The 63,100-nt window shown below is 36.3% G+C and overlaps 1 protein-coding gene across 1 annotated transcript; it reads left to right on the forward strand.

The window, feature by feature from the left end:
• The first annotated feature begins 7,625 nt into the window (after nucleotides 1–7,625).
• LOC129278508 (peptidase inhibitor R3HDML-like) lies at nucleotides 7,626–48,216 on the forward strand. Its single transcript, XM_064095673.1, has 6 exons — nucleotides 7,626–8,117; nucleotides 31,806–31,940; nucleotides 40,505–40,750; nucleotides 46,503–46,624; nucleotides 47,114–47,205; nucleotides 48,185–48,216. The coding sequence occupies exons 1-6, from the start codon at nucleotides 7,626–7,628 to the stop codon at nucleotides 48,214–48,216; spliced, it is 1,119 nt and encodes a 372-aa protein (XP_063951743.1).
• The last annotated feature ends 14,884 nt before the right edge of the window (nucleotides 48,217–63,100 follow it).

Consider the following 63,100-nt stretch of genomic DNA (forward strand, 5'->3'; position numbering starts at 1 on the left):
TATAAGTAGTAGTAGAGATAGTAGTAGTATAGTAGTACAAGTAGTAGTAGTAGAAGTAGTAGAAGTAGAAGTAGTAGCAGTAGTAGAAGCAGAAGTAGGTATATTAATATCATTATAATTATTAAAACAATAATTATTTTTATTACCATTATTATCATCATGATAATTATCATAATTATTATTACCATTATTATCATAATTACAGATTATCATATTTTTCCCTTTCCTACACCTTCCATCATAAACTGCTACTCCAATATTGGGAAATAATAAAATATCATAAGTTGCTTTAAAAAATTTGATTCTGAAGAGGCAAACGCTGAATCACAAAATGTTATCAGAATGATTAAGGAATTATAGGCATATATATAGACTATATTATTGAAGAGTTAGCGTTGGATGCACATACTTGATTGTTTTCAGTGGAAATTGTAGGCCTACGTCATTCAAGAGGTATAGCAGAAGTACAATCCAAACGACCAAATGAACGGAAATAGTTAGGACGTAGAGTCATGAATCTTCATAAAGTGGAGTAATATTTACAGTATATCAAATGGGAAGGCCGATTGCATCTCTCTCGGACAACGAACTCGTGAAGCAAACACTCTTGACCATGATATTTATTGCAAAATACCCCCCCCCCAAAAAAAAAAAAATACGTTGTCCTTAAATTCCCCGCCATTCTTCGACATTAATATATTATAATTTGTTATCAATATGGTCATATTTACATTGGATACAGACATAAAGTAGGCTACATAAGGTTAATATATATCCCCTAAAATGGGACTAACAATTGTGACAATAAGAAATGGATTAAATCACGTTATTGGCTTTTTTTCATTTTGACAGTAATAAACAAATCTTTACTGAATGTTCAAATACTATTCTAGACTACATAACAATCATCGCAAAGTTGAAGAAATAGTAGAAAGATCAAAATGAGAACTATTCTGAAACAGTATCACTGTGAACGGTATCTTATTATCCAAATTACAATTGCACAATGGTGTCTATAGAAAACAGTCAGAATTTAGTTTTGTTCTAATCAATTTAGTAATATGAGCAAAATAATGAAACAATAAAGTCTAGTTTAGATTAGATCTTTATGACTGTGACTAAATCAAGATTTAGTCGTATTCAATGGTACACTTGTTTATATCTTATCCACTCAAATCCGACATTGGATATTTTTTCTTTCTTAAAAAAAAAAGAATTATAACAAGACTTCAGTTACTGAATAGGTCCTTAATCATGTAGGTTTGTAATACGTGAAAAAGAAATTCCGTGAAAATGAAATAGTTGTCACAAATATATTTTTCACACTTATGCATGAATTATAAAACAAATTGAGAGGAGGTTACATAATGCACGAAATAATAAGCCCGCGAGAACTGAAAGGTAAATATACGAAAATTGAAAAAAAAATTAAGAGTGACTCGAATAGAAAGGAACCGGAACAAATAAATGAATGACGGTGTATTTATAGAGCCTGTGTGTGAGGGTGTGTGTGGTTAGTTAATAAACGGAAAACTTCAAACACAAACATTGATTTCGACCGGTCATCTTCCCTCGGAAGATCACCGCTGTCTTCTTCATTTCCAAGACACTGTGACGTCACAGTGTGACGTTAATCAAATGTGACAATTAAAGGAGTTTATATCCGCTTGCTGTCCATCTCTGTCTTGACAATACTTCTGGATCTGAATGTGACGTGATAGTCATTTGAACAATTTGGATGCTATCGTTAGGGGCATTCATTGCTTATACGTTTGTTTCTAACTTCTGTTATGTAATCTAAATCATAAAAAGGATCCAGAGTCAGTGTTTGATCAACAACAATATGAATTGAAAATAATTGCATTCATACTTATTCGTTTATTCAAATAAACATTTAATTACAGAGAATCATTTGTTATTTTCAATTTATTGATTGTTTTATTAATTATAAATGAAAATGTTTTTTTTTTACATATATCACATAGAATCATTTGTCATAAAATTATATACATATATAACGGATTTGTTTACAGACGAAGGCGTACTTCCTTATATAAAAGCATAATACCGGTATATGTAATATGAGAATATGCTTCCAATGTAAAAATTAAAATAAAAAATGCGCCAGATCATGGGCCCGTAACACAATGTTTAGCAATCATCATATAACATTTTTCTACGATTGATTGCAAAGACTACGATGTATAATTAATCGTAAAAATCAAGCTTACGATTAATCGCTAACCTTTGTGTTACGGAACCCAGATCACATTTCACACTCTTAAAATGTTGGGCAACATTCTGTCCACACAACAATTGGTTAAAAAATTTATCCAACTCTGGGTAGTTTTCAACCAATACTGTGTAGTTTTCACCAAAAGCACACATTATTGGTTAAAAACTACCCAGAATTGGTTAAAGTTTTAACAAATTGTTGTGTGGACAGTATAGCCCAACATTTTTAAGAGTGCACCAATGATTTCCACTGTATTTCTCAAATATATATGTCAAGTGTAACAATAACCTTCGATGCCCGTAAGAGAGTTGACTCCTAACAATTCGCTGTATGCATGGCGCTTGTTTCAATTCCTTCCGGCGAATGAAATTCTCATTGATTTTACACGTGTTTGAGAACGAAGTTGAGTACATACAAGTGATGTTTAAATTGGCCTAGGGGGAGATATATTGACTTTAATTCTTCCTTTTTTTTTTGTTTTAGCTTTCATTTTGATAAGCATTTTTTTATACAGTGTGGATCTGAGTTTTGCTTGTTTTGCTTTTGACTAGCCTATTTCTAAAACTAATCAAATCCCATATTTAAGGTGTAATAAATTTTGTGGCAGATTTATTTCCCCTTTTCATTTATTACATTTTTCTTTCCCTGTATTTGCTTTTATATAAATTTATAGAGATAATGGCAATATGCAAAAAAATACGTGTCGATGTAATTATTGTAAATTTGTATATTGTAATTTATGAATATGCTTTAATGTGAATGATTGATAATTGTGTGTCATTTCCTTATATTATTGATTTTGTGTTTTTGATCTTTTTGTTAAGGTAACATGCACATATTTGTTTATATTTTATAAGATACAAGTAAATCCATGAATGTTATGACGTCGCGACTACAGAGAGTTGTGAGTTTCTACTTTACAATTTTCACAAAATTCCAATAAAAGATTCATAACTGATGAATATTTTGAGATACAAGGCGTGAGAATCATTAGTAATCATGATAATGGTCAAATCAATACATATATTTCTTAGAGAGTTATTACATCAATTGTGTAAAATTTGAATTGACGTTAATATCCCCTTCCAATGATGGTTGACAACCAAATGTGCATCTAGATTCGTGTGTGTGTTTTTATGAGGGTAGGTAGGGTGTTTTCATTTGTGTTTGGGTGTGGGTGTGTGTGTGTGTGTGATGATATGTGACTGAACAAAGTGTTTCATCTTTCCACCACATTTTGTACTTTTCCCCCAACTTTCATCCTGTTTGTGCGTGCGTGTGTGTGGGGGGGATGATATGTGACTGAACAAAATGTTTGATCCTCTTATCACATTTTGGACTTTCATCCAACTTTGTGTGTGCGTGTGAGGGGTAGGTGTGTGTGCGTGTGAGTGACCGTACAAAGTGTTTAATCCTTCTGTCACATTTTGTACTTTCACCCAATGTTTGCGTGTGTAGATGTGTGGAACAATATCTGACGGAGCAAAGTGTTCGATCCTTCTATCTCAGTTTGAACCTTCACCCAATGCAGCCTGAGCGCCAATATAAAAAATATCCAGATAACGGAAACCATAAAGATGTTGGTTGTTGTCTTGGTTTTTAAAGAAATTTATATGACATAATACGTATACATAAGATCACTATTTCAGTGGTCATGGTGGTGATTTGTCTTTGTGTCATCGTTAGATTGCTGATGCTGAATCATCCAGGATACATACCAGACGACACAAAGTTTATTGGGCCTTCAATTGTGTTGTTTGCTAAAAACAAAGAAAATATTTTTATTTAAAAGCTAACAAGGACAGGTTTTTTATTTTTATCTGGAATGATGGGAGGTAAAACTGGAAAATTTGGGGAGTATAATATCCATAGTCATCGCAAGTATTGGCAACGTTGTTGTCCAGCAAAGACCAACACAGGCGACATTTCGTCCGTCGGGTATAGGTGCCGTTATGTTATAATAGGAGATTCAGGATATTAATCTGGCTGGCATGAAGGCTATGTTATGGGTCGATTAGGTACCCTTAATGGGACACTTCGGCCGTCGCACCTGTCTAATCAATATCACTCCCATCAAGTCAATGGTCAAGCATCTTTTTAAAAAGATATCAGAATAAATTTAAATCGAGAAAAAATGACCCACCAATGCGTCATTTTAATCGTAGTCTGTGGCGATTGTGTCTCTTGGCAAACCCCCGTCAGTGCATTTACGATTTTATAGATTTTCTTTAATCAAAATTATATCGTTTATGGTCGCTTGGTTCGGTGTTCTAACTTCTTCACTACACCAAACTTTCGACTTTGATAGGTGGTATGAGCTCTTTAGAAGTCTCGTGATAATTATCAGCCAATCATAATGAAATAGGTGTTACCAAACCTTGATTTCCCTCTTGCCATCATTAACATTACTTTTCCCATCGTGTATAATGAAGCACATTCCTACTGTCCTGAATAAATCTGAAGATTTTGATAGGTGATTTGAGCTTTAACGTTAGGTCTGTGGATGAATTGAAGTTTTAATCTACATTATTCATTTGTACATCGAACAAACTCCCCACACTACCTATAACATATAATTTCTTTCAAGTGGTAAATGGAGATATAATCCCTTGCTCATGGGTATTAAAGTCATGAATGTACTAAGACAGATGTTCTTACTTCTTGTATTCGATACCTCTCCTGCATGGTTTGAGTAAAGTAAGATCTTCATCAAATTGTAATCTTTCCCTAAATTTCATTTTAATTTCATTCATTTCATTTTCAACAAAACGCATATCAGGAAAATAGAGTTTGGTCAAATAAATAAAGTAAATGCCATAGATAGATTTGCATTTGCATAATTGTATTAGGTAACACTGGCGGTATAATATGCTCCATCCGTATTACAAATCTTTTATATCACAGAGTGTCAATCTGATTGTGCAAAATGACGCCCCTCAAAACTATTTTTGAAACCATTTCCATTTTCCATTCTATAAGTATCACTGTTGTACTGCAGACAAGAAATAGACAAACACAGTTTTGTGATAACAAATGGTGTTGCACTGAATCATTCGCATTCCATTGAGAACTAATTGGTTCTGTAGCTTTCTTGGAATTTTTTACATTCCCTCTTTTTTATTCCCCTTTTCCTTTATAATTTTCCCCGACTTCAAACCCCCCTCGTGCGTCCTCTGAAAGCGACCCCGAGGCACGTGTCCCTTGCCCCAACTTGTAATACCATGCAGGGTCCCGTTTCATAAAGACTTGATATATAAAATAATGCACATTTTCTATTACAAAATACCATCAACCAATTAGATTGAATGATTTTAGTAGCTTTAAATTGTTATTGCAAAATCTTATTATAACAGCTTTTATGAAACGGGCCCCTTGTCAACAGTATACAAAATACAATTAATTTTAATAACATAATTCTAAAAAAAGTATCTGTACATGCCTTGATATCTTTTGCTGCAGAAGAATTTACATTTTCTATAAAAAAAAAAAAAAAACCTTTAATGGCATGATCCTTGGTGTTCATTTCAGTCATTTCGTCTCCGGCTGGTCAACGGCGCCCTAATCAATGTTTCTCATTTACTTCTATCGTCTAAGAAGAAATCCAAACTGTGCTTAATTTCAAGACTGACCTTCAGAGTGATTAAAAAACCTGTGTCTCTGTCTCTTATAAAGCTCATGCGCTGTTGCGTTATGTATTTTATTTTTAACTACCTGATCTCGTGACCACGGTTAATCAGCCAATCAGGATGAAGATATCAGATATTTTGTTCTTGAGGAGCAGCTGACTTGAACCGATCTGTGCGTTGTGGCTTGCGCCTGTATAAAAATTAGCTCAGAGATCCAGTTTGATTTAATAGACGTAGATAATCATATAAAACCCAATCACTGGCACAGCGATGCAAAACACGCATCCGCACGCACACACACACACATACTCACCCTCCACACGCACACAAACACACCAAAAATGTACATATAGTGACAGTAGAAAAAAAAATGAATTGCCATTCGCCAAATTTAACAATTTCACGATAGCAACAACAAGAAGGTAACCTACTGTTGTATTATCATCGACGTTATTAAAAGTTAACATATTTTCACCTCAGTCGTAATTAATCGGAGTGTATTGATTTGTGCTCTTAATGGAAACCAAAGTGTTACCAGCCTCTCCACTCTCTCTTTCTCCCTCTCTCTCTCCTCCCTCTCTCTCTCTCTATCTCACTGCATTTCCGTCAGAAAGCAAGCCTGTAATGCGCGACCGATTAATCATTATTACCACAGCTCCATCTATAGTCTCAATTTATTGATCAAAATCTTGGTCTAATTGCAACCCGTGGGCGGTCAGAAATCAATGCAAATGCATTTGAAATGTTATCTATAGTCTGAACTTCAGTCACAAAGTCATATTTCTATTCGGATTTTATTTCAGCTTTAAACTTTAAACTAAAGATCTTCACAATTCAAGCAGAAAAAAATTATCATGTATAACAATTTTGCCTTTATTTAATTGTGTTATCTCCAAACGTGTACACGTCTTTATGAAGAACCGATGTTTCCAAACATTCCAAAAATATATTATTTACCAGCCTTACCCCTGTTAAGCCCCCGAAACTATGAATTTAAATTATGGAAAAAAATCAAATTACTTTAAATGGATTCAAATATTGGTATCAGATTATCTTTTCAATAGGCCCCGGTATATCAATATAAGTAAATTTTAAAAAAAGTTTGATAATTTCAAAAGGGCTAATACGGTGAAAAAAATCAGTAAAACTTTGTTGGTTGGCACACTAATGAAAATAATCAAAAACCGTGAGTTATTTATAACTTGGGGGAAAATCGTACAGCTTCACGTGAATCGTCGAAGAACTAGATAAGACAGATCGCAGCTAAATTACGGTCTGACACCCCTACCTTCTGAAATCGACGAGTCCGTACCTCTCTACGAAACTTTGTTGCTGTATTGTTGCGGCTCATATTCATAACTCACCGATCCACTCGAGTAGCCGCCACGCACACACATCATCATCACACACACAGCGGGCCACTATGGAAGCACACCCACCTCTTCGCTCCCACACTCCTCACGCACACTTATTATCCCAGTGGACTGATTGATGCTGGCTGGCGGCTACATCGCGCTTGTTTGCACCTCATTATCACCCATCTTTCCCGGTTATTTATTATTCCCTACCCCCGCCTTGCCTGGATTACCATCACCGCAACCAGTACCACCAGTACCACCGAGTCGAGTCGAGACGTCTTCTTTCACAACCTGTATATATTTTACTTGTCAGGATTAACGCAGGTCATTTTCAGGAATAACATAACTCGTACCATACACCGTCTTTCTTGGTTTTTATTCAAACCAGAAATATCTTATGTGAATATGCCTTTATCGTGCAGGACGAATACGCGTCGACATCTCGGGACCGTCTCTGCTTGTTTCTTACTATATTTCTTCGTCGCGGCGGTCGATGGTGTCCCGCAGAGGACGTCGCGGGGCCCCATCGCCGAGGTCGACCCCGACGCGATTATTCTCAGAACACGGGGTCAGCAGCAAACTCCAAACAACCACGAATTTACGTCGACGACGAACTCGTCGACGACAGACACATATGACCCTTCGTATTCGCTGAACAATTTGGATGATGATTTCCTTCTCTTCTGGAATTTAAGCAGCGTCGACGAAAGCGAAGACGATGCGACGACGACCAGGGAGGTTCCTTCGGATGATGAAGGAACCAACCTGGAGGAATTAGTTCTCAGGTTAGAGGAAGAAGCAAGACTTGATGAGATGGAAATGGAGGGAGAGGTAGTGAGGCAAGCGTTGGAAGCAAGGAGATCGAGGCCGTCATCTAGACTAGCACAACCAAAACGGGTATGTAACATGAACATATTATATTACATACACTCTTAAAAAAGTTGGGCAAAAAAGCCCAGTTTTTAACCATTACTGGGCAAAATACTGTCCACACTACTATTGGTTAAAATCTGTCTAAATTCATACTGTCCACACTGCTATTGGATAAAATCTGTCTAAATTGGGTAATAAAAACTAATAATTGGGAAATAAATTTGCTCAATTGAATAATAATTGCCCAGAATATATATATATATATACCGAAATAAATTCGTTTAATGTTTCATGATGTATAATTCAAATAAAATCATTTTATATTGTTCTTACATTTTCTTATGTTGATGAGTTTCAATCTGGAGCTGGAGGATGTAAGACAGCATAAATAAACGTAATTCTTACCTTGCAGAGATGTGAGTAAGAAAAGTCGTTCAGAACATGAAAATTCAATTTAGCGATCACAATTGTCATGTGCATATACCTGTAGGGATTCATAAACACTTATGAACATGGCAGTGTTCTAGTTTTGGTCAATTAATAATCCTACCATTATATAGTAGGGCCTATTCAAGGAAGAAACAAGTATTTTTTACCATAGATGCTTGATACGATATATCTAATACATCTATGCATCTCAAGGAAAGTATTATATGTCATATACTTTCCCTCTGATGCATAGAGATTCAGTAGGGTACATGCAATCGACTTACAACCATAAGTGTTTCTATTGCACATAACCAGCGAATACAATCATCTGAGAACAATCATACCAAAGAAAGTGTTTTGAAAGACATTATTTTTTAATATTAAGATATTATAGTTGGTAGAGTGCTCCCTCGATCCAAATGGAAGATACAGTGGATGACCCAATAAGAATTCTTTTGAGGGCATGGGGAAGGAGAGTGCGCGTGGATTAAAGTTACTTTATATTCAAGCAGTTTGACAATTTTCCTTTTTTAAGAAATAAAATTACGGGAAAGGCATGCTTTACCGATATTTTCCTTTGGTGTGTTTACCAAGGGCAAAAACATGATCTGAAATTCCAAACAACTTTCAAGAACATTATGAGTCATTTCCGTATTGCGAATCTGTATGTCATCCAAATTGTGATGAATTTATGTAAACCGTATTACATTAGACGGAGTTCATGGTATTTCAGGAATTGACCAATCGATGTGGGTCCAAACCATGACCATTTTCCAACGAACTCGGAGAGTGAAATTACAAGAAATTTGATTTTGCCTTCAGCTATATAGGATCTGCATTTAGATAATAAATGTAGTATTACAACGTCATTTTTTGTGATTCTTGGAAAACGGTAAAAAATAACAAAGTGCTGACCAAAAATAATGAAGGGAACACATGATATTACTTGAAGACATAATAATTACTTGAATATGAAACCTCATCGTTTGCAAAGAAATCACTCTCACCCTTCTTAAATGTAACACATTCTGCAGTTCTGTTATTGTTTTAATACTTTTATATCATTATCTTTATACAATTGAAATGATAAAATCAGTTCATTTATTGATCAAATATGTATTTAAGCTTGATTGGTGATTTATAATTTGATTGGTAAGTATGTATGTTTCATAATAGTATTACAGATATTAAACTAGCTCTTAAAAGGACTTCTACCATAAACCCCACACCACAATAACTTAAAAAATGATTTTTTTTTTACCAATAATCGAAATAAGGAAAACATTTGTCTGTCATTGATGTCTGTAATTAATGTGTTTTGATTTTATTCCAAAACCGGAAAGTGTTGAAAAGGAGGTTTCCCGATGCACTCTTTACAGTCATGCAAACCATGCCAGAATCCATATAGACTTATTATCTGTTTTTAGGATGGTTGTAGTTCATACTAATAAAATCTCAAAGTTTTGCTTTATTGCTTTCTTGTAGATAATCACTTAAAGGTCAAACCCACCCCAAATAAATGTTGATTTGAACCAATAGAGAAAAATCAAACAAGCATAACACTGAAAATTTCTTCAAAATCGGATGTAAAATAAGAAAGTTATGACATTTTAAAGTATCGCTTATTTTTCACGAAACAGTTATATGTACAACTCAGTGACATGCAAATGAGAGAGTTGATGATGTCCCTCACTCTTTCTCTTTTTATTCCAATCAACTCTTTGTTGGGGTGGACTTGTCCTTTAACTGATGTGTCTTCCTTATTATACTTTATCAGTGCATATATCTTCTTTACACGTATATATCTTTATTTCATATTCCGTTTTATTCAAAATCTAATTTGCTTTGATTTCCTCATGCTTGCGTATGTACGTCAAGAATGAAAGTTCAAGAGCAACAGCTTTTCAAATAAACCATTTCATAAGTATCATCACTGAGACAATATGGGACGACTTTTATTCACTATTCAGCGATTTTCAAAAGAAAAAAAATGATCCCAGCAAAAAGTTTTCGAAATAAATGATGTCCTAATTATCAAAATGCTTGCATCAGTAAAAATAAAGCGATGAAAGAATTAATCCATATGCGATTTTTGAAAGTGTAGAAAATTAAGTAAGATATCAGTTAATTCTTGGTGTTGAAAGTAATAAAATGTCAAGTACGCAAATTAAGTTTTAAGTAACATTTTGTCGATTATACAGCGACAGGGTGGTATATAAATCGAAAGCTATTTTCCAAAAGACGTAAAATATACGTTGGTTGGTTCTAAGTTCTTGGAAGAAAGTGAGTGAAATGGCATTTGTTGAGAGAACAGTAAGAAATCAGAAATGACTAAGCTCCATCTTCATGATCTTGTCCGGGGTGAGAGATCTATTCAGTGGGTATCCCTCCTTTCTATTAATAAAAGAAAGTCAAGAAGCAAGTGTGACACCACTGATTTGGTTAGTCATCGGTATCAGGCGCCAACCTGTTAGACGTTTGTTAGTCATGGGGAGGCGATCAGAAGAGACATATTCCAAAACCATGGCTCCAGAAAGTGCAATCTCACCGTAGCTTATGCTCTCAAAGGCTGATCCTGATTTTATATTGTCAGATTTTGATGATTCAGTTAATGCAATTATATGATGATTCCTCTCTGATTTTGTCTCAGTGATAAGTAGATTTTATAGCATACTTGTAAGTCCTCTGAAAACCCCATCTCCCTGATTGAACCCATCTGTAGTTTATGCCTAACCATCAATATCGAAACTTAAGTAAAATTCCAATTATGGATTTGTTTAAATCAAATCTATTAACGGAAATTGTTTTAAGACAGAGACCTTAGATTGAGAAATCACATATACATTTATTATAATATACCCCTTTGCTCATTAAGTTTGTTGTATGGTTATATTAAGATTGTTTTTAAATTATTTCATAATGTACGTCCATGCTCTATTCTTGCCATCGGTATTGTACAGAATCAGCGTTTTGCAGACGAGAGGGTTTCTCTGTACCGCCTTAAATTTCTAGCCTTCTCACAACCCACTGTTATTTACTTCATTTACCGTAATCAACCATTTAAGAATAAGCTTACAGTCAGGATGAATACATAGTGATACAAATTTGTGCAATTCGCGCTTATTGTGGCTTCTGGAGCGGTTGGGATGGAAATGGGGGAGGAAATCACGGACGAAAGGGGGATATTTGATTCGAGTTTGACAAGGAGTTTTTCGAAGTGTCTTGAACGGGTGTGGGTAAACTAAGGTTGGCTCCCTGTACATGCTGAGTAATTGTGCCCCCAGACGGCAGTTGATAGACCTCAAGTTCAAGAATAGAGTTTCCCTCAATTTACGAGTTTTCGTACGGTCTGGCCTAGTACTGCGAGATCCCACCACATTCAACTTAAAGGGAGTCACGTAGCATCAATAGTGCAATAGAGATCATAGAGATGCTCAGACTTTCATCTCTCGTTATTCTCTTTACTTTTTCCTATTATTCATGACTTTAAGTAGTGGTTTGTGTGTATTATTTGTATGGGAGGCAACCATTTTCATGGACTGACTTTTTTAAACATTAGCACAGCAGGAAAGCTCACAGTGTCACACAGTGTGATCACAAAGTGTTCACATATCCACACTGTTAAGATTCTTCAAATTCAACAGTGTAGAGATGTTTTCACACTGTGGACACCTCGGCAGTGTGACTGTCCACAGCGTGTTCACATGGTCGACTATGTGAATACGTAATTCACACCGTTGAAGTGCTCAAATTTTACAGCGTGAAGGTGATTTCACGTCGTGCGCCACACTGTGAACACACTGTGGGATAATGTGCTTTTTTCAGTAGGGAATCCCTTATCAAAAGGTCCTTACTAAACTAAGTCGACGATTTTGATAAAAAAATGATGGTTTATGAGGAGCTAATCTATTATTTAAACATGATGAAGGCCAGCTCTTGTTTGCTCAATCTCATCTAGCTATGTTAGCACTGGCTTATCCAGGGGGGGGGGGAGTGGCACAGCCGGCCCGTGCCCCCCTTTTGGGAGGCACAATTAAAATTTGTAACGTTACAACAGAAGAGTGCCCCCCTACCTTTGAAAATCCTGGATCTTCTCCTGATATTAGTATCACTTATCTTCTGCATCACATATTTATCCAGTCACATGTCACTCCACGTGTTTTAGTTTTCTTTTATTACTTGAATTAAGTTGATTTACATAAACAAATAAATGGAATTTGATAAACTGATATAAATGCTTAATATTAGTGTTGATCGATAATAAGATCCCAGGCATGCAAGGTTTGTTCCCAAAGTCGAAATGGATTTATCTGGTGCGAAGTTCTTATCTGTCATTCATTGCTGACACATATTATGCTTCTTCGAAATGAAAGAATAGTGTCGCGAGGCAACAATTTCAGGGGCTGATTTGAAAATATGGGGCACTTTAAAAAGCGATGGAAAGGTATGTTAGATTTTATAGGACCTAAATGATTATTTCTGTCATTTTGGCATCTAAAAAAAAGGTGGACCAGCTGGATAATCAAGGAACTTTAAATTAAACGTTTATATAATGATAAATAATAAAGTACAATTAATTATATTTAAGGGGTGGGGCTCCACCCCCAAACCAATTGGTCATTGAACATCGTAGGGGAAGGGAAGCGAAAATACGAAATATTTTGTATTTTTTCCATTTCAGATTCCTACACTGTCTTTCTTGCTGACCTCATTTTGAGACCATATCACTATTCAACACGCGTCAAATATACCGCACTGGCAATGAATTTGGTATGAAACGACATTGAAAAGTGTCATACCACATTTCTATGCGGGAAGGTAGATGTTATGTTTTCTTGTTCAAAATGATTCTTTGTTATTCTCTTGTAAACACAGTGCACACAGACTCACCGCAAACAACTCGAATATTTTCTTTAACAACTTTTCATGTTGACAAGTCTTTGATGTTGCAAATACTTTGTCGTTGCACAACGTTATGATAGGGCCTATACAAGATGTATTGAACAGTAATTTCAGCTGTTCTACTACTAGTTCTTTCATTTTCACTTTTCATCTAATTTTATTCCACCTATACACGCCATCTGTCCTTTTTATTGTAGCTAGTCTCCTTTTTATTTTAATTTTCCTTTCTATATTTTTGCTTGTTCTCTTTGATCGCTCCTAGTTTTATGGTATTAACAATTTTACCTTACATCAATACACATCACACACGCGCACTGTGATGTAACCACACACACGCACGCGCACACCACCTTCCCGCTCACATCCGCATTCATGTCATTGTAGCCTACATTTTTTAACTTCTTAAAAAAATATTTATGTATTTGATTATAATGAACATTAGTTAATTAATTAATATTCAAATATTTCATCAAACTCTCTTTGATTCTATCGAGCTCTCTGAACAATCTACTCGTGTGGGGGGGGGGGGGGATACTCTTGTCATTTTCTTAACAAATAATATGTCTTAAGTAATGAGATGGAAAAGAGAAGAAAATGTTCTGTCACTGTTGCATGATTTGCTGTGACCGAGGGACATCCCCCATGAGAATCCATACGAGGGTAGGCGATGAAATTACACTTCCTGTCTTTTGAGCCTTGAGGAAAGAGAGAGAGAGAGAGAGTGAATTAAAATGATATCACACAATGTAAGATGACAAGATCACCGAAATTAATTAATTAACAATTCGACTGCATCACAGAACTACCATGGAATTCCTATTCATTGGTCAGTATTGAATGTTTATTATTTATTGTATAGATTGTTTTGAATCCAGTTTTCATTTTACTTCGCCATTTTTGTAGTAAATCAAATAAACTTTCATCATTTTATTGTACATGTACATAATCAGCAAGAACAAGACCAAATTGTTTTTAATCATTAACTTACAGAGTATGTTATTTCGATCTTAAGCGCGGACTTTTTAGAATGGGGGAGGGACCGCTTAATACACAGGGATAAACTTCACATCTAGCCTGAAAGCGTCTTGATACAGGTTGAGATTATCATCTGAACCGGGGTAGGGGGTTAAATATAGCTCACTTTACCCCCTTTACAGAGTCCAAATCTCCCACATTTAGCCTAGTGTTCAGCCAAATTAGGCACAATTTCGTATATACTGCTGGAAAGAAAACAGTGTCCTACAGTGTGTTCACAGTGTCCTACAGTGTGTTCACAGTGTGGAACACAATGTTCACAGTGTGGAACACAATGTGAATTCAAGATCACAATGTGGTAATGCTCAAATTGAACACTGTCAATATATGACAATACTGTGGATATATACGTTTACACTGTAGAGATTTCCACAGTGTGAAACCAGCTTTACATTGGTTGAGTGCATGGTTTGTATCAGATCTTTCTCATAGTCCACTGTGTGAAGCGTTGTGGTCCAGTGGATTAGTCTCCGGACTTTGAAACAGAAGGTCATGTGTTCAAATCCCAGCCGTTGCGTAGATTCCATCAGCAAAAAAAAAATGATACACATTGTGCTACACTCAACCCAGGTGAAGTAAATGGGTACCTGACAGGAATTATTCCTTGAAATATGTGTGCGCTGTAAAAAACTATACGACCGTCAAGCTAGAGCCGGAGTATAATGATATCCAAATATTTTGGAAGGGCAAAGAGACGGTATAATCATAATGTGATATGAGGTATACAAGAACTGTTTATTATCAATAGTACTATTATTGATCACACTTTGTGGCTTTGCGCTCTTTCCATTAGGGGTTTACTTGTCATATGGCAAACAAAATGCATTTATTGCTTCATGTTTGTGAGCACTTGATATGTGGTAAGAAAAAAATAGTGAAAAATGATTAATCAAGAAATGTATTTTGAATTACATAGGAAAGTATGTATGTATGTATGTGTGTATGTATGTATGTATGTAAGCATGAAACAGACAAAATATGAGTATAATAATTTTTTACATATCGTGGCACAGATAATTATTCGACTTACGGTTACCGTATTTCATTAATTAATTAAACTTGTTCATAGTATATTAATGGAATAAAATGGATGGATTAATTTCATGGATCTGCTAATTATGTCAGTGGGCATATTGTGATGTTATCTTTGTGAACTTATTCGGAGTTTAAAAAGTCATTATTGATTGTCATTTCCATCGTATTTGAATTTGATAACTTTGGGTTATTCGCGTAAATTTTCAGTGCATAAACCCCATAAACACACTTTTACATAAAAGGACTTGGAAATTATATTGGTTTTCAGTCTGGAAACAAAGCTATACCACACCTCCATACCTAGCCCCCGCAACAATATCATACTTGATTAATGAATTCCCTTTCTGCACACAATGTTCATATTGATACAGTGGGATCATAATGATACAGATTTCTATCGAAGGTTTATCACCCGTAAACGACCACAGAATGGTTACTAAGAAAGCGTTATGTTTAATTTTTTTGCTTTGAAGTAATTGAGTTGAAATTGAAATACTTCCGTCAAGATTGAAAGATTATTTTTAATGGAGGCTGATTGAACGTTGAATTGAACAGGTGGTTTTTGAGTCGGTAACATAATACCTATGATATTCACTTTTCTGACAGATTTCATAGATAATATCTATGATTTCATTCTTAATAATTTTCAAGCAAAGCGAGGGTAGATTATGTTTCAACTTTCTCATAGTGATTTTCGCTTTTCAAATTTTCATGAATTTTGCGAATATTTGTTGAACTCTTTCTATATAAAAACTTTTGTGACTTGTCTACTTTTGGTTCATGAGAAGTATAATATACAATTTATAGAAAAAGGTGCGTGGAATTTGAGAAAAATATAATACGCTTAGTTTTGTGTACACAAAAATTGTATACAAACATTTTATTTACAAAAAATGCATATTATCATGATTCCTTATGACATGTCAGACGGAAAAAGTAGTTTATTAAGACACATTTCCTTTCATCCTGGTAAAATTTAATTTCCATTTCTTAACCCTTCAAATAGAAAAAAAAACCGAGACCTGGGGATAATTCGACCCGCTATACAGGCCTTGATCATGAAGATGTTTCTGTTAATGTTCCGACTCGCTAGGTGGTTATCGGGGGGGGGGGGGGGGTATCATCTAATTCATTAAATAAACTCAAACTAATTATTGCATGATTATGTCACTTTGCTCATTATATTAGCTTGATTAGGAGAAGGATGTTGGTTTAAAGGCAAACTATGCGGTTGTGAATTCGTTAGTTAATTGCGCGGAAGAGACTGATGTATACATCCCAGCTGGAGTTGGGGACTTCATGAATTCATTTCCAATCAGTAATGAAATGAACATGATTACCGCCTCTCAATGTGACCATTTACAGAGTAGGTACAAATTTAGGAGAGAATGATTAACAATCTTAATTTAATATTCAGGCATGTATATTTCAATATTTGTATTGATTGCAGAAATTGAGAGTGAGGAGTGAACTTAAATAATGCAGCTATGGCTAATGGGATTGTGAATGATTGCTTTAACCAGTGGATCGGAGATGTAATATGTATTTATCCTAAACGTCAAACCTGACATTAGTACTCACAAGTAATGAGGTATAGGTCCTATACGTACGAAAATTTAGGCTGTATTTATTTCAAAGTCAAAGTCAATGTTCAAACTCCGCTCCTGAGTTTGGGTGACTTCTGTAGAATGTGACGTCAACACATAAGTTAGTTACCTCGTCGTGTTTCTCAAAAGTACATGTAGTACTTTGCAGAGAATTTTGTTGTATTCACTGAAATAAATGACTAACTTGAGTCCACCCCCATAAGAGTTAAAATTATTTCTTTGACGCAAGAAAAATGTAACGAATCAAAGGATGGTAATGAAAGCACAACGTGTGGGAAGGAAGGAAATGAATTCGAATTATCGAGCACAACGAAAAGAATCTCATTTTCTGGAATGCATGTACCCGTTTGTTCCAATATCATATATACCGGCAATCCAATTTAGAAAGAAACGGGACATGGTCAATATAATTTGTGTTGGCAAAATCTTTTTCTTCTGCTCAGTGACAAAGCCTTCGTCAACATTCCGGTTTTCATTCATGTTAAACCACGATCTTTCCACGAACAAGAAATTGAGAAGATTTTTTTATTTGAATGGTAACATATCGAATAAAAAAATGATCATTTTGTCACTTGTTACCAGAAGGACGACTGAAGACTCGAACATGTCAGCTAATATTGCATTCCCTTTATAAGTGAAGACAGTTGTCAAGTAAATTTGATCAGCACCCATCAGTAGTATCTGTATACGGTAATGACCGTGCAATTATTTGAACTCTAATTATAACGTATACATGTAGGGTTAATTATGAGTAATAATTTCATGAAATCGACGAGATACGAAGATCCTCTTATGAAGCTCCATTAAGATATATATTCATCTCAATACAAGACCATGCGTTCTTTCATTCTCTGAAAACATACTTACAAGTGACGGGTCGAAGAGACACTGTACTTGGTGGTTTATGTTTATATCTTCGTCAACACTCACTGTCAACACTCAACACCCCGACTGTCAACACCCCGACTGTCATACACGACACTCGAATGTAACGACAAACCAGAGGGTGTAGTTTGTCCTCTGGTTCACTAAATCAGGTTAATGTCATTGGATGATTCATTGACATCTTGAATGAAGTATCCATATCAAACAGCTGTAACAGTTCAAGAATCCACCATCCTTCCGTCCTGTTCAATAGCACTCTTTCATAAAAAAAAAAATAGGATAGGATACAAGTAAAAAGCTACCGAAATGCTGCTTTTTGATTGGCTGACAGATACTTGCAAATGGATTGCGGTACTTGTGATGTTTAGGAGGCGCTGAACTTGACTGCTACAGGAGACTGAAAATGGAACAAGATCCTGATCCCTGGGGAGAGATGAAGATAGAACATGCCCTTGCGCTACTGTCACACTGCCAAGGCTGATGTTCAGTCACACCGAAACGGAACCGGCCCAGACAGATCAGAGGTACTACGTTATTTCGAATGGCATGTTATCGGTCGGTTTGGGGTAGATTTCGTTGGTGTGACGGATCAATAGGAGAATGACATGACTACTGAATAGGATTGGTAATGTCCGTAATCGGTTGTTTAGCGGTGTGACAGGGTACTTGGGGCGCGCTGTTATCCGAAATTGTAACAACTTTACTTTATTCTGTAGAAAGAGAACTCAGTCTCAAACAGAGCAGCTAGTAGGCAGATATTCCACTGATCCGAGTTTGAAATTAAACTATTTTGATATGAAAGCGCTCTTTCCCCGAGTGAGGACTTACATTGTTGGTTGTACGATAACTGTAAAAGACAGGCACAAGGCATGCACAGAACAACATGTATACCGAAAATACACATTTCTGAGAGATGTGCGAAGACAAAGTATTCATGATATGCATAAGATGAATGTGTGGGTGTGTGAGGGTGTGTGTGGGTGGGTGTGTGTGTGTTTTAATTTCAACAGACGTGTATCAATCAGATTACATCTTGGACGCCACCAGGGCTCGAACCTGTGCATGACTTTGGAACTTCCCCAATGGAGCTTGAACATGTTGAATGGCTTTATACGGGCGCACGCCACAACTCCCAGTTAGATGAATTGTATATAGGACATGTAATCATTGGTCATGTTCTACGGCAAATGTATTAAAAACACAGCTTGTAAGCAATGTGTCTGTGTCAGACATAAAATGAAAGCATTCCGAAAATGATTCCGTTCATGGATCCTACTTCTTTTGAAGAGCCTGTTCAAATTTATGCTTTTAACTCCAGTTATTTCTAACGAAGATTTGTGACGTTTTCTTTGACCCGGCCACTCATTCAGATAGACATGTGTGTTAGTGTTGAGTAAACAGTTTTCTATTACACAAAGCAGTTTTCTTTCTTCAATTTATTCTATCAGGTGTAAATATTTGTTCAAACCACTTCCTTGTTTATTTAAAGTCCAATTCATTCAAATAATGAATGAGAATGGTTTTAAAGGCCATCTTAAGACGATTCTGGTGATATCTATAGGAAATTTGATAAAACGGTTGCCTACATGAAATAGTGCCTGAATATTTTGTACTGTATAGAACCTCATTGGAATTTTTCAAAGCGCATAGATGCACGGTCTTATATTTTTCTTTTTGTCAGTCGAGTTGGTAATTATTGTCGAAAGGGGCACTTACTTCAAAATACAAGGAAGCCATCTGTTGTTGCTCAAATTGTTTCATGCTCATTCTCAAATCTTTGAAAAAGATATGCATATTTCTGGTTTATTACCATACCTATATTTGAGAATGCGTAAAACGAACTTAAAGAACCTTTAGAATTGACTACTTCAAGACACGCAAAAAACTACACGGGGATGCTATAGCTTAGTTTATCCCAGAGGTTTGAAATCTAGACCTGACCTACCGAACGCTAAAAGTCAATAAATAGATCATTTTATTCGCATTTCACACAAGAACCGGTATTTATGATGTATTACATGACGTCACATTCGTTGTCGTCACATCATATCTGTCGATCACGGAACCTTGATCAGCTTCAACTACCCACGGACTCGCAACCGATCCGTAGCAGTACTTCTGGCACAAATCAGTCTAGGATCGTGGTCATGGTATGCAAGCGGTTGTAAAAGAGGATATCTTCACCAACCGATAGAGCTGTCGAAGTGACAAAAAATGTTTGTATTAACAGGGGCCTCGGAAACGGGGGGTGGGGGCGCCCTTTTTTCCAAAACAGTGTACAAAAACGTAAAAATGACCATCTGATTATAATTTTTTGCATGGTCAGCCCCCTCTCCACTTTCAAAACCGTTCTGCGGCCCCTGCTGTAATAACGGTAAGGATTATACTAACTCTTCTTTAAACAAATGATATGATGACATAAAACACAGCACCATCAAGATGAAACATGATAAAACAGATGAGGGTGATTTCGGAGTAATAACCCCCCTTTTTTTTTGCATGTCAAAATATCTTCCCGTGTCCGCGGCCCCCAAATTGGAATCCTGGATCTGCCCTGGTACCATTCAAAAAATATTTTAACACCCTCATCAGGATATCAAGCAATACGAAATGATTCACTTTGTGCAAACAAGCGATTTCATCGGGACTGCTGTTCTTCAAAATGTAGTACGTAACATACGTAACAAGAAAGTTTGGTCAAAGGTATGTATTTGACCATCAGTAAACTGATATCATTTACGTGAGTTTTCATTTGACAATGTTTTAGTATTTTTTTCGAGTCATTTGTCTTTGATTATTATTTATTTTGAATAAGGGATTTCTTCATTCGACAATGATGTCAGGACCATTAGGATACATTGATTTGGACTATTCATTTCATCTTTCCCTCTAAATTCTATTAAAAATATAAAATTATGTCATATCATATTCTATGTTTGTTTCTGCAAGCTGAGGATTGGAAACCTGCCAAGTCAATTTGTTTTACTCGTCTTTTATTTTCCATGTTCCTCCCAAGACTGGACGTAGAGTTGCCAGGATTTTGTTTGATTCAGCCATGTTTCCCATCTATCAGGAGGAAGATAGCGTGCGAGGGTCCGCTTTACCTGGATTCATCGACACTGGATGTCATTCTTTCTCCTCTTCTTTCCTTCATTATCTCTCTTCTGACGTCCTCTCTTACTTACTCTCCCTTCTTTTTTGGTCTACTCTACTCCGAACTTCTATCACTTTTGCTCTCGTTTTATTTTTCTCTCCTTTCATTTCACCAGGGAAATCTGTTCATCTCACTATGGATTTTTTTTTCTCTCTCTCTCTATTTGTCTGTCTCTTGTCGTGTCTTTCTGACTAATTTTGTTGTCATCTTCTCCTAAACACACATTTCTATCTCTCCATAAATTTCGGATATTGAATAATTTATATTCACTTGTTATTATATTATTGCGCATCCACCGATTTCCATTTATATCAGTTTCCAATCCGTCCCCTCAATTTGCTACCTTGTTCGATGACTGGCAACGACAAAATGGACTCGTCTTATGACGATTTTAATCGTAAAATGACTCAATAAACTCTCTTGTAGTGAATAATTTATCTGGATAATGAATGATTTCCAATCATTTTTTACTTTATGAATTGCGCTTCCATCGAAATCCATTTATATCAATCCATCACCTCAAATTGCTACCTTGTTCGATGACTGGCGAGTATGAAATGGACTCATCTTAATTAATGATGGTTTCCATCGTAAAATGACTCAATAACTTCTCTGGTAATAAATAATTTATCTGAATAATGAATGATTTCTAAACATTTTATTTGCTTTATGGATTGAGCATCCACCGATTTCTGTTTAGATCAGTTTCCAATCCATCCCACAAATGGCTACCTTGTTCGATGACTGGCGAGTACAAACTGGACTCGTCTTAAGTAATGACGGTTTTCTTCGTATTTGACTCAACAACTTCTCTCACCAGGAAACAAACATCAATTCGAACACATCGTATTTGAGTTCTTATACATATACCACATATTGAAGGGCTTATCGAAGTATAGATGGACGCTTGTATACCTACGTAAAATGAATTGCATTAGCTACCTCTAGCATTACCTTTTCCAGTTCTGCCATCCTCCTTCAGCGTATCTATGCAATGGCAGATCCAGGGGGGGGGGGACATCGGCCCGTGCCCCCCCTTTTGAGAGCCATAATAAAAAAATTGTTAATGTAAATATGCCGTTTTGCCCAAGTGTGCCCCCTTCTTAAAGCGAGGACCTTTTTTTTTTGCTTGTCAAAATTTTCTGCGGACGAAATGACCTTCAATTTTAGATGTGAACCTTTTTTTTTTGGGGGGGGGGGCTTGTCAAATTTTCATCGCCCCCCTGGAAAATCCTGGATCCGCCCCTGTATCTATGTATGTGTTTGCTGGTCTTCATCTGATTCTTTGACCCTGAGATGGAGTTCATACCAAGATCTTGCAACAAGTTCGTCTTCAGTTTCGACTAGAATAGAAGCAATAGCCAGCTAATGTCACTTTTCTGTCCTGATTTTCGGCATATGGCTGTATAGCTCTGTAGGGTAATGGACATCTCCTCCTCCATATAATTTTTCTTCAATCCTTCTTCTTCATCATCTTCTTCAACAATTTTCATACAAACTATTGGGCATTTATGAGGATTGAAGAAAAAATATAATAATATGTTACCTAAATCATGTTTTGATTACCACCGCAAGCATACCGAGGGTAACTTCTTCGTAGGAGAAAACGACAAGTTCCTGAAAATCAAATACACGACAATCGGGAGTGTTAATATAATTATGTTCGTACCACACTCACAATCACACTCTATATGTTGACCAAATCGCCGATTTGATATTATAGCATAGTGACCTCAGTTCTCAAACTTATCTTTCTCATTCATAATCCAGTTTCTTTCAAACTTTCATCTTTCATACAAATCATAGTTTATTACCAAAGTTGAAATAAAAAGAAGTTCCTAGTCAGGGACAAATATTTGGTCAGGACTACATGAAAAAAAAAAGATGTCGTGAAAGGTGGAAAGATTTTCGGAGTTTCGATATAGATATTTAGTGTATATGACTGTGTTTCAATGGGATGTAGGTACTGATCAGATATTAACTCTTTAAATAAAGAAGAGTACAAAAGTACTTGGTAAAAAGGAAGCATACATACGTTTTGAGTAAAATATTGCCGCAGAATTGCGTTAAACTTACACAGCATTATTTTGTGGTTATCTATCCGAACAAACATTTGTATAATATGGTCTCTCTTAACCAATATTGGGCAATGGGCATCGTCCAGAGGAATCACCATACATCTTCGCCGTACAGTGAAGTTTGGGGGCAGATCGTGATGGATTATGAATAGGATTTAGAAGCTGATGTTCGGTAGAGGATGGGGGATCTTTATTTCTGTCGCCGCTTTGGCATTGTGGCGTAGCCAGTTCTACTAAAAATTTGCGTGATATAGTTTTATCGACTGAAGAGAGACCAGTCGCCCGTTTCATAATCACTTACAACCATGGTATCTTTGCCTTTATTGCAACTACCATGGAAACCTTGATTGTGATTGGCTGCTTAGCCCTGTTACCATGGTAGTTACCATAATGACAAAGTTACAAAAGTTGTAAGTCAGGTGATCTCTGTAGGTTTGCATGGTGGAGTTGTAAGTCCTTTATGAAACGGGCCCCAAGGCCCCGTTTTATAAAGGATTATTAGAGTAAAAAATTTAGAATTTCTGTAACAAGTTCTCTCCCAGCCAATCAAATCGAGTGATTTCAGTAGCTTTTAACTGTTATTGCAATTATTTTTATATTATTGCAAGTTTTATGAAATGGGCTCTTGAATATTGTGCATGAGAGGTGCAATCGTATACAATAGAACCATTGCTTTGGATTGGGGACCTGGATTGTGTGGGGGGGGGGGGACTGAGTGAAGGCGACCAAATAACAACAATGGAGGAAAAACCCTTTGCACATTATACACGTGAAACCAACTATATAGTACCAGCATGTATTTCAGATGAAAGATTATCATGAGGTCGCAATGTTCCGAATTCTGAAATGAACATATTCTTTTCGGGTACCGTGTCAGCCTCTCGGACGATATGGATGCGAGACCCTCGTGACACCCCTACGCCATCCCGAACTTTCCCGGCATCCAGGGGGGGGGGGGGCATGGTAGGCTAACATATTTCGCTCTCCATAAAACATTACACGATGTGACATGACATGTCGGATTTTGAGAAGCTATAGATATGTTTTGCTCGAGTTATGATTTCAACTGACAACGCTGCTTAAGTTGGCTTGCCCTTTTCGAGTCATCCAGGGGCGATGTAGTAGACGGGTCGTCGGGTCGATGTGAACATGGTGAATGGGGCCTCTCGCCATGGTCCTGGGAAGCGGGGGTGCTGGGGTTGCTGAAGCACCCCCAAGATTTTCCTTGGGGATGCTGCATGTATTATTTCCCATGATATAGACAGCACCCCCTGGAATTCTGGTAAGTGTTTAAAAATGGAGAAATGTAAGCCAAATGACGTATATTTTGTAGTGAAAACCTTTTTTGGGGGCTTGTCCAATTTCTTTTCTGGACCAAAATAACCTCCATTTTGTAGTGAAACCGCTTTTTTTGGCTTGTCAAATTTACATCAGCACCCCCCAGTAAAAAAGAAAACCCGTTCTCTAAATACAAAACTGAGCATTATTCCTGTATACGGATTTTGTTATTTTGTTAGATAACTATAGGTATCCGATGCATTCAAATCGGTTCGAAAAATGACAGTTGAGTTCGTATCCATTTTCCCTTCAAGTTCAACGTAGATCTTCTTGAGTAACCGTCTGTTAGGACGAACTAGATTCTATGATTCCTGCGGGACGGGATGTAGAACGGATGTTATCTTATATTATGTTAGGCCTAATTGTAAATGGATAATTTTCATGTTTGGTATTCAGCTGCTGTGGGTGTTGGGGCATATCAGAATTACGTCTCACTATTCTATTTCAATTGACCTGTCCTGAATGTACATCACCATTACCATGGTTACGATGTAAAAAAATTAGCAATAAAACTTTCAGATTTTTTTCTCACTCCACAACCCACCTCACTCTCTCTCTCTCCTTCTCTCTTGTGTAAGGGTTTTTCATAAAAATCGACCATGATAATTAAAAGCACACCTTATATATCCCCACGTGACATGTGTCACCGGTATCCAAATACATGACTTTCGGAATTAGCAATGTCTTATGTCGTTTAGTTGTAAAGGGCAAGATGTCACTGATGACGTCACAATACATGCATGATATCCCTTCGGGTATCAGCAGACATCTTGTGTACAGATGCCAAACCCCATACTGAACTTGGGCCCTGTTTGGTACAGATCGAGGTAAACAAAGTCTCAATTTTGTTGTACTTTATCAAAGGTATCCTTCATCATCATTAATATTCATAGGTTGCGCTCTTGACAATGCTTAAGAAGGAGTAGTGTGGGCTAGTGATTAGAGCCTTGGACTCATGATCGTAATTCATGAGGTTGTGAGTTCGAATCCCCGCCTTGCCACTATGTCTCCGTTTGGATTAGAAAAAAGACTCGAGGGTAATATCTGTTGTATGTAAGGTCAGGCACTATGCCTGATAAAAAAAATAGACGTATTTGTTTTCCCTATACCAGCTTGGCGTTGAATACCAGCAGAAAGCTGTCCTGTCGAGTTTCTATAACGGGAGATACCATAACAGAAACATAACGTGAAATCGAAGAATAGATGTGTGATCGTTGTTTATACATGGAAAGTCCGGGGTTCGATCTCCGACCGCGGCACCTACGCCCGTGAGCAAGGTATCTAATCGACAATGCTCTTTTATCCTGCATTTAAATAAATTAAAATGCTATACGCATTCTTGGTAACTAGGTGTGCACTTGTTTTAAAAAAATCGTGGAATTTACGGAACAAAACAGAACCGGAAAAAATTGTCAAACAAAACGAACATATTGTAGTATCAATTTCGCTGTCTTGAGCTAATATTTGAAGTCAATAATACACTTCTGAATCATTTTCTATTGGTAACTCAAAGAAATAGGTTGACTTAAGTAACTCGAACGTATGTATTCATTTTTATGTAAAACTTATTTTCTCGAATCCGTAAAAGGTACATTAGAACGCAAATATTCATTGAATTAAACAGGAACGTAAATAAGAGGGTGCACTGGAGTGTCGGCAGAGCAAACGCTGAGAATGGCTTTCAGGGAAGATAAAAGTTCATTAAACGAAGGAAACCGTGATTCATTTTGATACTATTCACATTTATTGTGAAAAGTTTTTTTTTTGTCTTTAAGTATTGACTTGTTATCAGCAGGTGATTTCAATTTAAAACCATGTTCTGTTATAAGAGTCATATCTCTTACCTTGAATGTCAGCCAGAATGGAAATGCTACATTAAAACGAGTAGTATTGGTAAACCTTGGTAATCTAAACACTGTTAAGCCAAATGTTTCTCTCGACCTTCTGATAGAATTCAAGTCGGAGAGGGGAAAAAACATCTGGAAATCCAAGGAAATGAAATTAGAACAGAATGACGGCATCCATTTCTTGGCGTATCAATCGGTTGCAGATAGGAGAAACAATATTCTGGGCCTACATTTTTGCAAATAAATATTTTTTTCTCGGAAAGTCTAAGATTTCTTTTACTTGATACGTACCAGCAGGGGCGTCGATCCATTTTTCAGATTGGGGGGGGGGGCAAAATCATGAATCAACTTTCCAAAAAAACAAAACAAACAAACAAACTCACACACACATATGCCTATATATATATATATATATATATATATATATATGACTCATGAGATAGAGACACATATCTCACCAACAAATTAATGCGAATGAAATTTCTTTATATTCTGACCTGAAAGCTTGATATTCTAAGCATTTTTGGTACTAACGATTAAGATGTGTATCTAAAAAACAATAGATGCGAGCGCGAAGCGTGAGCTGAAAATTTTGATATTTCGATCTGAAAAAAATTTAGTTTAATGGACGTTTTTAATAAAGAACAAGATATATATCCAACAAAAGATTATTGCAAATCGAAGTGGGAGTTCTTTTGAGGTCTAGAACTGAAAACGGGACATTCTATTCACCTATTTAATCATGAAAAGTATGGGTTTTTGCTACAGAAATGATGCGAGCGCGAAGCGCGAGCTAAAAAAAATTATATTCCAATCTGAAAAGCAGACATTTTGAGCACGATTTTAGATAAAGAACGAGTTGTGTATCTCAATCTCGCTTGCTGATTTCTGTGTAACATTACAATTTTATTTTATTTTTTGCACATGCGGAATTATTGGGGGGGCAAAACGATATGTTTGCCCCCCCAATATTTTCATTGGTGGGGCGATCGCCCCCCTGCCCCCCCCCCAGGATCGACGCCTCTGCGTACCAGAAGATACAAGCTAACTATGCAAACAAGACCATTCACTTTGGATAGTCAATATATATTGCAAAAAATCTCCTTAATATTTGGATTTGGACTTATGGAAGTGAGGTACGAGTTCCAGAAAAAAATATTTTATCATCGGTAAAATCGTCTGGCGAAAAAAAAAGCATGTATCACAAGACATTTCTGAGTTTAGCTCTGTCTAAAATCAAAGCTATGTTGCGTGCCTGTAGCGATGTAATGAATGTTTGGAACGCAGCATGTCTGTGCCCCTGACCCAGTTACTAAATATTCTATGAGGTTGCCCCATTCTAACTGAAGCAAAATCGAATCAAGCTAAACAGAGAGTAGGATAAAGGAAGTATTCACACAAGACGTCAGTCTGACTATGTTATTAGCTACGCTAATTAACCCATAGATGCGCCATTGAATAAGCTACGTTTTAGCATTTTATTTTACTTTTGCGACGATGCGTCAATAAACGTTATAGCCTGTATCCGAATTAAAATGGGTTGTAAGTCTTGCAATGATCAACGGATGCGTCAGTCTGATCTATTGCGCTAAACGAGAATAAACTGGAATATTTTAAGATATGTTTGCTTCTTTTACGCTGCAGTCACATTTCCCCTACGGCCGCCATACGGCGAGTCGAAAACAGCCGTTTTATCTAATTTTATTCAAACCACCCGTATGTAGCTGGTACAAAAAAAATGTTACGACGACTGTTTTCGACTCGCCGTACGTCTACCGTAGGGGAAATTTGACTGCGCCATTACTGTCGACATCATACCCAAACAAGATGGGTATTGGCCCAGAATCTGATGACGCTATTAGTTGCGCTTATGAATCAAATATCGTTTCAGTCTACATGGGTAAGTGCTTGGTTGATACAAAACATAATTACTTATCATTTTGTACATAATTAATGCCTAAACAAAAATTTAGCCCCCATAAGATAACCTCTGTTTGAAATAAACCAGGCTTCTCAATTTGACAGGGACTCGTCTGTTTGCTTATAATTGTCGAAAGTAACAGCACACTGCAGCGCATCAAAATTCAGTTTTATGAAGTTAACTGTGACGTCACTTTATGTTGTGTGGCCCCTTGACCCGTAAATGCAATATCCGGCTTGGTCCAGTATGCAACTCCACTCGGATATCCGAAAGTCGTGGGCGATTTATTCCTATATTGCGTGCAATATCATGAGCACATTCTCAAGACGGCTCCATCCGGGTTTTTTTTTCATACTCGGCTGAAATTCGATGAACAAGAACGATTTATATCGATGGACGTGGACCTTTAATTAAGCTGAAAAGCAGAGCCTTGGAGAACACATAGAGAAAAAAATTCCAGTTCATACTGAGCGCCTCTTAAATTGGTTACTTATAGATACTTTCTATAGATGTCGTGATTACCTTTTGAATACTAATTTATCGGGGATGAATAGATGATATTCAAAGAAGTTGCTATCTTGATAGGAAGAGATATAGGGAGACGATAAGGGGGATCTATGGGGGAGCGGTGGGGTGAGGGGGTGAGTTGACGCCTCGTTTTTATCCTCTTTTGCTCTCCCGTGCGTAGTTATGGTTATAATTACCAGGTCCATCATCAGTCATGATCCCATTAATGATTTCCGTTTCCCCTTTTACCGAGGGCTTCCAGGCCAAGTCATGAACACTTCCTATATGCGTGAATAAAAATATCTTTCCAGTCCCGAGAAAATAAAGTCAGAAATAAATTTCGATATTCGTTCTGGTTTCTTTTTTTCATCCATGACTCATGGAATGTGCATTCTATTTTTTTTAAATTCATAGTATTTCAAGTTTGAATTGTCTATCAATTCTCTTTTCGTTTTATATTCTTGAATCATTTTCAAGATCTATTTTATGTATATTTGTGTGTTTATTGTTTTTATTTTTTTAATGTCTAGATATCAGTTGTGGGTTGGTCTATTATGTTAATGGACATCTTAGTTGCGTTTTTTTCACATAAAAATCCTCTTCACCTTGCTAATATAATCAACTCTGAACTAGAAAATGTCACCGAATGGATAAGAGCAAATAAATTGTCACTAAATCTTCAAAAAACTAAATATATGTTGTTTAGCAACTCTATAAATACACTTCCTGTTGATATTATTTTTGATGGAACTCCCTTGGAAAATGTATCCCATATTAAGTTTCTTGGAATAATAGTCGATAATAAGCTCTCATGGAAATTTCACATAGATAACATATGTAAAACTATTTCACGCAACATTGGTATAATTAACAAGCTTAAATTTTGTTTACCATTATCGTCTCTGCTGACATTATATTCATCCCTTATATTGCCTTATTTAAATTATGGAATTTTAGCGTGGGGTAATACACAACAAACACTCTTAGACAAATTACTCCTATCACAAAAGAAATCTCTACGTATTATATGTCACACGGCATATTTGTCTCATACTGACCCATTATTTTTTGAAAATAAAATATTGAAAATTAAAGACTTATATTTGTTTAATCTCGGTCAGTTTATGTATAACTATAACAACAACAACCTCCCAAATGTATTTAATTCAATTTTTCAAAAAAATCTATCCATTCACAACTATCCAACAAGGCGATTGGGTGAATTTCATTTACCACTTTTAAGAACTTTGCGGGCTCAGAACACATTTATATATGATGGACCGAAGTTATGGAACTCACTTCATAATGATATAACAAATGCAACATCTTTGAACTCTTTTAAGACTAAATTCAAATTATCTCTATTAAAACCTTATAATATACTCCCAAATTAAGTTTAATTCATCATCTCTGTCAAGTCATCATTATTACTTTAAAGACTACAATTAAAACATAAAATAATTATTATCCTTTTTTTTATATAAAAAAAAAAATCTGACACAAGTCCTTCTCCGATGTGCTCATTATTGAACCTCATACATTATTGTGTCTATCCTCTCCTCTATTTTCTCCTCTCCTGTCCGCTTACCCGCCTTCCTACCGGTTATTTGTTTACGGCATCAATCACATTTTTCGTGCATTATATTCTTTCCAGGTTATTTTATATACTTTTTCTCCTTTTATACACATCATTGAATCCAGTTTGCTTGAGTCCACGACGGCATGTGTTCTATCTACGTACAACAACACCCATCCATCTTCTCAGGGCATTCTCCCCTTTTTTTTTTTTTTTTTTTTTCCTCTTTCCTTCTCTTTGTCTGGGGGGGGGGGGGGGGGTGGGGTGGGGAAGGGTGGATATATTTAGGACGGGTTGTTTTGTCCTTTATCTAACTGTATATTTTTGATAACTTTGTATTTATTTTGTGAGTATTTCCCTCTCAGTTATTGATTTTTTTCTCATTTGATTATCTGTATTTATACTTTGCTATTTTGTTATTTGTTGTGTTATCTTTTTTTGAGGGGCCCACATTGTACAAGCATTGCTTTTTAGTGGGTCCCTCCATTTCCATCTTAATTTAATTTCTATTGAAAAATAGTATACTTATTTAAAACCTACAATGTGTTGCCCAAATTGTCTAAGTGTTTTTTTTTTTTTTTTTTTTTTTCACAACATATGTATCATTATTTTCTTTTTTGCAACGTATACAAATATTTATGTTTATATATGGTATACAATTCATGTATGTACAATTGATGGAAGTGAAATAAATAAATTTGAAATTTGAAATTTGTTTGTTTCTGTAAATTTATTTTTTAATTCATTGAGACTACATTATTATTCCCCCGGTAATTTATAGTTGATAGGCAAAAGATTGAGCGCTTAGACACACGTGTATTAAGCGCTTTACAAACGTTATGATTATTATTATTTTCATTATTGATAGATCTTATACATTCATCTATTTTCAGAGTATATTCGTTAATCTATTCATTTATTCATGGACGTTTGGGCCCTAATAATAAACCTCTATTGTGTTTTGTTAATCCATTTATTGATAGATTGTGGGTCAAGGCAAACATTTAAGAGGATTCAAGTGAGACAATGGTAAACATAATTTGTATAGATCATATATCTCCATTTTGAATCATTTAGTGAAAAACAATCAGAAACCTAAACAGATTTGGTCTCCAGGTATTCAGATTATACAATTTAATTTCACTTCAAATGCAGGCAAATTAAACTAAGTAGTTCAGCAATAGGCTTATACAAAATGTAGTCACTGAAAAACAAGAACTCACCCCCCCCCCCCTGGACTTGCTGGACAAAAATCTTGGACTTTATTATGACAATGCACGACACTCCATGCAATCCGATGTACGTATCTGCTACCTTTACCTATTACATTACATTTATTTTTTATAATATTTAAGATTGTAATAAGATTGTTCAATCTCCATATTTTTTCTTCCACAGAAAAAGCCGAAGAGACGGAAAGACTTACGGAGCGAGTATACACCACTGAGTAACAGACACAAGAAACGTCTGCTTGATATTCATAACTCATACAGGAGAAAGGTCCCAGGACCAGCGTCTAATATGGATGAGATGGTGAGATTTATTTCAATTATAGTGTACTTGTATTTACCATGTTTATGCATTTTGATTGTACGTCTATGTTGTTACTGCTAAGGTTCCTATATTTTATCACCACCATCACTACTATTAATTGAAAGATGGACCCTATAAACAGATGGAAACAACGTATGTGATTCCCCCTTCCTTCCAGCACGTACCGGGCTACATAGGTAAGGTCAACCAAGGAGATAGAGTGATACCTCCTTGGGTCAACCGACATGCAATAAAAAGCTCTCAAAAGCTAATATGATTTGAGAATATGAGGCTTGTTTTTGGAAAATTCGAATTCAGCATGTTCAAGAAGGAAATCAAATAGAAATGAAGTAGATTTCATTATATACGTTACAATTCAATTAATGTTTTCATTTTTGTCAATTTATTTGACGAATAAAACGATCCTTGGTTCAATTAAAAACTCTTGCAGATATAGATTTCAAATATTCAGGATGTTGAAACTTCATGTTTGTCGAAATTGTATTCAGGCAAACCACCCGACTAGTGTCAATCTAACCGCGGTCTCATTTACCGATTCCAAGCATTGTGGTGACAATAATATTGGTATTGCATACTGCAGTAATATTGTGGTTAAAGTTTTCTTAGTAAGATCCACTATGCACCCCGTCATTTGATTATGCATCTTCCCCCCCCCTTATTAATCATGTTTTTTTCTGTTATTTTTGCTTCTGCACAAAAGTGTACTTTTATCTGTTTATAAAGTGACACATATAATGTTATCATTGCATGCATCATAATAAAAATCCATTTAAGTTCATGCGATAACAAATAAATGAATGAGCTCAAAATTTAAAAAGTGTTCATTTTAAACTTATTCATTTCGAACTAGAAAATGACGAAAGGATATGAGCGCAGGGGTCTTGTGTGTTCCAAGTCGTGTAAAGTCTTCAAAGGAGAATGAAACCCTTGAAACCATCTGAATCCATATCAAAGAGAAAAATCAAAGAAACATATTGTTGAAAGTTTGAGGAAGATTGAATGAATAATAAGAAAGTTATGAGCATTTGAATATTGAGATCACTAGTGCCATGTAGATCCTCCCATCGGCAATGCGACCAAGATCTGTGATATCACACACGTACAACTCCCTCAATACTTTAGTACTTATTTCACTTATATTCTCACTTTTATAGAGTCTATCACAAGGTGAGGTGTTCTCTTTATGAGATGACAAGTACAGAGGTTTCACAACATTATATCATTGATGAATCGTTTGTCATATGATTAGAATGAGCAAAAAGAGATGTTTTGGGGTATATTTTCAGTGTCCAAATGGGAGAGTTGTACGTGTGTGACATCACAGATCTTGGTCGCATTGCCAATGAGAGGATCTCCATAGCATTAGTGATCTCGACATTCAAATGCTCATAACTCTTTTATTGCTAGTCCTATTTTACTCAAAGTTTTGTTGATCTTATTCTTTAATTTTTCTGCTTTCACAAAAGCTAACTTGCTCCAAGAGTTTCATTCTCCTTTAATGTTTGATTATATTTCCCCCGTGTTTTAGCGATAGGGAGTAGATGAAAAATAGCATAAAACGGGACTGCAAGCGATTCAGACATTTGAGACAATGTTCCAAATCTGCCATATTTACATCCAAAGCGATACTATTGATACTACATAGTCCTATGATGTATGATCGATAGTTAGCTGAATATCGTCATCGTATTTCTGTGCGTTCATTGATCTTCAAACGTGTCTCGGTCGAATTCTTCCAAGGCGAACCCTCTTCCAACATGACCAAGGTGACGCACCCAGGCTGCAAATCAAACTAGGTGTTAATCACAAGGTGAAGTTGTCTCGATTTAGCTCACCCCCGTACTTTTTCCACATGTCCCAGGGTCGAGTATGGCTGAGATATCTTATCCTTTCCTTCATCTTCTTCAACAGGATCCGTGTGTTTTCTAATCAATCCAATACTTACCACAACATTTGGCTTTCACCTGCATGGTTGTCCTTAAACAGTGTCAGGTCGTGGTGGGGGCGTGTTCAGATTGAATTTTATGGGGGTGGGGTGTCTTAATCGCGCAAAGGCCCTACTTCTTGACGTAAACATTTTCAATAAAAGATACGAATAAAACAAATTTATAAATTAAAAAAATGTGTTCAAATATCATGGCACCAAGCTCATTTTGGATCACCCTGACACCGTTATCTCCAGTCGGACCATGACGGTAATGAACTGTTGTGTCAACATCTTTGAGTCTTTTTACAAGATATGTACATACGAAATTCATGTAAGTATTTTTAGGGGGTTTTCTGGGGGCGTCTGCATGTAAAATCCTTTCCGTGTTGGCGTCGTTAAAAATAAAATCAGAAAATTTCAAACAAGAAAAGGATCTCTTCTTGTGCTCCTACAGTACAAGTCAAGGACCCAGTTTTGACAACGTATGCAGAAATGCAATTGAGATTGGCCGATAGGGGACTGAAAATAAGTAAATGGATGAAATTAGATAAAAACCCAAATATCATTGCCAAAGTCTTTTTATTACCCCCTCTCAATCTTCGGCATAAGGGTAGATTGCGGTGGGTGTCAGCGAGTGGTGAACCACAGGAAGCCAACTCTTCTCCTACCCCTTCCCGTTATCATTCTAGAAAAGAAACCCCTCATGTTTTCATCGGTTTGGGATAACTTGATCATGTTTATCATTAATATCCATTAGTTCTCATTTTTGTTCGGGATTTGGAGCTAACCTCCTCTTTCTTTCCCAGTGATATCATGGATCGTTGATAATTCGTTGTAGAAGCGATTTAATGTATGATGTCAGAAAGGTGGTTGCGTTTTGTCGTTATCTTTGGAACATTTAGCTCTTAACTTAATCTTGAATTTGTATTGCGGTGACACGGCACGCCACAATTCGACCTCTATGACCTGCAACCATGCATGCCTTTTCCCAATACTTCTAAACCATATTATGTTTTTCCATCAGTTTTTTTCTCTCTTAGAATGTAATATTAACTTTCATCACTCACAATTTTAAATCTATCTATCTTTCTCTCTCTCCTCTTAGCTCCTACTTGCTCAAACCTCCCCCTCCCTCTCTCTGTACCTACTCCCGTCTAGATCAAAACATTCTCCCTCTTTTCTATACCCCATTCTCCATATCCATTCCTCCGGCCGTCCATATTTCCATTCCCCTTACTTTCTCTTATTCCCCCTACCTACCCCCCTCTCTCCACCCCTCTTCAATAAGCAGTCATCCATGCTGCCCTCTCTTCCCCACCTCTCTCCTAAAATGAGATGCACACAAAAAACAGAAACTTGCATGTGTTAGTAATCGTACTCAAATGTCAAAATAATTTTGACACTATAGCGACATACTTTGATGAGTACTTTCACTCAATGAAGGTACTTTGAAAACTCATCTTGTCGAGTATATTTCATTTGACACTATAGTGACACATCAAGTGAGTAAATTTGAATAACTCAATCTAATGAGTAACTTAACCCAGTGTAATGAGTATGTTTAAAGTATATTTACTGACTTTTTGAGTATGTGAGCATATTACACACTTGATTAGTTTTTATGAGGTGTTGGAAAACACCTCATGAAAACTAATCAGTTGAGTTACTGACCCAAACCGAGAGGCGTGAGCCTCGGATGGATAAGAATGTAGATCAATGCACCCTGTTGTCACCATAAATAGCATTTATGTTTGCCCCATACATGTAGGTCTAAGCTATTATTGTCAAGAAAAGTAATTATAGAAGAAAAGGGGGAAAATAAATAAAAAGACATGTAGAACTTACCAGAAAAGTCTTCATGCTCTGCACATTTGGCCGGTATCACGTGTGCGCGCAAGCAATTAACGCGAGATCCGAGTAAAATTACTTGGATGCATGATCTCAACACCCCAAAACTCACATACAAGAGTCATATACTACTCATTTTCTCAGCGCAGTTAATCGTCAGATTATCGCTTTACCTGGCTGTGAGTTTTTTCACCCGTTCTGCTATCATACCTTACAAACTTGAAGAAAAACTCATTTGTACGGATTGTTTTACATACTTTCACTGACAGGGATACTCAAGAAAAGTAGTTAATAAGTAATGTCCTTGAAAAAAAGATCAGGTGTAACAGAAACCCAGATTCTCGAGTAAAAACACATACGTTACGAATTTTTGCACTTAATTCTTTATGTAAAAAACAATTTTACTCATGGAAAATAGTTCTCGTTTTTTGTGTGTGAGTGTCATTTCATATTCATGTGACAAATTTCCAAGTAGTCAGGTGAAAGCCAATAGTATATAGTAGTCTTTCAGAGATTATGTTTCATCTTAGAATACCCTTGGATTTCTTCAAAGAAATATGACAAAGATGATGACGGATGACACAGTTATACGAGACCAACAAAACCACAAAGTCGTAATTAAACCACGTACAAAGTGGCATTATGACACGATCTTTGCATTTCTTGGAAGTAACATTAAGATGAAAGTGTTTTAACAATATAAACTGCACAAAAACATAACAAAGCATTAAAAAAAAACTACTTACATCTCAGAAGTCGAAGCAAAGAATACATACAAATGAAATGGAAGAAAATAAACGTTTATTTGAATTGAATAGAATTGAACACACCACTTATAGTTACTGGAAGAAAAAAATGAAGAAAGAGAGAGAGGAGAAAAGAAAGCGAAATATGAAGAGAGATGGAAAGATATATTAAAGAAATAATAAATTGATATAAAGAAAGAAACACAGAACAAAAAAAAGATGAAAGCAATCACGAAACGGACAAACCATTCAGCGTATATGCATGTATGACTTGTTTTCTGCTTGGAACGCGGAACCTGATTGGTCTAAAGTAAAAGTGGACCGACCGTCGCTCTTTGACCCTGCTTGCCGATTGGCTTCTTTGGTAATGCTGGAGATAACTGTTCATGAAGACCGTAGGTTATGATCGGAGAATGGTACGGATCTATCTACCAGCTAAGCAGGATTTACTGAGTACACAGATCTTTGACAATATTTGTTATGGAGGGATATTTGCTCTCCATTCGGAGGGTTTATTATGATTTTATCCGAGGACAACATAAAAAAAAAATTCATTCACAGTACAATCCCATAACAATACTACGACCATTTCTCTGTGTATTGCTTCTTTAGAACGTCTTTCATTTCGAATACTCGTTTTTTAGTTCTAGATGTTAGTGTATAAATAAATATGACAGTACTGTATTACATAACAATTAGCGCATTTCTCCTCATTATTGATTGCTTATTTTATAAGGTGTGTTTTGAATACTAGCATAATGTTTTGCCGATCAACGCTTCCTCGCATTGGCATTCACACGAAAACATAACCTGTAATTTAGCTTCTACACGAAATAAATTAAGCGGTCTGAATTGGTGCACGAGTTTTCTTTTCATTGCCGGTTGGTCAATGGAAGGTTCAAGATGAGTCAGTTCAAAATGGAGTACAAATACCCGGCCCATAATCTCAAATGCAAGCACAAGTGTGACATCTAATTGATATCTGGGCGATAGGACGATCACCGAGTGATGACGGAGTTCTCTGACCAGGAAGGTAATCGTCTACGTCATCACCATGAAGCGATCACTGCGTCTGGGACACACATTGTATCAAGGATTCTCGAAGTCCATTCATTATGAAGTGTTTTTCAGTCATTCGAACTGTTCAATGAATCATTGTGGCGGAGAGGTGTTGTTCACTTTTTAAACATGTTGAAGGTAGGGTGGAGGGGGGAATATTTGGGGCTGGTATGATTTGCCCAGCCCCTTCTAGTGAAGAAAAGTTATTTTAGAAGTGACAGACATTACATTCAATTGCTTGAAACAAGCGTCAAGTATAAAGCGTAGGCTATTGTGCGCCTCTACAGAGTATAGATAACGCCTTATAAATCTAATGTTATCATTATAATTTTCGAACAAATCACTATATCAATTTTTCCAAAATACATTTCTTTAATTGAGTTAAGGTCCTTCATCCAGTATTCATCAACTCATAAATTAATTAGTTCATAAATTTATTTATTTAATCATTTAGATATTTTAGGTGAATATTAGAAATCATTTTAGCTTTGGATATCCTAAAAATCAACATCCTTTGATTTTTTTTCAATGGGTCTTCCTATTTCTACTGCACAGGCGCGATATCCACATCTCCGGCGGATGCAAGCTTTTTCTGCTCTGTTCGGAAGCCATTTATCGGCACCAGAAGGAGGACCTATGCCCAGTTTTGGGGCTGTAAAAGGATATTAATGTATTATTAAAAACTAAATGACCAAAAAAAAATCAATAATGCGTAAAAAACAATCATCATTCCAACAACAGGAACATGTTTGTTTATAATGGCTTACAAATTGGCGCACGTCTGGTCATGAAGAAAAAAATGTTTCACATCTAAATTTCAATACTTAAGATGAGATGAGCCCTTTCATTGATTATTGCTATCAAATCAAGGTAACATGGTAAAGGATCGGGAAATCTTTGATCTCACAGATGGTTTCTTTGTGACGTCGTATTTTCTTTTTTTTCTGTTATAGTCTGGTGTTATATAGCACTAAAAAGGTCTTAAAACTACTAAAATGGTGTACGGCAGAATGATTGATTTCAATTAGATGTCTATTCACTTGTTCAATATTTTCATGAGGAAAATCTAGGTTTCAAGCCTAAACAGATTCTTTGGTGCTTGTTCTTTTGATATGCCGTGACTCATCACCGATTTGCTATGTGAATGCGCGCCATTCATCGGCTTTTGAAGAAACGGCTTTTATGAAGTCGCATTGGTTTACGTCAGTCTGTCATTATCAATAATGAATCTACACTAAACAAGAAAATCACTGTTGTCTCCTAAGTTGAATCTAATTCACTCACTTATCGATATTTTAGAGTTAAACAGTGATTCCCTTTATTCAGATATCATTGGTATACCTTTCTTGAATTGGAAGACCCGCCGTTCAACTTTCTGTTCCAAACTTGTGACTAACGACCAACAAAAGTCGACAGATAGCTCGGTTATTTCATCCTTTCAAAGTTGAACGGTTATTTGTAGTGAATCAGACTGATTTTGACATTTTCCTTCTTTGTGCTCTGAAATCACTTCAGTGTTCGAATATCTTTCTAATAGTGTTTAGGATCGAAATGAAATGTCTGAATTTATTTAATCTTGAACATTCGTCACCCTCGCAACCTACCTGACCTACATGTACATACTTCCCAGCGCACATTCAGTACAAGGTTTATATTTCTCGGGCACTCTCCATAACCAACTTGCTATCAATAATTTGTAAAATGTCCATGATAAAGTAGGTCTAATTCCGCTCATATTTCCCAATATTCACCCCTTTCCTGTCATAGACTCTTTTGGGAATACTAGACCAACATGAGCTTGAAATTAAACCCCAACCGACCCAAACAAACCCTCATACTTGAGGGTACGTGATGAGCGACGTCTCTCTATAAATCCATGTCATGACTTTCTCTATTTTTGCTACCAAGTAAAACAGAACGAAAGGCTGTCGTGTATTTTTGAGCGGGAATGTTTGGACACAAAATAGGAGATGAATTATGGAAGTCCTTCCGATTGTGCCGGGGAGAACGATGCAGAAACCCAAAGGGAAATCCTCTTCATTCTTGCCAACGTGATGACATATGATGTCAAATAAGAGACGATGAGACTTCTGAGAGAGAACTTTTTCAAAGTATCTTCGATCTCTAAGCTCCTGTAGGACGGATATCCTGAATAATTGGAACAACATAAAACTACATTAGCTAGCTAGCAATATGAAACCTTACCGATACTTATCAAAGTAAATTATTTGTCAGCCATTCGACAAATGTATACATTGAATCCGTATTGATTATGACATCACAAAGGGGGAGAGAGAGAGAGGGGGGGGGTAGTAAGTAGAGAGAAAGAAAGAATTATCTCTTTGCACATTCATTTTTCACCAAACATTCCAAACTATTGTACTAATTGAAATCGACCTCCATAGATTCATGATCTTATAATGATCATTGCGATCGCCAACATTATCATCATCTACCCTATAAACATTTCAGTATAAACCTTCTGTTGTTCCAAGAATTTACTTCACAATTTTCTTTACTATTTTTTTAAGTGCAGGCCTCTAAATAAATCTAATCGTACCTCACGACGTATCATCTTTATAAGCATTGTAAATGTGTTTGCATTTCATCTTACATAGAAGTTTTTAATATAAGTCAGAATGTAATTCTTTTCCAATAAAAAACCGGATGCCAGTTTTGATAAATAAAAAATGGTTTTAGTCGATTGGTCTTAGGACCGTTTCGTGTCTTGCGCCTAAAATGGTGATGGGAAAATGGAGGTTGAAGAAGACGACGAAGCGGCGACGAAGATCGGACGCACTAATATCTGTCCTCCACTAAGATCATCACTCTGGGCAACTAGATTCAAATTAATTGTTTTAAACAAAATCAAATTTTGCCATAAACCTTATATATTCAAATCATTTTACATGTTTCATTTAATTCTAACCAAATATGTTTTTTCTGTTTCTCTTTGCGCACAGATTTGGGATGACGAGTTAACTCTAATGGCGAAGAAGTACGCCAAGAAGTGCATATGGGCCCACGGGCAGACAATCGAATCCAAACAATTCAAACATGTCGGGCAAAACTTAGCCTATGGGAAAAACCCACGTGGGATCAACATGTCGCCGTTTTACCTCGCTTCTCTATGGCACTATGAGAAAAAGAACTACGATATTGCAACGGATACGTGCGAACCGAACACACTCTGTGGACATTATACACAAGTAAGTACTGCCATGATTCCATGCTTAATTATAAACATCATTAAAACAATCATAAATATCAAAATGGAAGATGGTCGGGGGGGGGGGGGGTGGACAAGTTTTAATGACATAACTTCTTCTTGATGTATGACAGACAAGTTTGCATTTTCAATTATTTTGTCCCATCCTCGCCCCTAGCGTATTAGTTGGGTCGGAGAGATCACCAATTTTGTATGAAATATATTGTATTGTATTTTCCACCGTGACCATGGTGACAGCATGGATACTTTCTTTCAATATCATTCTGGCCAATCAGATTTCGTTGAAAAAGTATGTTTGCTTCGAAGGGGATAGCATATTATATTCATATGCATGCAACCATGACCAAATCTATTAGTGTCCATTGAAGATGTCGAATTGGGGGCTAACTCAGAAATCTTTCAACATAAAAAACCGCGAATCTTAACTCTAATGATCTTTCTGACATCATTTTCAATAGCCTAGGTGTGTTTCGCACATTAATTCTCAATTTATCATTTCACCCTTTTAATGTCAGTTGGTTTTGATTCATGAATTTCCCAAAATATACTAAAATTCTACACCCCTCTGTCACTCTGAATTCTCCTCCCAGTTATGCTCCATGGCGTCGCACATTCATATTAACGATGTCAGTAAAATAACAATAATTTCACAAGCTTATCATATTTGTTGTCTGGTTGCTATAGTCAATATAAAGCTAAGAAGGCCCCGGAATAGAGAATCCAATTTAGTCTCTACTGCACGCCCACTGAAATCTGTCTTTAAATCCTAAATAATACAGCGTGTTTCAGAAAAATGTGAACCGAGGTTATCAGTAATTTTGTGCAGCATATGCGAATGATTTCAGATTTTTCTTTTAATTTACATCGTTAAAGGACAAGTCCACCCTAACGAAAAGTTTATTTGAATAAAAAGATAAAAATCCAACAAGCATAACACTGAAAATTTCATCCAAATCGGATGTAAAATAAGAAAGTTATGACATTTTAAAGTTTCGCTTAATTTCACAAAACAGTTATTTGCACATCCTGGTCGGTATGCAAATGAGGGGACTGATGACATCACTCACTCACTATTTCTTTTGTAGTTTATTATATGAAATATGAAATATTCTAATTTTCTCCTCATTGTCCTTTGAAACAAAGTTTTATTCCTCCCTGGACATGTGGCATTACCATTGTTATAACATTTTATGGTTCATTTTATGGTTGGTCCTTGATGTCAAATTTGTAAAAATTGAAATATTGTATAAATCAAACAATACAAAACAAAAGAAATAGTGAGTGGTGGACATCATCGACTCACTCATTTGCATGCCACTGAGTTGTGCATATAACTGTTTTGTGAAAAATAAGTGAAACTTTAAAATATCATAACTTTCTTATTTTACATCCGATTTTGATGAAATTTTCAGCATTATGGTTGTTTGATTTTTCTCTATTTATTCAAGTAAACATTTCACTGGGGTGGACTTGACCTTTAACAAGATAATTTTCTTCTTTATTTTGATACCAAAAAAAAAATTGAAAAGCTAAGGCAAAGACCAACGAAAAGAGTTTGAAAATTCCATGTCAAACTCAAGTGACGCAGAAAAATCGGGTCATGATTTGTTTGGGATACGACGATTTTAATAATTTTTAATAATAATAATAACGGTATATATTTACCCAGGGTAGCCACTTCAGTTCCGAAGACTGTTCTCCCAGCGGGCCCTGCTATTATTATTACCCGGCTAAGCTAGGCTACCTATTCAGATGCACCCAGCTTTTTGAGGAATTACTTCCTGCCGGTACCCATTTACCTCAGAAATGGGGAACGTTTTGGCATAACTTTCTTTTTATGTTTCGTCGTTTTTAATCTGCCATGAGTAAACGACGAGCTAAGTATCTCTTGAAATTAGTGTCAAATTCGTTATAAATAGGGAATTTATTGATTATGATGTCTAAAATTGTCTATCGTGTTTTATGATTTATGATGCCTACCGTGTTTTATTTTTATATGGGACACACTGTAACACCGCTCATTCTCTTCGTCATCCCCAAAGAGGACATCCCATTTTTAAAACGCAGGTGTCACCATGACCAAACAAAGCGTTTACTTATCCCATCTTTAACATCATATATGAACCGTAGAAACAGAAATATTTATGATTCCCAGTGTAAATACAAAAAGGTATAGAAGAATGTTTATGACATAGTAGGCAATTGCCGATCCCTCGACGCCCATTAATGCCAGAGTTACTTAAATTAAACATCACATCAACTTAATGCTCATCCCACACAAATCCCCTAGGTGTTTCTTTTATATAGTCCTATCCAAGCGTCGCTTAGCAACTTATATATTTTTTTCAACATGGTGTTTAGCATTATACGCCCATGTCGATGAGCAGAAGAGGAAAAGGAAAGATTGCCACAATCCAACAGGAATAGTATTTTTCAATTGAGTGAATCGAGTAGGTTTGGGTCTCATGGGTACTTTGGAGATTTTGATGGAAGGAAGTTTTTTATGATTAATGGTTTTGTCTGGCCCGGGGGCGAGAAACATGATTGCCCAGGGGGAAAGCGATCGCGAAGGAAATGAAATTGACATGGGTAATTTGACTTGAACTTCGCAAGGTAGTGCACAAATTTAGTTTGGGGGGTAGGAGTTCTCGTCAGGAGAGGGAGGGGGGGGGGGTATGCCGGGGGGTGCTACCCATAGTGGTAGGCTACCCTGGCATGAGTTATTGTAGCCAAGGACAGTTTTACCAGGGATCCCTGGTTTTACGAAGTGTATCGTCAATGATTTACATTGACAAATTAGAAATGTGGTCTTAGCCAACAAGATTAAATGAATCAAAGTATTTGTAAATGAAAATCATCAACAAGTGGCTTTGTGGCATGCTCTTCAACATGTTCAAGTTATTCAGTCGTACATCGTAGGTACATGGCCATGAAGTTGTCATCACTTTCTATAAATATTCAATGGATAATACTACATTTCCCTACGCAAGTATCGTGTACTTAATAATTTCGATTTCATGCACATTATAGTTAGAATCTTTCTTTATCATATAATGATAATCTCACTGGAATAATATATCTAAGTGTATGGTGTCACCGCAATCAAATATCTTTATCGTATGTATACAGGAACATTTTAAGAGAAGCAGAGGTATAGTATCATGTATGTGCCGAGTACTTCACAGGGAGGATTTCTTCCTTCCCTTTTCTTCTTTTTCGTTTTGGAAGTTGCCCAAGTCTGGGCTCACCATGCACCAATGCATGGGTTGAGGCAAATTGATAGAGATATCATGGTAATAACAAACAGCAGAGTCTGAAATAGGGCTTCCGGGCTCCTTAAAATAAAAGTTTCAATCGTAAAACTTACAATGGCTTGGCAAGATGAGGGTGACGATAAAACGGACGAGGTTTATGAGAGTGATTGTTGTTATTGGGGTGGTGGTGTTGGTGATTATGGTAGTGGTGGTGATGATTTTGATGAAGATGAAAATGGTGACGATCATGACGATGATAAGTGTAATGAAGAAGAAGATGATGATGATCGTGGTCTAGTGGTTCTGACTCTCGCCTTTCAAACAGAGGGTCGTGAGTTCGAATCCTAGCCATGGCGTGTTTTCTTTCAGCAAGAAATTTATTCACACTGTGCTGCACTCGACCCAGGTGAGGTAAAAGGGTACCGGCAGGATGTAATTCCTCAAAAAAGCTGTGCGGACCAGAATCGGTAGACTAGCTTAGCCGGGGTAATATAGGAGCGCCTTGAGCACCCGAGCAAGCTTGGTGGATACGTGCGCTATACAAATCCTCTATTATGATTATTTATTTATGATGAAAATGATGATGAAATAATGATGATGGTAATGAAGAAGGAGATGCTTTATGTTGCTGCTGCTGATGATGACGATGGTGGTGGCGGTGGTGACGATGATGATGATGTCGACGATGATGATGGAAAAGGGGAAGGGAAATTCATATTTTATTGTTCGATAGGCAAATTGAAATAGAAATACTCCGAAAATTCTTTTTGTCCAATTGATCGTGGGCCTGGCAGCTACCGGGCAACGCCAAACAGGGTAGCAGCAAGTCCCAACTTTTTACATCTTTTGGTCTGACGCGGCCGGGGTTTGAACTCCCGACTTCCCGGTTGTGAGGCGGACGCTCTATATACCAACTGAGCCAACACACCGGTTCATTGTGATGATGGTGAAGATGAATATTGTGATGATAATGATGATGATGGTGATGGTGATGATGGTGATGATGGTGGTGGTGGTAATGGCGATGGTGGTGATGATGATGTCAATAGTGGTAATAGTGATGTTTGTCGTGATGATGGTGGTGATGACAATGACGACGATGATGATGATAATAATGGTACATCAGCGATCTGAATGATACGGCTACAGCTGCTGATGAAGGTTATCGTATCCACTACGACAAAAGACTCTATAAACATGATAAAATAAGCGGATATTCACTGTTTAACAAGTTGAACAGTAGCCAGATGCCAAAAACCTTTGAACTGTTCTCGGAACTTCAACAGATCAACATGACAGGGAATGAAATTCATGGGTAAAAACATGATCACGTCACATGACCCTGCCCTATATTCTAGTGGTCGTTTTCAGAATTAACCTGAACATCATGGAAAATATGCATAGTCAAAACAAAAAACACGAACGTTTTAACCGAAAATTTTAGCCACCTTCGTGGTTGCAGATGGGCAAATAAGTTTTGCAAAACTTTAAGCTTATACTTCCAAGATATAATTTAATTATGTCATGACACTTTTACAATTTTCATGAACGAAGTGGATATATGCATTTGTCAATATGTGTTCTGACCAACGCTGATGAAAAATCAACATTGCTTGACTGTATTTCAAAATGGCAAAATCATTGACTAAGTCAATGTTCGTCGACAAAATTTGTACACGAACAAAAACTCCACCCAACAAACAAGCCAATGCAAAAAACAAACGAAACGAAGAAACATACCAAATTAACAAGACACGCTGCCAACAAAGGCTAACCGTTCCTATGTTGATTTATGGCATGTCATGTTCAAAAATAGAGTTTAAAGTAGGATATTTAACATCAAAAGCAAAGTTTCTTTTTGAAAGAAAAACATTTCTAACCGAAAAAACGCACATAAAACTGGAACATGTTTCAAGGTAATAAAATCCCATCCTCCGTCTAAAAATGAAAGACATAGTCACTTTGGATATCAAGTAAAATTAGTTTGTTAAGTCAGGTTGTACGGTGGGAATTCATTGTTGAAGAAGTAGAGTGTAAGTATAAACTTTTATGTTTACAGTTAATTGATCAGTTGGGGGTTTCTGCTTTCGAAACACAGCCTCTGTTTAAACTTGTTAAACATATCCACGTTATCATTAAGCACGTTGGAGTGATAGGTTGGAATCTAATCTGGTGATTTCGAGGTGCACGAAACGTTGTTGATTTTGTTTTGTGTTTGTTTTTAACCAATCTTAGCCACCATTTTGACAATAATTGTAATATTAGAATAAGCCCTGATGTTGATTTACTCTAGCAATGGCTAAATTCAACCTTTCTGAGGAGTCAACATCGTCCAGATAGTCGTTTTCCCACCATTTTTACGAGTTCATGAATTACGATGAATCTGTAAATTTGATAACTATATGTGATCAATCTCAGTTTTCTTCATTTTGACGAGAAAACTAAACTCTCTCTCTTTCTCTTTTTTCAATTCCTCAGATGATTTGGTCAGACACCAATCGAGTAGGTTGTGCCACTCATTTTTGTGATGAGATGAATATACCTGGTAGTACTATGATCATACGAGATGCTCTTTATCTAGTTTGCAACTACGGACCTGGGTAAGGAAACCGCCTCTAAAATTGATGTTTTTTTAAATAATAGTTTTTAATTATAAATCTATGAGTGGTCAGTACCGCGTAACATAATGGGAATGGGGGGCCGGGGCAGGACGCTAGGGGTGACATCCCTTATAAAATTTTTTTTTAAGAAATGAAATATAAAAAAAACAGGAAGAAGAGAAAGCAAGGAAAAGGGAAAGAGAAATATAGGTAAAGAATAGATAAAGCTTATTATGAAAAGGAAATACATTTGTAATGTTCTTATCGAAAGGTCCTAACGGTATTTTTTAATCTAAAAAGGTAAATCAAATTTCACGTTCGGGTAATCTTGCCCGCCCCCATGGAATTGGTCTTTGACAAACAGCATAATAAAGAATTTATTGGTTGTGTATTGTATAGCTTTTAAATTGATGATATAAACATGATTTGGTGTTTTTACCTCACCATAGCGTATTTCTTTCATTGATTTTTTTTTATTCATCTCAACAGCGGCAATATTCATGGTAAAAAGCCTTATGACATCGGGAGACCGTGTACACAATGTGCTTCCGGTTCAGGGAAATGCAGAGAAGGATTATGCAGTAAGTTCATTGCCTTTTGTAAATGATTGATATTTTTGGGGTAAAATGTTGATATTGACTCGTAAATACTTTGCTTCAGTGATTTATCCAAGGCAATTCCCTCTAACAGTCGGTCCATATTTCACCGTGTGATGAAATTTACAACGTATTCACCTATATACACACCCGCATCTCATAACCTTAGAGCTTTTTGGTAGTAATTTTCCCCTCTTTTTATCTCCAAACTATGAAATCATTCCACAATGGGCGGGCTCCCTCCATATTTTGCGTATTTTCAACACTATGAACTATAGATATTTAATAAAGTAAAACGAGAGTCAAAGACAATGTTTCCACCAATCTAGCAATTTGATCACCTGCCGTTGCCACTGGTAACTGTGAGAGCCAAGGTTATCATTACTAACCCCATGGGGGGGGGGCATTAACGAGGGTGGCATGGGGCACAAAGCCTCATTCCGTCTATGACAAGACCAAAATAAAATCGCTTAGATTACGAGATAAGATTTAAGTATATATACTTATATCTTTTGATATTTTTGATTAAATAAGAAATAATTGTTCAAAGCGTTTCGTTTCCCCCAGCAAGCAATGTAATATCCATACACACTATTCATATCGTAGATATTAAGACCATGTTAGGATAGGACGGTGTGATATTTCATTATTTTACTTTCATAATCTATTTTATTTTGTTCATTCATTTTTTATTATTTATTTCTTATTTATTTATTCCTTCATTATTGTTTTATTTATTTACTTACTTTTTTTTTATTTATTCATTTCATTTTTGTATTTTTGTATCTACATGTACTTATTTTATTTTATTTATTTATATATATTTTTGGGGGGGTCGATTCTGCAGACAGGTCTGACCAATCAACACGTGTGTGGGTATATTTAACTCTCATTTAGTCAAGGTAGTGAATAACTTCGCAGCTTTTTGTTTATTTCTGAAAGTGAATTTATACCTCCTTTTCAGGAATACCTGGAGATCTCACCCTCTCCCTCTGATCCCGGTAACAATCATATTCCCTTGATGTTTAGGTTAATTATGATTCAACACGTGTCATATAGAAACAATGGTCAAAGCTAAATTGTATTTTATTTTGCCGTCGTCAGAAGAAATACACGCATAGCTATATTCGTCATATTCAATATTCTCTTTTCCCTGGTCTTGATGTCTATTTCTCCCTCTTTCCTCTTGTACACCTCTTTACCATTTTTACAAATATCCAACCCGTCTATATTTTCCCCGTCTCACCCAACTCCTCCTCCCATTTTCCCTTTTCGCATTTCCCTTCTTCTGTCGTTCAATATTAAGTTCTTTTAGTTTATAGTATATTTATTTTCAACTCAATCATGTTATCTATCAACCTACAATTACATTTTTTACGCTTTGCTCTTTATTGATTCTGTTTAGAGCGTATACACACCGTCCAAAAACGCTCGTAACATTAGCCCATCAACAGTTATCTTGTATATGAAAATATATTAAGATATTACAAATCCCCAACAAATTAACCTTAAGTTTCACAGTGCAAAAAGTGCAAACATTGGCTAAGCAGCCAATAAAAATCAAGCATTTCAGGGAAGTTACAATTGGATGGCAAAGTTACCACAAAGGCGACTTTTATTTAACAGGTACTTGATCGGTCTTTAATACTACAAGAGCTTAAAATGAATATCGGTTTAAAATAAAGTAGGCCTATGTCATTAAAATGTGCAGATAAAAAAATGGAAAAAAAATGCTGATATCTTATACAATTTGCTCTTTGGGCATCAATATTACCGAAATCTATACATTTGACTGATATTCTTTAAAAAGAACGTGAAGAAGTGCACAGCACTTTTCAAGGATAATTAAAATCATCATTCATGTTCTTCCGCACTTAAACATTTGGATCATTGTTCTTGCTCGAGTTCTAAATTTGGAAGACCCCGTGTATGTACCACCAAGTCATTTGTCACATAGTCATCCATTAATTTTCATTTAGCCAAGCTAAGTAGATCCTGAAATCTCAAGTAAACAAGGAAGAGCAATGACAATCCTTATTTTTACCCGTTTCTGGGGGAATTGTTTATGACATATCTCGAGAAAATGTAAACCGAAATGACCTTTACCGAGCATGCCGAGCGGGGGTTCTCCTCAATTTTTTTTTCTTTCGAAAAGGGAAACCATCACCTATAATTTTGAAAATAGAGTGGGTTCTTCCATGAGAGTGCATTTGTAACATTTTAACGGCTCTTTGCAAAGAAGGTTTAGCAATATACAAGATGCAATTCATCAATATTCAAAATGATTGATTTGAATCCAGACAACGGTAGTTTAACAACTTTGCATAAAAAATGGTTGTAAATATTTGAGTTTTGCAAAGTAATTCATAAAACTTTGTGAAGGGCAAGTTTTAGGAAATAGGCCTACCGATGTGGTGTGTGCAATTGACGAGAATAAGGAAGCCATGATATCATGAGCTTTTAGTTTTATTCCCATGTTTCGGTTATTTTATAATGATTATCTAGAAAATTATGAATTTTCATGGATTTAAACAGTAAAAAAGGTGGGCTTTTGACACCACTAGGGCACTAATAACTATTGTCAGGAAACAAAACTCATTGCTTAAGATCTTCGTTTTGACAATACCTTCTTAAGATTAATTTCAGAAGATAAGACAACCAGTATAGTCCGGGTTATAATTGAGCAAGGTGCCACACGGAAAAGGAGAAATTTTCATATAGTGCTTCTAGACCAGTTTTTTACGCTGAATATGAATATATGAGGTAACCAGGCTGTATCCTGAAAATTAACCCATGAGGGCGCTTTTTTCAAAATGGCCGCCAAATTTTCAGAACATTTGAATTTTCTTACATAGATTTTGACATAAACATTCCATTGCCACAAAATTAGTGTCATATGAAAGACAAATAAATTTCCTACAATTTGGTACCATTTATAGGGGATAAGTAAGTCATTTGGCTGAGATTTTAAGTAGAAAACTGCATTTTTTGTCATTTTTTTCCAAAAATTGAAAATTTTGCAAATACATGATTTTACATATTTCTAAGAAAAATGAATCAATTACCTTGAAATGTTCCAGAAAACTTTACTGATATACTATTATCATATGGATGAAATTCCAACTCTGTATCATTCTTCTTAGCAAATTTGTAAGGTATCAAACTTAAATACTTCAATTTCAGATATGTCGCTTTTTGTATGCATTTCCATAGACTAATACGTATAACATGTATAATATGTATAATGTATAGTTACAAATTAAATGCAATTATCTCTGCTCGTTAAGGACGTTCCACAGTTAAAGTGAAATCCATGTCATTTTCACCAAACTTTGCACATAGATACTTTAGAACCTTAATATTCGAAATATGCAAAAATTAACATAGGTCCATGTGCTTGATTTTTTGCTATAGAGCTTCAAAGTTCACCCAAATTGATGTTCTTAAGAATTGCACATTCAAAAGAATTTGGCATTTTTAGACCGCCCAAGATTACTACAATGAGTTTAAACCTATATTACTTAGTCAAAATACATGAAAAAGTCATCAAATTTCGCAAGAGAGTTAATAATTGTATAATTAGAATGGAGAATCTATTTATAGTGTTATTTGTTTGCAATTTTTAGTTTAACAGCACTGTCAGTTCTTAAAAATGGCGTAAAAGATAACAAAATCCCAATCTAAAAAATTTGAAATTTCAGTAACAAACTACAAACGTACAATAAATGCTGCACTTTATTCAAAATCCATGTCATTTTCACCAAAATTTGCAGAGTTGTAGAGGAAGGTATACCTAAGAGGTACAAACATTAAAAAATAGAGGTTCATGTGCTTGTTTTTAAACTATTAGCATTTTTATCAGAGCAAATGTGCTTTTTAAAACACCAAAAATGCGCCGAATGCTTTGTATCTATGCGAAGAAAAAATCAAAACCACTCTACCATTTATTCAAACTCGGGGTAATATTCGTGATTCTTGGCAGCACTGCAGAGTAAAGTATTTTGAAATTGTAGAGAATTTTTTTTTGAATGGTCCATGGAATAATTCCATTTTTAAGCTTTATGAAATAACGCAGCGGATCTGCAGTTAAAGTGCAGAAGATGAGAAAAATCACCTCATACCCGCAGCTAATTAGTCACCTGTTCATCAATTGTGACGTCAGCGCGCAGAGTGTAAACTATGCGCAGATCATAATGCGCACAAACATAACTGTGGAACGTCCTTAATCACTTGGATAGTTCAGGGTAGGCTTTTCTCTATCAGCTACATAAAACAAAATGTTGGCACATCAAGGCCTAACACTCTCATGGGGTGGGGGTGTCGAAGCCCCCCCCCCCTCCCCTTGGCTATATCATGTTGTTGTATATTGCCTATTTGTTGGAAAAAAATCACTGTTTTTTTGGAGCACCCATTGAGGCAAAAGGTATTTCTGCTATACAATACAGCCACTTTAATTACTTTCAAACCACTTGGAGAGGAAAAGAGTAGGCTTTGTTCTACCAGCTACATCAAAAGAAGTGGCACGTACATCGTAGCCAACCCCTCTCGGGGGGGGGGGGTGCTTGGGAAGTCACCCCTCCCCCTTTTGCTAATTGCCAATTTATTTGGAAATTCACCATTTTGGACCCAACATTGAGGTAAAAAAGTGTTTGTGCTTTATAGTATTTTATTGCTTTGAGAGAAAGTCAAAGTCACCCCCTCCTCTATATCATGTATATTGCCTACTTATAGAAAATTTCACCATTTTGGATCACCCATTGAGGCATAAGGGCGTTTCTATATCATACAGCCAATTTTATTTTCTTGCAATTACTTGGAGAGAAAAGCTTAGACTTTGCTCTATCAGCTACATATTATTAAGAAGCGCTGGCACATCGAAACCTATCCCACTCAGGGGCTGTCTAAGTCAACCCCTCCCCCTCTATATCATGTATATTGCCTATTTATTGGAAATTACACCATTTTGAATCGCCCATTGAGGCAAAAGTGCGTTTCTACTATATAGTACAGCCAATTTCATTTTCTTGCAATGACTTGGAGAGGAAAGAGTAGGCTTTGCTCTATCAGCTACATATAAACAAGTGCTGGCAAAGAAAAGCCTACCCCCTCCAGCAAGCTGTTGAAACCACCCCATCCCTTTTGCATGATAGCATAATTATTGAAAATTCACAATTTTGAAGCCCCCATTTACGCAAAAAGGGGTTTCTGATATATAGTTCTGCCACTTTTACTGCCTTGAAACCATTAGGGAGGAAAAAATTGGTTTTGTTTTATCAGCCACATAAAGAAGTGCAGGCAAATAAAAGCATACCCCCTCCGGGAGGCTGTTGAAATCACCCCATCCCTTTTGCATTGCCTATTTATTGGAAAAGTCACCACTTTGGAGCCCCCATTGAGGCAGAAAGTCATTTCTGATTATGTTTCTGTCGTTTTTCACCCTTGAAAACATTTGGAGAGAAAAAGAATAGGCTTTGCTTTAACAGCTACATATAAAGACATGCTCGCAAAAAAGGCCTATCCCCATCAGAGGGCTGTTTAATTCACCCCACCCCTATTTCATTATTGCTTATTTATTGGAAAATTGATCATTTTTGAGCCCCCATTTAGGCAAAAAGGCGGTTCTGATATACAGTTCTGCCACTATTACCGCCTTGAAACTACTTGGAGAGGAAAGAGTATAGGCTTTCCTCTAACAGGTACATATAAAGAAGTGGCTCTACTATATACCAGAAACACGTTTTTTTGCCTCAATGGGGGCTCCAAAATGGCGAGTTTTCCAATGAATTGGCAAAAATCGTAAAAAAAAGGGGTTACATCTTCATGTATCGTCCCCTGAAGTGGGTCAGGCTTCGATATGGCAGCAATTCGTTATATATATCTGAAAGAGGGGAACCTACTCTTTCCTCTCCAAGTGGTTTCAAGAAAGAGAAATTTGGTGTTTTATACAGCAGAAGTGCATATCGCCTCAATGGGGGCTCAAAAATTGTGAATTTTCAAATAATTAGGCAATAATGCAAAAGGGATGGGGTGATTTGACAGCCGCCCAGATGGGTATGCTTCAATGTGCCAGCACTTCTTTATAGAGCAAAGCATATTCTTTCCTCCTTAATTGGTTTCAAGGCAGTAAAAGTGGCAGAACTATATATCAGTGAAGTCTCTTTACCTCAATGGGGGCTCAAAAATTGTGAATTTCCAATAAATAGGCAATAACGCAAAGGGGTGAGGGGGCTGATTTCGACAGCCCCCAGAAGGGGTAGGCTTTTATTTGCCAGCACAAAATTATGCAGCTGATAGAGCAAAGCTTATTCTTTCCTCTCTAAATGGTTTCAAGGCAATAAAAGTGGCAGAACTATATATCAGAGACACCTTTTTGCTTCAATGGGGGCTCCAAAATGGTGACTTTTCAACAAATAGCCAAATACCGAAAATTAGTGGGGTAACTTCTAAAGCAGCCTGAAGGAGATTGGCTTCGATTTGCCAACACTTATGTAGCTGATAGAGCAAAGCCTACTCTTTCTTCTCAAAGTCATTGCAAGAAAATAAAATTGGCTGTACTATATAGTAGGAACGCGCTTTTGCCTCAATGGGTGATCTAAAATGGTGAAATATCCAATAAATCGGCAATATACTTGATATAGAGGGGGGGGGGGTGACTTAGACAGCCCCTGAGAGGGCTAGGGTTCGATGTGCCAGTGCTTATTTATATGTAGCTGGTAGAACAAACTATACTCTTTCCTAAGTGGTTTCAAATCAATAAAACGGGGTGTACAACAAAGCACAAACGCTCTTTGGCCTCAATGTTGGGTCAAAAATTGTGAATTTTCAAATAAATATGCAATATTAAGCAAAAGCCCCCCCCCCCCCCCGAGAGGGGTAGGCTTCGATGTTCCACTTCTTTGGATGTAGCTGGTAGAACAAAGCCTACTCTTTCCTATCCAAGTGGTTTCAAAGCAATCAAAGTGGCTGTACTGTATAGTAGAAATGCCTGTTTTTGCTTCAATGGGTGCTCCAAAAAACAGTGATTTTTTTCAACAAATAGGCAATATACAACAACATGATATAGCCAAGGGGAGGGGGGGGGGGGGCTTCGACACCCCCACCCCATGAGAGTGTTAGGCCTTGATGTGCCAACATTTTGTTTTATGTAGCTGATAGAGAAAAGCCTACTTTTAACTATCCAAGTGATTAACGAGCAGAGATAATTGCATTTAATTTGTAACTATACATTATACATATTATACATGTTATACGTATTAGTCTATGGAAATGCATACAAAAAGCGACATATCTGAAATTGAAGTATTCAAGTTTGATACCTTATAAATTTGCTAAGAAGAATGATACAGAGTTGGAATTTCATCCACATGATAATAGTATATCAATAAAGTTTTCTGGAACATTTCAAGATAATTGATTCATTTTTCTTAGAATTATGTAAAATCATGTATTTGCAAAATTTTCAATTTTTGGAAAAAAATGACAAAAAATGCAGTTTTCTACTTAAAATCTCAGCCAAATGACTTACTTATCCCCTATAAATGGTACCAAATAGTAGGAAATTTATTTGTCTTTCATATGACACTAATTTTGTGGCAATGGAATGTTTATGTCAAAATCTATGTACGAAAATTCAAATGTTCTGAAAATTTGGCGGCCATTTTGAAAAAAGCGCCCTCACGGGTTAATTTTCAGGATACAGCCTGGTTACCTCATATATTCATATTCAGCGTAAAAAACTGGTCTAGAAGCACTATATGAAAATTTCTCCTTTTCCGTATGGCACCTTGCTCAATTATAACCCGGACTACTGTCTGTCTAGGTAATATATAGGATCCATGGTAAACATAAAATGAATGCCCAGTATGATGTACTAAAATAACCCAACATAATTTGATCCGTTGACGCCAGAATTCTGGCGGCCATTTTCAAAGACTGATATACACGCTGATCAATGGTCCCTTGCAGGAGGCAAATGGTTAATTGAAACAAAACGAGAAATATCACAATCGTGGTCAAGGTATCAGAAAAATCTTCGGGCACTTCCCCTATCCTGATAAAGATATACATAATAATTAGACATGTTAGAAGAGTTTTTTTTTATTTATAGTTTTTTTATATAATTTTTCATCCGCCATACCGTTTGTAACCCTTCTTTGAATTTGAGGACAAAGCCAAATAGGAGGACATGAATCAGATGTCTCCACTTCCATTGACGATGATATTTATTATGAGTCATGACAATAAAAGTAAAGAATAATTCGAATTGCATCCGATTTGTCTTTTTTATCCCGTCTGCAAGTGGGACGTCACAATGAAAAAAAAACATTAATCAAATCACAAGGGCAAATTGGACCAAAAAAGGGCGGATTGAAAGGCAATGTTTCCTTGAGACATAAAAGCTTTTATCAGGATGAGCATCACTACACAGGGTAATAATGTTTAAAGATCCCTGATCCGTTTGATCGTAAGAAGTTTGATCACGAGTTTAGTGAAACTGACCTTCCTCCCAGCATGCAGTTATACTGTCTCAAGGAAGACAGATTGGGGGTTTCCTAATTTATTTGTCACTGTCTCTTGATGCCAGAAAATTACCCCGCGTCCCTACCAAGGAGTTTTTACTCTTTAAATTCATCCTTAAGCTATCAAAACGTGTTTCTTTTGTAAAAGTTAAGACTTATTTTCAAGAAATCCCCGAACGCCCATAAAATTATCAGCCTTTGAAGAGAGATGAGAGGCTATATACGTTCTTATCTGTGCAAGGACCCCCATCCCCCATAGTACGAAGCAACCCATATCTCCCCACAAAAAAAAAGAAAATCGAAATGACTTTTATATATGCCATTCACCAGTGTGTTTTAAATTGTATTGATTGCACAATTCTTTAAAATTTTCGGTGTATTGAAAGATAATTTTGAGTTTGCAAATGATAAGGTTACGTAATTAATTCTAACATCTTCAATTATGTCTATTTTAAAGAGTTGGCGCTCGTCCGGTGCCCCAATCGACTCATTTCAGATATTAGCTACCGGTAGTTTATTCCTGCAATTATGTTTTGAAATTTATATCTAAGTCAAAGAATAACCACCTGTTTACCACAACAAAAGTTGTTGGTCTATTCTCAATGAAATGACTGAAAATATCATACATCTCTCTTTTTTGTCCTTAGTCTTTTTTGTTTTAGTCTTAAACCTTTCCATTTGCACCGATAACTTTCTGTTTTGAAATTCTAAGGATGCCTTGCCTCATCATGCTCTTGGACGTCAAACCGAGTGGGGGTCGAGGATGTTTCTAATAATGTGGAAGTTGTGATCTGCCAAGGAGCGACATAAAATGTTCCTCCGTTATCAACCACGATGCCAAGTATCTTTCCTTTTCTTGAAACAACCACCACAACAGGCTTCATTTCAGAGATTCACGTGAATTCACAACCATTGTCTCAACCGAAATAGAAGTGTCTAATTGTGCTGATTGAAAACCACAAGTGTATTTATATCCACCTTGAGTTTGTTTGTAAATCTTCTCCGTGTTAAACTTGGGTCTGAGAGGGTGATCGTGGTTTGGGCGGGGTCAGTGTTTCCTATGGTTGACTGCATGGGTCATCAATCTTCATTTGGTTCAATCACAATTCATAATTGCAGGTCGGCTGAAGTTCAGGTGGAATAATTTAATTTGCTTGTCATAATGGTCCCCTTTTTGTTTTCACCTGCTGTGCGCTTGCGGGCTAGTGCTCCGTGCTGTATATACCCCAAGTTCACCCATCGGGATTCCCACAGACGTGCGTTAATACTGGCTCCGTTAGGGTCAAGAGCGTATATGAACGACTCTTAAGAACATAAACTCTTCTTCATTGTGGTTCGAAATTGCTTATTTTAGCAAGACGAATTTCAGAAACTGAAGCCAATATTTTGGTCATCTGATCTAGTTCTCTGGGTTAAGTAGTGGTCAAGAGTCTGCTACAAGTGGCACAAGGATCGTCAAGGAGGACAGAAGTCACACGTTGAGACGATTAAACAGGGTCGTATAGACTTAAAAAAACAAAAAACAATTTCTATCAACTTGAAGACAATGCCCATCCAGTGTATATTCTTTCTCCAGAACTTTTTAAAGAAACAAGTTATTTTCTGCGGACGGGTCTAAGACATACATTTTGCCGATTCGATTCGTTATTGTATTTGGAATGTACAGGGTAGTAGAAGTTACAATATAATCCAATATAATCCAATATAGTAAATGTTACACTGCATGGTTTGATATGTCATATTTGTACTGTATCATATATTGTTTGTCTTGATGCTGAAAGGAATAAAACAATTTGAATATAATTCTCCGAGATGGTCATGACATCTTATACACTGCAAACACTCCGTTGTTGATTTAACACCAGTCCGGAATCTATATATGTCCACACCAGAGAAGTATTGAAACAACACCAGTCTGGAATCAAACCGATGCTGTTTTGAAACTAATTGGTGTTGTAAAAACACCTATCTGGTGTTAGACCAAAACGAAACTGGAGTCGTTTAACACTTCACTGGTGTGGACATATATAGATTCCGGGCTGGTGTTAAATCAACACCAAGGTTTTTGCAGTGTATAAAACTTCTAAATATTTATATTTCAGTTGTTTTACCATGAGGTATAGGCCTACATATTTAAGACTAGTCTATATCCCATGAATCTAAAAGAGAGGACTCCACTATAATCATGCAAGTGACTCCTTGGAGGAGAGTCATCCATTCGAATTAACCTCTTCCCTTTTCATTTTGATTCATTGAGAAAGTTCATTATATGATACCTAGTCATTTTGTGTACCTTGCCTTAACAATAAACATATTAAATCATTACAGTTTCTTTCCAAATTCTAAACCTGAAATAAAGCCCTCTAATTTCAGGTCAAAATCTTACTGTCACGAATCACTCTCCAGATCAAAGCATTCATCATCACTGACATCAACTGACCTGAAAGTGATCTCTTTCATCAAACTTCCCGTCATCAGCATCCCGTTATACTAACGATATGACACTTCGAAAAAAAAAACCCACCTACGATAATCCATATTGCTTGATTGATTGACTAAGAATGAATGAGCCGCCAGCCTTAAACCTTTTCCATTGTATAATTACGATTCTGACCCCTTTCTCTCAAAACCTTTTTAACCTTTTCCCTTTTCTGTCTTCCCTCAGGTGACTGCGATATTCGTGAACCATCTTGTGGTAAGAATCAATAATATTCAATTGATTTTCGACTTTTGGGTAAACTACCCCTCACCGGGGTCGTACCTGAGAATGGTGAGTGGGATGGGGGTGTTGTGTGTAAAGAGGGGATCTTTTTGAGAAAGTGATATGTTTTATTTATTTTATGTAATGTCCCAAAGGGAAATCATGATATATCTTTAAACTCATAGGCCCATATTCTGATAGCAGGTTTAAATTAGACTCAGGTTTAAAGTTGTGGTTTAAGTATGGATAGCCAATTGTTACTTACATCTTTAATAGTAGAGATATCATACTTCAGCTCATTTGGCTCTCAAATCATTCATGATTGTCTAGGAAGTATAAATAGATGATTGTCTTCACCATCGATGAATCAGGAAAGAGCACAGTAAACACAAGAAACATACAACTTAATAAAAATTTTGATACTTGTGGCTTCCCATACTTAAACTACAACTTTAAACCTGAGTTTAAGTTAAACCCGACTTCAGAATACGGGCCATAGGGTTTTTAACAGTCCATAAGCATATTCCAAAACTTTTCATTGCAATTATATATTTATTCTTATATTTGAGGGAGGAAATGGGGCCGCATGGACCCGGTCATTCATTTTAATCTTTCGACTTCCTGATATTTCAAAGTTCTGGGACTCAGTGCGCAAGCCAAACTTTTCTATCTACTCACGTCATCTTTGACCCTCAAGAATACATAATACTGACCAAGGAAAGTAGAATCTCCTTCAGAATGACCGATGCAATCAGTTACTGGGTTGATGAACTCTGCCCACTCTTAATTTCCTCTGGTCACCTTTCCCTATATACCACCTCAGTTGCTTGACCGACCCAATCATGTGTATATGCGTATAGAGAACCACTTCGTGTCTGCTCCGCCCCCGCGAAGACTAATTTCCACGATATTGATTACTTGGCCGCAAGCCACTGAAGCGAACAGATTTTAGGTGAAATTATTGTATGATGATATTGACTATTGTCGGAGCATTATGGAAGTAGGTCTATGCATAATATCGACCTGGTTTAGAAACTTTGCAGATTGAATAATTAGAATAAAGGCGAAATGCCCTCTGGAGTTATGAAAAATTGATCGTACACTCGAGGATTTATCCATTAAACTTTGAACTACATATACATTTGTTATATATATATATATATTTATTTATTTATCATTGCACTACACTGTTCCAAAATTAGAAGATGAATTATATGATGGGGCAATAATAGATTCTGAAATTTCAAATGTCCAGTAATTTGCGAATTTGATGAGGATCAAGTCCATTTTGAAATATAGTAATCACTTTTACTATAATTTAGTAATTTTGTAAATAATTGATGAAGTGTCCCTCTCATATGGTATTTATCCAAATTGGTTAAACTCCATTTGTGATCTAACCATTTTGTGTGTAAAGTTTTAAATTCTCCAAGACTTAGAATTATCAGGAAAGGGTGGGGTGGGGGGAGGGCCCAGGGTGTTCGTTTGTTCTTCTTCAGAATTAATGAGAATGTTAAAATGATTCTATATAGCTAGGGAACGTGGACTTGAACCTATAAAAATCTTGTTTTTTGTGATCTTCGGAATACTTTGATGATCATTACCAACATCTAAATGGAAATGAAACAATATTGAGCACGGTCATTTCGCCATAGGGGGGTGGGACCATGCAGGGCGACCCCTGTGGTGTTCAGGTGATGCAAAAAAAATTTTTTTAAAGAGGGAAAAGGGAAGAAAGAGTATCGAAAAAAGAGGGTTCGATCATTAAACCAGATAATACCCTTATTTTTTAAAGAGAAAAAGTCCCTATCCTCCCCCATCAAAACACCTTTGCCATCACCCCTGCATACAAAACATCTATCTACGATCACAAGACGATCAGGAGCACCACCAAACATCACAAGATCCAAGTGCCAACTCTTATTAGCTTCAAAGATTCCATAAACACCACGATAAGATGCCATACGTGTACATTATAGTCTGGAGGGTGTGTCTATGGGATCTTTAGGGGTACGGTGGGATCTAGTAGGGGTATTGAAAAGTCCCTCCCAATAAACTTGTTAATTCCTCGTGCGATGATTATGACGGCTGAAAGCGAAATCTAGCTTGCATGTAAGGCTTCTTGTTTGACTCGATAACAACCTTGCCCTTCCGTGGTCTGAATGAGGCCAAAAAAAAATCGTGATGATAATTATTGCTTGTTTATTATGATCAGTTAGGTTTTGATTTAAAATGTAAATTTTATTAATATTATTCAACAATTATGCTGGTTTTAATGTAAAGACAGAAAATATTTAAAAATCTTAAAGATATTTATCGTTAAGATATAATTGAAAAAATGCAAATTTCTTTTTTTTTTAATTTATATTTTTATTGGGTCAACACAGACCAAAATAATATTAAAAAAAAGAAATCAAACATAATTAAACTCTTTACAAGTAATCATAACATCATTATAAAAAAAAAAACAAATATGAATGATAATAAAAAAGCGGAATGTTTTATGCAGTGACACAGACATGATATTTGACACAACTTTGATGGCAAGTATTCGTATGCTCATACACAGTAAACAGGATGCATACAATGATACATGTAAAGATAACAAAAATTACAATTCAAACTTCCATTTCTTAAAATGAGCCGCGAGTTTGTGTCATTTCTTTTATGGCCACACAATATTCAATTTCTTTTTGCTTGATATTTTGGCCTGTTTCACAATTCTATTTCAGGCCTAGTTGTAAAAGCAAAGGGCCTGATGCAGATATGTACGTTCCTCGTCTTTTTTCCACCAAAAACCTGAATAGTTTGTGATCTGAGATTATTCTCCCACTCATGAGGACTTTACTTTACATTGAAAAACTTCTTGGGGAGACGTCATCAAAATGTAGAAACGGAACCAAAAAATATCTGTAATTACCATCAGACTGGCAATCAATCATTATGGAATCCCCCGTCTCTTGAAGGATTATCTATAATGAACGTTTTCTGTCAAATAAATACACCACTTTGTGTTTCTTTATCTTGTAGAATGTATGCTTGAATGTCAAAATGGCGGCATCCTCGATGAACAGAATTGTTTATGTTCATGCCCTGCCGGTTGGATGGGATTATCTTGCGAAAGTAAGTGTACTATTCAAACTAGTTTGTCCTTTTTTTTCGTCATGAGTGACATACTTTCAAAACGATCGTTCAATGGAAGATAAAAAGAAAATATTGAAGTATTTTCATGTTTTATCAATAATTGATTGTTCGAAAATTTACATTTTTCATGATAGAATATTTCTGTTAACCTCAAATATAAGATACAAACTTTTTGATCACGGTGCACTGATTAATGATTTTAATGACGGTTCTGCTGCTGAAGATATTGGTGATGATGGTGATAATGATGATGATGATGATGACGATGGTGATGATGGTGGTGGTGATGATGGTGGTGATGGTGATAATGATGATTATGATGATGATGGTGATAATGATGATTATGATGATGATGATGATGGTGATAATGATGATGATGATGATGATGATAATGATGATGATGATGATGATGATGGTGATGATGATGGTGTTGGTGGTGATGGTGATGATGATGATGATAATAATGATGATGATGATGATGATGGTGATGGTGATGGTGAAAATGCTGATGGGGATGTTGATGATGATAATGCTGATGGGGATGCTTTTTGATGATGTTGATGAGGAGCAGGAGGAGGATTGCGATGGTGGTGATGATGAGAACATGCTAAAGACATCGCCTAATCACAATGATACTCATATTAACATCCGAACATGCATACTTTTTCAGATGTTTGTAACAACACGCATGCGTGGTGTGGAAATGGTTGGCCAAAGGAATGGTGTTTCAACAACAACGACAACAATCCTGTGGAGGAACTCTGCCCTGCAATGTGCGGTATATGCGGTAAGATGACACATTAATATGGGGGGACAATTTAATGTCATTACGAAATTCAAAAGATCCTAATTCAAGATATCTAATCATTTATATCAGTAAGAGGTCGAGGATAATATCAAGTAACACTTTCTATGTACTGCAAATAAAGTAAATATCACACCATTCATATTTGCTTTCAAGTGCACAACAAACAACACTAGGTTTTTAAAGTATACATCCAAAGAATCAAAAGTATTTTATAATGACTTTATGTGGTCATCATTGTAAAGGGGAAGTATTACTAATCAGATATATAACTTCACTTTTCAAAATAGTGATCAGAGATTGCAGAAATCAGCTCTCAAAAATGATTTATTTTCATGCCATATTTCTGCCTTCCACCGGTCCTGTTGCGAGCTCCAGCTGAGTGACGTCACACAATGAGCAGTGAGCAGCTGAGCTGACAGCAGCCCATTGGAGACGATCTTTCCAATCAGCGTTTTTTGCTCTTAGAATTGTTTATTCCTCTTAAGATTGGTCTTGTTATATAGATAAAAGTTTGAATTTACTGAACAGTGAAAAAAAGTGCACATTTAACGTATTTTGGTGACCGATATTTAGCTTAGAATTTTTTTTTTTTTCAAGAAATATAGGTGAATAAACAAAGCATATTTTCACGTAGAAATCACACATGCGTCACATTAATGTTATAGTCAATATAAAGCATAGACATTCTTCTTTATGACTGAACAAAAA

Source organism: Lytechinus pictus, chromosome 2 (assembly GCF_037042905.1).
Source record: "Lytechinus pictus isolate F3 Inbred chromosome 2, Lp3.0, whole genome shotgun sequence".
NCBI lineage: Eukaryota > Metazoa > Echinodermata > Echinoidea > Temnopleuroida > Toxopneustidae > Lytechinus > Lytechinus pictus.

What these genes read in the sequence shown, in the direction of transcription:
- LOC129278508 (XM_064095673.1), top strand. Translation starts at nt 7,626, where the DNA reads ATGCCTTTATCGTGCAGGACGAATACGCGTCGACATCTCGGGACCGTC. An exon ending in GACTAGCACAACCAAAACGG is followed by an intron (nt 8,118 to 31,805) that starts GTATGTAACATG and finishes TTTCTTCCACAG; the next exon opens with AAAAAGCCGAAGAGACGGAA. An exon ending in ATGCAGAGAAGGATTATGCA is followed by an intron (nt 47,206 to 48,184) that starts GTAAGTTCATTG and finishes CCTCCTTTTCAG; the next exon opens with GAATACCTGGAGATCTCACC.